At 41.3% G+C, this 54,384-nt stretch overlaps 1 protein-coding gene across 1 annotated transcript; it reads right to left on the bottom strand.

The window, feature by feature from the left end:
• Positions 1-21,226: 21,226 nt before the first annotated feature.
• On the bottom strand, positions 21,227-49,659 carry LOC308693247 (alpha-2-macroglobulin-like; the record flags this gene model as incomplete). Its single annotated transcript, XM_081370041.1, has 34 exons — positions 21,227-21,586; positions 21,700-21,805; positions 21,895-21,981; positions 22,067-22,148; positions 23,677-23,795; positions 23,909-24,121; positions 24,205-24,398; positions 30,999-31,161; positions 33,147-33,221; positions 33,364-33,520; positions 33,707-33,782; positions 33,894-34,070; positions 34,153-34,236; positions 34,626-34,677; positions 34,757-34,878; positions 35,894-36,020; positions 36,091-36,316; positions 36,538-36,631; positions 39,155-39,212; positions 39,379-39,492; positions 39,737-39,886; positions 39,974-40,186; positions 40,294-40,527; positions 40,615-40,785; positions 40,886-40,995; positions 41,117-41,237; positions 41,337-41,445; positions 41,633-41,717; positions 47,654-47,819; positions 47,986-48,006; positions 48,119-48,171; positions 48,733-48,889; positions 48,996-49,176; positions 49,562-49,659. Coding segments are annotated over 34 exons (4,236 nt in total), but the record flags the coding sequence as incomplete, so codon positions are not given.
• Positions 49,660-54,384: the final 4,725 nt, after the last annotated feature.

The raw sequence follows: 54,384 nt of genomic DNA on the forward strand, positions 1-54,384 counted from the left end.
CCTCAGTTATCGCACACAACCCCGGTTTTCCTAACTGAAGGGCTCTAGCTCTACTAGCCGTGGACTGCTGACAAGGACCATTGTCTGGTTGTTGTTACCAAGGGGCAACATTCTAATCTGAAAAATGAAGCCTACCTGAAAGTGCGAAAAACTGCAATACATTGAAAATCCGCTAGGGGGAGGTCCCAAAAGGGAGCAAATGTCCGTTTTCACAGCATAAATTCATGTTTTTACAGGTTGGTCCGATGGACTTTTATTGTATTTTTCGATAGGTTCCGAGTGCCTGACAACTGTGAGGGGGGGGGGATTTTTTTCTAACTCGTTAGTTTAGATCGTATTTAGATATAAAATGTATGACAAATAAGGGCGTGGTTAACTTTGATTGACAGCTTGATTGAGAGCCAGGGCCGGATTAACAATTTCCTGTGCCCTGGGCAACAAGACTCAAGGCCCCTCGTAGTTAGGGCGGTTCGGGGGCATGCTCCCCCGAGAAAATTTGGATTTCTCTGACCTACATATGTGCAATTTAGGACTTTTGAAGGCCAAAAAATTATAAGAAATAGGCTAGCATTAAAACCTTGTCATTAGATTATTTGTCTGCTCTCTCCTCATCTTCATATTTCTCATTCTCTCAGTATTCTTATACTGGCCTATTTCTACCTCTCCTAAAGCTGAACTTTGACTGATAGTCTTTTCATTTTCGTCTGTGTCAGTGACGAAAATAAACATAGGCTCAACTGATATTTATATGTTTTATGAATCATTTTCTTAGACATGTTAATTTACTCAAGGCTACCAGGAAAGCTGTATAGCTGTAAAGTCAGTATTGACATTAGGAACCTTCTGCAAGCTTTGGGATTTGAAAACGTCGTTTTTTAAATGTTAAAAGTAATTTTAAATAATACAAATTATAGACTATGTTTAATGCAGTTGGTGGAATTGGCAGACGTTCCCTGAAGCATCGTGCGCTGTGGAAACGCGTCAAAGCATTCTCAGGTATAATTATGCAGCATTAATGCATGAATGATTTTGAATGAATATTTCATCATGTCGATATACAATGGTCACATAACGTTAAAACTAATCTTGCTATTGATATCTTTGTTAGACTACCGACCCTATAGAACAAATGTCCGGCTAATATCGAACCTGAAACGAACTTTACCGCGCTCAACCAGCGGAGTACATTTCACAAATTAGTAATCGCTGGCGTTCAGCGGGGAGGGAGGAAAGTCGCGTGAACCCGCGTAGATGCACTTTATGCAGTGAAGAAGATCGTAAAGAGTTTGATAACTTTATTAAATTTCTGTGTATTTCCTACCTGTCAGGGCCCCCTAGATCTCATGGGCCCCTGGGCAAGTGCCCAGTTGCCCTAATGGTTAATCCGGCCCTGTTGAGAGCTGATAACGAGCATAGGAGGCGCCAAGGAGAATGTCAACATAAGAAGCGCCATTTTTTAATTAACAGTTGAAATAATACTACTGTTTCTGTATCATGAAATGTAGTTTTAAGAGTTTTTCAGGCGAGAATGTAGTTGTTTAAAGCTCAAATCTGTGCTTTATTTATAAAGATTTATGAAAATTTTATCCAGGTTGTGAGATCCAGACGATCAGCAGACGCTCAACGCTCATGTACCCCGCCTGGAACAGCCTTTCCTCGGCTAGTCGTTCTGACGTTTGCCGCTGACTCTGGCGTCTCTGTATTGGTTAAACATGAGATATAATTCGTCTTGTGTATATCTAACGGGCGATTTTTGGTCTCGTAAATCTATAATTTGTTCCCTGGGCAATCGTTTTGGCTTAGGGGAAGTTTCATAACTTTATAAGCTATTTAACTTTACAGTTGTATGGTTAGACTAGAGCGCTGACTTTGTTTGTTTGACTGAATTGTTTGCTTTATTTGTATAGCTTCTTGTACCTTTTACTTATACTTTTATAATGGCTAATATTGATAAAACTAAAATTTAACAAAAAGAGACTGGGTTGAGTTTTGTCATTTTAAATTTTAATACAACAAAGATGATCTGTAATGTTGTTTACTGCAACATCTGTTGTTTAGTACAAATGCACATATTGCCTGGACCATATTAACATGTTTAATATTTTTATATTATATTTAAACGAACGAAAAGAGGCAGGTTTGTGTTTTATATTTCGTTTTGTTATAAATAGGCAAACGTGCAGTGAATATAATCAATACGCGTTGCCTGAACCACATTTGTGTGGCTATAATGTTTATGATTTCTTTAAATGAAAACGAAAAGAGTTAGTATGGTGTTTTATAACATATTTCGTTGCCTAAAATATACATACAGAGATAACCGGAGTAGCAGAGTGAGCTGAGTGACGCTCGCTGTTCTGTACTTGGAATAACAAGACTCGCGTCCTTTACCCATATATGGATTGGCCAGAAGGTGGGCGGGGTTAGGATTTCCCAAGATTTTCCAAGATGGCGCCGGCCAAAACTGTTCTTCAGAAAGTCTATGGGTGATGTCACAGACTTCAAAATTTTTGATATTTTTTACAGTCTATGGTTGTTACATGGACTGTCAAAGTCTGCTTCTCTGAGCCTGACGCAAACTCTGCTTCTTTGACTCACGCTTCTGACCCAAAAACCCAAACTTCTGAGTGTTGACGCACTAGGTCTGGATGATTGTGCCGCAAGGACTCACTCAGGAGATTCCAGGAACTAACTGTATCTGTCATCATCGAATAAGGGACTATTCGAAAATCTAAAAACTTCTGAAATGGCTACGCAAAAACGGATGGAGAGCAACTCCCCGTTGAGTTCTGGTGATGCGGGGCACAAGTATCATCCGGCGTGTGAGTGTGCCACGGGCAGTGAGTGTCGTTTAAGAGCTACGCTAGACTGTATGTTTAAAGATCATTTTTTAGGCCAGATGGCTGGCTTGATGCACAGGATCATCGATGCTGCTTGTGATATGAAAAACGATTGTACGCAGGATACCAAACGTGTGACAAATCTCAAAAATGAAACGGATGTTGTAAGAGGCTTGACAAAGTCATGGACTAATGTAACGAAAATTTAACAGCAAAGAGCCGAACGGCGTAATCCTCAGAAAAGTTCTGGATGTGTTGTGTGAATGTAGTGATGAATTAGGAGTCAATGAAATACTATGTATGTGTACATTTGTGATCTCTGTGTGTCACTGCTGTCAAAAAATGCAAAAACTGCCATTGGTGAAATAGTTGAAAGTCTGGTCAGCTATACCCTAGACCAAAACATGATAGCCTGCAGAGATTTTCTGTCGTTATTGTTTTACTTTATGAATGTAATGCCGGTCTATCGTTTTCTTCACTACCTCTGTATGTGTACATTTGTAACAGATCTCTGTGTGCCATAGCCACTGCTTTAAAAAAAATGCAAAAACTAACATTGGTGAAATAGTTGAAGGTCTGGTCAGCTATACCCTAGACCAAAACATGATAGCCTGCAGAGATTTTCTATTCTGGTTAGACCATCTGTAAATGTCGTAATTGTTTTACTTTATGCATGTAATGCCGGTCTATCGTTTTCTTCACTACCTCAATGTATGAATGTATACTCAAAAGTATAATGTTGAAATAAAAAAAAATTGAAAAATTTCTGTTGTGGTAATGTCTGAGCTCATAAAAATAGCATTACACAACTTATTCTTTAGGAGGTAAAAAAATAATATTAATATAATAATAATAATAATGTATTAATATAATTATAATAATAATAATAATGTGTTAATTGCATTTACATTTACATTTACATTTAGTCATTTAGCAGACGCTTTTATCCAAAGCGACTTACAAATTAGGACTAAATAAGCGAGTCATCTAAAAGAGGCAAAAACAACAACAACGCAAGGAGTGCTCAAAATACGAAGTTCAGACATTATTCAGAGTAGCATAAGCCTGATAAGTGATGTTTCAAAGGGAAAGGAATTTTTTTTTTTTTTTTTTTTTTTTTTTATGAGGTTAAGTGCTCACGGAAGAGATGGGTTTTCAGCTGTCTTTTGAATGTTGTCAGGGATTCTGCTTTCCGGATGAGGGAGGGGAGTGTGTTCCACCAGCATGGAACTGTGAATGAGAATGTTCTGGAGAGTGATTTTGTGGCTCTCTGTGATGGAACCACGAGGCGTCGCTCGTTTTCCGATCGTAGGCGTCTGGTAGGGATGTAGGCTTGTAGGAGTGAGTGAAAGTAGGAGGGAGCTGAGCCTGTGACAGATCTGTAAGCAAGCGTCAATGCCTTGAACTTGATGCGAGCAGCGAGAGGTAGCCAGTGCAGAGAGATGAACAGTGGAGTGACGTGTGCCCTCTTGGGCTCGTTGAAGACAAGGCGAGCTGCAGCATTCTGGATCAACTGTAGGGGTTTTGTTGCACATGCTGGAAGTCCAGCCAGAAGAGCATTACAGTAGTCAAGCCTAGAAATGACCAGGGCCTGGACGAGAAGTTGTGTTGCATGCTAAGTTAGGAAAGGCCTGATCTTCCTGATGTTGTGCAGTGCAAACCTGCATGATCGAGCTGTCTTTGAAATGTGATCTGTGAAGGTCAGCTGGTCATCAAACGTTACTCCAAGGTTTCTGACCGACCTTGATGGGGTGATTGATGATGACTCTAGCTGGATGGTGTAGTCGTGCTGTAGAGACGGATTGGCAGGGAGGACGAGAAGCTCAGTCTTTGCCAGGTTGAGCTGCAGGTGATGTTCCTTCATCCATGTGGAGATGTCCGCCAGACAGCTTGAGATCCGTGCAGCTACTGTGGGATCATCTGGTTGAAACGAGAGGAGGAGCTGTGTGTCATCAGCATAGCAGTGGTAGGAGAAGCCGTGTGCCTGTATGATGTGTCCCAGTGATGTGGTGTAGATGGAGAAGAGGAGGGGACCAAGAACTGAACCCTGAGGAACACCTGTGGTCAGCTGATGTGCTCTGGATACCTCGCCTCTCCATGCGACCTTGAAGGACCTACCTGTGAGATAGGACTCGAACCAGTGGAGAGGAGTTCCTGTGATGCCCAGTGCTGAGAGGCTGGACATAAGGATCTGATGATTCACTGTGTCGAAGGCAGCAGACAGATCCAGGAGAATGAGGACTGAAGATTTGGAAGCAGCTTTTGCGATCCGTAGGGCTTCTGTGACTGACAGTAGTGCAGTCTCAGTTGAATGCCCTTTCTTGAAGCCAGATTGGTTGACATCTAGCTGGTTGTTTAGAGACAAGAAGGATGTTACTTGGTTGAAAACAGCTCTTTCAAGTGTTTTCGCAATGAATGGTAGAAGAGAGATAGGTCTGTAATTCTCTACAGATGATGTGTTTAGCGTTGTTTTTTTAAGCAGTGGAGTAACCCGAGCCTGCTTGAAAGCTGTGGGGAAAGTGCCAGTATGGAGGGATGAGTTGATGATGTGTGTGAGTGATGGTAGAAGTGTGGGAGAGATGGCTTGTAGAAGGTGTGAGGGGATGGGGTCTAGAGGGCAGGTGGTAGGATGACTGGAGAGGAGAAGTGTAGATACTTCTTCCTCGGTTAGCGAGGAAAAGGAGGACAGAGGAATATTGGCTGTGGAAGGGGTCGGTCTGGGTTCCTGTGTGTGTGGTGCTGAGAACTGACTGCTGATAGCTGTTGTTTTGTTGGTGAAGAAGTTCGCAAAATCGTCAGCAGTTAGGGAGGAGGCGGGCGGTGGTGGGGGTGGACAGAGGAGGGAGTTGAATGTCTTGAAGAGTGATCGTGTGTTGGAGGAACTGTTGATCTTGTTGTGGAAGTAAGAAGATTTTGCCACATGAACATCAACAGAAAAGGACGAGAGGAGAGATTGATACATACTCAGGTCAGATGCATCTTTTGATTTGTTTCATTTCCTCTCCGCTGCCCTGAGTTTGGTCCGGTGTTCACGAAGAACCTCAGACAACCACGGGTTGGAGGGAGTAGCGCGTGCTGGCCTGGAGGAGAGAGGGCAGAGAATGTCTAGAGAAGAGGTTAGAGTGGAGCATAAGGTGTCCGTTGCGGTATTCACATCCAGAGATGAGAATTGTGAGGGTGGGGGAAGAGAAGATGACACGGCAGAGGAAAGATGGGAGGGGGAAAGTGAGCGCAGGTTTTGCCTGAAAGTGACTGGTGGTGGGGTTGGTGGTGCAGGGGTAGAGAGTTGTAGGCTGAAAGTAATGAGGAAATGATCTGAAACATGGAGGGGTCTCACCAAAATGTTCTCTGTGGTGCAGTTGCGTGTGTAAACCAGGTCCAGTTGGTTGCCTGATTTGTGAGTACCTGAGGTGATGAGTCGTTTGAGATCGAAAGAGGTTAGGAGAGAGATGAAGTCTGTTGCATGCGGCTTTTCGAGATGGATGTTGAAGTCACCGAAGACTAGAAGTGGGGTGCCGTCCTCAGGGAAAGTGGACAGCAGCACATCCAGCTCATCTACAAAGTTACCCAGCTGACCTGGGGGGCGATAAATGACTACAATATGGATCTTAATGGGAGTTGTAAGTGTAATAGCATGATATTCAAATGAGTTGTTGTTGCATAGAGAAGAGAGCGTGGAGTATTTGCAATAGTTAGAAACGAGAAGCCCTGTACCCCCACCTCTCCCAGACTGGCGAGGGGAGTGGGAGAAGGAGAAATTGCTAGAAAGAGCAGCGGGGGTTGCTGAGTCTTCTGGACGAATCCAGGTCTCAGTCAAGCCCAAGATACTAAGAGTAGAATGAGAGGCAAAGGCTGGAATGAAGTCAGCTTTATTGACTGCTGACTGACAATTCCATAGACCCACGGAAAGAGAGAGAGGAGTGTATGAGGATGAGAGAATGGGACGCAGATTGGCAGTATTGCGCAGCCTTTTGCGAGTGATGAAAGGGCGTTGGCGAGAGATAACAGGAATGTGTTGAAAGCACATGTTGAGTAAGGTGAACAATAAGATAGAACGAGGGAAGGAAGAGGGAGAAGGAGATGCTTAAGTGCCTTTCTGGTGTCCTTGCTCGGTGGAGTCGCGCAGGTAGAGTCGATGGTCTTTACCCGAGTCGGTCTTCACACGATGAGGCTGAACACGAGAGCTGAACGCTTCCGCTGACGCTTCCGCGACAGCGCGCAAATATACTATACGATATACTGATAATGCTTTCACCGCTTGAGTGAGTACAGCTGTTTCGGTCGGGCAATTAAGTGAATGACGCGAGAATGGGCCAAATCGAAAGTGCTAGGAGCAAAGGCTTACGTGCAAATTAGACTGCAACAATAATAAGTTTCACTCGCGGCTGTTTGTTTAATGTGGCAACGCGTCTAACTAAAATACAGAATTATGTGAAGTTAAAAATACTAAATAAGCAGAGAATCGAAGATGGCCTTACCTTGACTAAAATGCAGCACTGAAATAACAGGAGAACAGAGTATTCTAGAAAAACACACTTGCGCGCTCTTGCCGTGTCTCTTGTATGCTGTTCGCTTGTCCTGAAGGAATGATCTGAATTTCCTAATTGTTCACCATAAGTTCCGTAACAAGCATTTAGAAAGTAGCTAGGATGTAGACCTCGCAAAGATTACACCAATATTAGATTTCTCGAACATTGCATGTTTGCACTATGCCTAAAACTTACTCATGCATTTCTGTAGGTCTGTCAGAAACAATTTAGTAGCATGATTATCTTGTTTAATCATGTATTAAGTCCATATTTATCAGGCTGATATTTGTAGAAATAAGCTAAGTAAATTTATAAAACAAAAAGAACAAGTTAATGGCCTTGTGTCAGAACACAACAGGTATGAAGATATGTTTGTTTTTTTACTTTTCATTCTAACTTTAAAGCTAGATTATCCTTTGAAAAGTGTAATACAGTATTTGATTTTGGGGGAAAATCTGGAAAACTACCTTACACATGCAGTGTTTTCGCCAATTGACCTAAGCCGATTCACTCGGTTGAAAAATGGTATTTTGTATCATCTGAAATTAAAGGTACAGTAGTTTTTCAAATGTATTTTATTAGCTAAGATCATTGTCTTTATTCTTAAATATGTCCTCATTGTACTGCACCGCTGCACTGCAAGGTACAATATAATGCTGGATCATACTTAAACAGAGCCACAGGAGAAGGAATCCTCGTAGCCAAAAAGCAAAGATTTAATTTAAAAGGAACCGTGACCAGCGAATTCAAAACGAGGGTAAATATCGGGATAGCTTTTCCCAGGTGGAAAGAGCTAATGAATGAGAAAGACTTTGAAAAGGACGCCGAAGTTGCCTGCTTTTCTTCTCGACAGGTAAGTCAAAGTTACGGTCTAAATTACAAGCTTGGTTTTTTTCATTGCTTGGTTGTTTAATTCATTATATAGCAGCATAACAGTAGAACATGTATAGTTGAACTCGATGAAGTGCTATTGGAAGACGTTGTCATAGCTTCTTGGCACATAACGGCTACCGTAGTTGCAACACACATTTGAAAAAGCGAGGCGCTAGAGAGCACTATTCGTTTAAATGCAAAATAGAATTTCACCGCTAGATGGGAGAAATTCCTACACAGCGTACCTTTAAGGACTAACTTATAGGGTCTTTAACAAAAAAAAGCCTCCAAAATCAAGAAGCTCAAAGGGCATGCTTCCTGCTATAATATCATCAGCTCTCCCCAAAGTCTATTAATGCTGCCAACAGACAGACAGCCTCTTGCATCAACAAATGCTAACATTTTAAACTTCTACATATATTTTGAGTAGATAACCGATAGTATATTCTCAGTAAAGGGTTTCACCCTGTGTGTTTGAACACTGATTAAGGATAGTTTCGGGAGATACAAGAAAAGTAAAAATGAACGTATACATCTTATAAGTGCAATAGATCATAGCTACAGTAGAAAAAGTAAGATCATACTTTGAATTAAGACGAGTAAAATTAAATATTCGCTCAAGACAAATTTACTTGTGCCGCGCCATGGACCACCAGCATCTCTGAAAAATGTGTGGTGATTTTCTAAAATATACAACTTAATCTAAATAAGAGCATGATGTAGAGTCCTCGGATTTCTTCAAAACAAAACAAAACAAAACATTGTGACAAACTTTGACAACATGTTTCATGTTGTATGGACAAAATTACTGTTTGAAATATTTTTTTTATAAATAAGATCTAAGCATACTTTTTTTTTAAATCTAAAGTTTTTGAACAGACGCTGTTTAGTAAAAAATAATACCTTAGGTTAAATTTAAGCAAATCATTTACATCATACATAAGTCTTCTAAGAAGATAAATAGAAGATACGATTTTAATAAAACTAAACAGTCTTTTAATTTTAAAATATCTAATTTAAACTTTTAAGGTTATGCTTTTAAATTAATTTAGTATAAAACTCTGGATGTAGTATGCTCTGGAACGCAGACTAGCTTTACTGTGACATTATCCCTCAAGGCTCATCTGGTCTGTAACTCCTCTCGTCTCAGTACGGGTCTGAAGCTTCATTTCACACTTTAGTTTATCCCTGAAGGATCTGTAGCTGTTTTGGTTATGACAACTTAAATTATTTGCTTTTTGGATCTTTTCTTTATATTTGAGTCCGACCAAGTTCAAACACTATGAAACGCTCCATTAACGTATGGAGCTCTGAAACACTGCCAGCTGGACATTAAACAGGAAGTGTCTGAACAAGCCCAAAACAGGTTTTCTGTAATGGTCGTGTTTAGGTGTAGGGGATATAATATGCAGTTACAGTACAAAAATCATCATGGCTATGGAAAGCCACCACCATAAAAATTTAAACCCTGCATGGACAAAAAAAATAAAAAATACTGATTGAACCTTTTCATATAAATGAGATTAAAGGACTAAGTACAGTTTTTCAACAATCTATATGACATTGTTTAATAACAACAATTATACTCTAGGTCACCGTTAAACAAAATCATTACAGTAATTTTCTAAAATATAAATAGAAGATATGAATGTATTTAATTTAAAAAATCTTTCATTTTAAAAAGATCATATTTAAACTTTTACAATTATGCTTTGAAATAAATTTAGTACGAACAAAACTTTGGCTCTGGAAAGGCGTTAGCAGACTAACATTATATACGCTGTGACGTGATGCACAGAGGCTCATCTGGTCTGTCACTCTATATTCTGAAGCTATCATTAATGATGGTCAAGGAACCTCTTTCTCAGAAGACGCAGTGCTGATCGGAAGGGACTTATAAGCAGCCTATCAATGGGGACAGCCTGAGGGTTCACAGTTTCTAAATGTTTTCATTGTTGATCTCTCTCTGAAGATAGGCCTATGTGGTAATTTTCTCACAGAGACAACTTAAAGGAATAGTTCACTTTAAAATGAAAATTCTGTCATCATATACTCACCCTCATGCTGTTTCAAACCTGTATGAATTTCTTTCTTATGCTGAACAGAAAGGAAGATATTTAGAAGAATGTCAGTAACCAGGCAGATTTTGGGTCCCATTGACTTCCATAGTAGGAAAAAAATACTATAGAAGTCAATGGGAACCAGAAACTGCCTGGTTACTGACATTCTTCTAAATATCTTCCTTTCTGTTCATCAGAAGAAAGAAATTCATACAGGTTCGAAACAACATGAGGGTGAGTGTCACAGTTCAGGGTGGACTTCCCTCCCCTTCACAACGTACCACCTCGAGGAGTTACCCAGAGACACGACAGACCAGACAAGATATGGATCAAAAACATATATTTTATTTAGTTAAAAACAAGTCCAATCTCCACTTAAATCCAGCAAGTCGCGTGGGTAGTTCACCCAACAGTTCCTCTCGACCAGAGGTAAACGATGGAGCAAGCACTGATGGGGTTTCGCACAGTGGTTCCTCTTCAGCCGGACGTAAGTAATGGGGCGGGTACTGGTAGGGGTTTCGCACAGCAACTTCTCTTCGGCTGGAGGTAAGTAATGGCTCAGGACACTGGCAGGGATTTGCACAGCAACTCCTCTTCGACTGGAGGTAAGTAATGGCTCAGGCACTGGCCGGGATTTGCACAGCAACTCCTCTTCGGCTGGAGGTAAGTAATGGCTCAGGCACTGGCAGGGATTTGCACAGCAACTCCTCTTCGACTGGAGGTAAGTAATGGTTCAGGCACTGGCAGGGATTTGCACAGCAACTCCTCTTCGACTGGAGGTAAGTAATGGCTCAGGCACTGGCTGGGATTTGCACAGCAACTCATCTTCGGCTGGAGGTAAGTAATGGCTCAGGACACTGGCAGGGGTTTGCACAGCAACTCCTCTTCGGCTGGAGGTAAGTAATGGCTCAGGCACTGGCAGGGATTTGCACAGCAACTCCTCTTCAACTGGAGGTAAGTAATGGCTCAGGCACTGGCCGGGATTTGCACAGCAACTCCTCTTCGGCTGGAGGTAAGTAATGGCTCAGGCACTGGCCGGGATTTGCACAGCAACTCCTCTTCGGCTGGAGGTAAGTACTGGAGCACGTGCTAGTGGGAAATTGACAGCAAAGGAAGGGGATTACTCATATCACAGGACAGCATCAATTATTTGAGTGTCGCCTCTCTTTGGGATAGAGGGGAGGATCGGGCAGGGGAAGCGTCAGCCGCGCTCCAGCACTTCGTCGCAGATGACCACCGAGGAACTCTCTCGTTCCCTCCACGGGACACACTCACTAGCTGGGGGCAGCTCCCCCTCCACAACCATCGAGTCGCAACAACAGTCGCTCTCTTCCCCACCGAACGGTGTTAGCCACTTCCACTAACAGGGCAATCCTCAGAGCAGCGATGGCAGTATTCGATAGCAGGGGGGCGGTTTCTCTGTGTTCACAGAACAATCATGGCAAATAGAAAGCTTGGCATTCAACAACATAATCTTCTTACCCCAGAGCAGCGATGGCAGTATTCAATAGCAGAGGGCAGTTTCTTTATGTTCACAGAACCACAGAGGTGAATACAGGTTTCAATCGGCAACAGCTGTGTCTTCTCTCCACAGGACAGCAGCAACAGCATTCGATAGCAGAGGAACAATTTCTCTATGTTCACAGAACAATCATGGTGGATAGAAGACTTGACATTCAGCAACTGAATCTTCCACACCGAGCAGCGATGGCAATATTCGATGACAGAGGGCAGTCTCTCTATGTTCACAGAACCACAGAAGTGGATGCAGATTTCAATCATCAACAGCTGAGCCCTCTCTCCACAGGACAGCGACAACAGCATTCAATAGCAGAGGGCAGTTTCTCTATGTTCACAGAACAATCGTGATGAATAGAAGACTTGACATTCAGCAACTGAATCTTCTTACCACCGAGCAGCGATGGCAATATTCGATGACAGAGGGCAGTCTCTCTATGTTCACAGAACCACAGAAGTGGATGCAGATTTCAATCATCAACAGCTGAGCCCTCTCTCCACAGGACAGCGACAACAGCATTCAATAGCAGAGGGCAGTTTCTCTATGTTCACAGAACAATCGTGATGAATAGAAGACTTGACATTCAACATCTGAATCTTCTTACCGCAAAGCAGCGATGGCAGTATTCAATGGTTTCTCTGTGTTCACAGAACAATCATGGCAAATAGAAAGCTTGGCATTCAACAACAGAATCTTCTTACCCCAGAGCAGCGATGGCAGTATTCAATAGCAGAGGGCAGTTTCTTTATGTTCACAGAACAGCAGTGGTAAGTACAGGTTTCAACGGTCAGCTGCTGAGCCCTCTTCCTACAGGACAGTAGTTACAGCATACAATGGCCGAGGACAGTTTCTCTATGTTCACAGAACAATCATGGTGAATAGAAGATTTAACAATCAGCAACTGGATCTTCGTACCACAGAGCAGTGATGGCAGTATTCGATGATAGAGGGCAGTTTCTCTATGTTCACAGAACCACAGAAGTCAATACAGGTTTCAATCGTCAACAGCATTCATAGATCCCTCATAAATCCTCTTCCACTCAGACGAGTTCGAGCTGCATTCCTGCACAGCATATACTCAACACACAACAGTTAGTTAATTTCAGTTTGGCCTTCAGAACCCACGAGTAGACGACTGGAGAACAGGCAGACATAAACTTCAGTTTCCACACCAGTGCACAATTCAGTCACTTCAAATGATCACACGTGTTCACTTCACATTAGGCACTGCAACTCACATCAACTCACAGTGAATAGGGTCTCCTGTCGTGGTCCCAGCCGACTCTCTCCGCCCCACTGGCAAACTGTACATCCAAGCTGTGTAGACGGTTGACTATGGAAACACAACTGGCATTTAAAAGTTTCAGATTAGAACTCACCGGACGCCGGGGCAGTTTCACCACATACTAGCAGGTGGCGAGCGCTACAGGCATAACCTCCTAATAGGACTGGCAGATAACACTTGTCTGTTCGTTGGATTTGCACCGTTCAATCATATCACTGCGTTCCAGCTCTTCCTTCTTTACTCACAGTCCTCTCCGTTCTTTATCGTTCTGCCCTCTCGTGTACTGCCCGATGTAATCAGTGAATCGACAACAACAGATTTCCTCCAGTCTGCGTCCGCCCAAAAGTCTTCTTACCCCAAAACTCCAGCACAAAACTTAGACTTCGCTGCCAAACTACACAAAAGAACTTTTCAAAAGGACTCCCCTTCTGCCCCTCAACCGGATCCTTTTATAATCCCCCTCGTGGCTCAATCTCTGCTCATCGCCCAGCTGTCACTCGTTTTCCTAATCAGCGAGCTCCGTCAGACTGTTTACACAGGAAGACCCGGAACCGTTCCGGTGTTACATCGAACTTGCTCCCCCTGGAAACAAGTATAGAGCGGGGCAGTTCCACTTAATCGTCACCCCGTGACATCCTCCCCCACCAATCCGTTCTAGTCCCTAGAACGAGGGTTAAAGACCCAGTCTCCATACCTTGCAGGGGGTCGTCCTCTGTTGTCCCGTTGGGAACGTCTTGGCGGCGACATTTAGGCCCCTTGGAACCACTGCCCAACCTACTAAGGGTGGCCTAGGTGCCACTGGGACAGTGGACGCTTCTACCACAGGTTTTGGATAATTCGGACAGGGGCGGATTAAATTCCGATGTATCACCCGTTCTGGGCCTGACTTTCCCTCAGGGCGGATGGTATAAACCGGCTGGTAGGGAGTCTAGGGACGTTGCTGGCTTTTTACTACATAAGGCAGGGCCTCCCACCGATCACTCAGTTTGCCCTTACCTTGGCTTCGATTGTCCCGTACCAAAACTCTCTCCCTGGGCAGTAACGGAGCCTCTCTGGCCGTCCGATCATACAGCCGCTTGTTCTTGGTCGAGGCTATATTAATTCGATCAGTGACCCGTTCGTACGCCGAGTGGAGCTGATGATGCCTGCCCACCCAGTCCGTCAGACTCACATCCTCTCCAACTCCAGCCATTCCAAGTAGTAGATCTGTGGGAAGACGCACATGCCTCCCAAACATCAAGTACGTTGGAGCATACCCAGTGGTGCTGTGCACACTATTGTTGTAGGCCTGTACCAGCGCGGGGAGACTATCCACCCAATTACTCTGATGCTCCGTGTCCAGCGTCCCCAATAGCCCCAGCAACGTCTGATTGAACCGCTCACACCCTCCGTTTCCCTGGGGGTGATATGGCGTGGTATGCGTCTTCTTACACCCATAGAGCTGACATAGCTCCTACTTATTTCACTTCACTTCACTTACTTCATGACTTACTTCAGCCTATCAGAAGCTGACAGTGTTTTGTTCAGGGGTGCTTCAATACCTTCCTGGTTGTGACGTCACCACCCCTCCCCCCCCCCCCCTTCAAGACACAATCATGCAAAGGCGTTCCCATAGTGTCGTAACTTACAATGCAGCGTCTCGTTCCCTCTTCAGGGAACCATTACCATCATAAGTCGTTTTTATGACTTACCATATTCTTTCACTTCAAAATCATGTGAGATCATCCTGTCACCAATAAAAGCCTTCAGTTTGTACATGCCTTGACGGGCCTCTGGGTTTAATTCATAAGAACGCTGCAAAATCCACCTTGTTGAAGAAACATTTGTCCATTGGCCAATCCGGTTACCTTCACTGTCCTGTTTAATAGCAAAGACACAGTGCAGGTATTTTGTGACAGTCAGCTACACATATCCTGACTATCAATGAAGAAATATATAATTACCCTACTGAAAATACAATAATTGCAAATATAACTGAATTTCTAGTGTTAATCAGATTTAAAAGGTGTGTTTGTTATGACTGCACAGAAGGTTTTTTGTTCTTACCTCAAGAACCACAGTACTATACTGTGAAAGAGCAAATAGTAATTTAAGATTAAAAGCCAAAAATGTGCTTATTTATTAAACGTGTATTCAACAGTGCAAGAGAAAATAAAGATGCCAGATAAACACATCAGACCTGCTGATCAAGGGGTGCAAAGTTTTTATCCATGGTAACAACTCTGAAGTTCACTGTAAAATAGAAATGTGTATTAAAAAACTTATGTATCTTATGTAAGGGACAATTGCTTACAGCCATATTTCTCTCCTGTAAATGACCAAACTGTGTGTGAACTGTATTAAGTGTCAAATACAGGGCTGAAAACTGTATTCTGCTGCTGGGTGAATGTGTCTTTTGAGCCAAATTCAACTAGCTGTCACAGCTGCCTGTTTTAGCCATAATGTTACAAAAATGTTTGACAATTTGCTCCAGCTGACCAGTTAGAATCAAGTAAGCCTATCCCAGACAGCTATGAGGTTTATTACATGTAACGATATATAGCAGGGGTGTCAAACTCCTGGAGGGCTTCAGAGTTTAGTCCAAACCCTGTTGATTTCAAATAACCATGAAGGACCTGATCAGGTACATGTAATAATTAGGGTTAAAGCTAAACTCTGCAGGGCTGTGGGCTCTCCAAGAACACCCCTAATCTATTGTATCCATAAACCTCAACTGAGCAACACAGATCAGTTAAATAAATACAGGAGAAATCATCAAGACTTACAAAATGACTCGTGGTATATTAATGATTTATCCTCAGCAAAAACTGTTAAAAAACTTACGGCCCTGATGTTTGTCCATTGACACAGATCAGGAGGAAAGAGAGCAGAAGGAGCCCTTTCCAACAGTAGCCAATATTCAGAGCCATGATGACGAGCGATCATCCACGGCATGAGATGAACTGGACCGTCTCTTTTAAAGGGACTCTCAGGCTATAGGAGGTCCTTCAAAACATGTGTATTGATCATCTGATTAATGATTCAACCATGCAGGCACTGCAGTTCAAAAACCACCTGTGCTAAATTAGATCTACTAAAGCCTTAAAAATACATTTGCAACAAATATTAAAAATAGTAGTCTAGCATGTAGTAAAAGTCAAGTCAAGTCACCTTTATTTATATAGCTCATTTTACAATACAGTTTGTTTCAAATCAGCTTTACAATGAGAACAGGAAAATAATGCAACAATGTTTGTTTCGGCTGTACAGCAGAAAATAGCGTCACAGTCCAGTTTAAGCAAGTTCAGTGATGGTTCATTTTTGTTTTAAAAAAAGTTATTAATTTAGGTAATTTATACGATGGCAAACCAATGGACGAGTCTGGGTTTGGCGGTTGCCTGGAGAACGGTACTTGCCTGACTGCATTGTGCCAAGTCTAAAGTTTGGAGGAGGGGGGATAATGGTGTGGGGTTGTTTTTCAGGGGCTGGGCTTGACCCCTTAGTTCCAGTGAAAGGAACTCTTAATGCTTCAGCATACCAAGACATTTTGGACAATTTCATGCTCCCAACTTTGTGGGAACAGTTTAGGAATGGCCCCTTCCGGTTCAAACATGACTGCGCACCAGTGCACAAAGCAAGGTCCATAAAGACATGGATGAGTTTAGTGTGGAGGAACATGACTGGCCTGCACAGAGTCCTGACTTCATCCCGATAGAACACATTTGGGATGAAATAGAGCAGAGACTGCGAGCCAGGCCTTCTCGTCCAACATCAGTGCCTGACCTCACAAATGCGCCTAAACCTTTTGGAAAGCCTTCCCAGAAGAGTTAAAGCCATGATAGCTGCAAAGGGTGAGCCAACTCCATATTAAACCCTACGGATTAAGAATGGGATATCATTAAATTTCATGTGATTGTAAAGGCAGACGTCCCAAAACTTTTGGCAATATAGCACTCTTCTGAACAAACTATACACAGAAAAAAACAGGCAACTGACCTGTGTCCTGAAACCAATCAATACTGAATCAATCCCCTACACCCACTCAGTGAGAGTGAGAGAGTTACAGTAAAAGTTTGTTTATATATGCAAATCCCTCGACCCCTTCCTAATATGGCATCTGAAAAGATTGTATCATTAAAATAAGTAAGTCAAGTAAATCTTTTAGATGAGCAATTAAACAATACATATATTTACTTGAGATCCTACACCATGATGAAGATTTACCATGTTTGTTTTTCTGCCTGTTGTTTGTAACATTGTAGACTTCCCGATATATTATTGTGAGTTCTTTTGGTTTTTAGGAATAATAGTATGTCTCATACTTGGCTGTGATGGGATGAGTGAAGTTTATGACTTCTCCATGACTTTGGTTAAAGGGATTTGTTATTGATATTTGTTTGTTTTTCAAAAATGTGGTTGTTGTTGGTTGATCCAGTTCAATTAATAATGACAATTAATGAGGACAAAATGAATATTCTACAGCTTGAGGACATACAATGGATATAAATTGCCATCTTAACAAGCTAAAAGCTTATAACTTGATTATAGAATTCTTTATAATTATTATAACTCTTTTCGTTCTAATTTCAGGACATCTCCACATTCTGTAACTCTAAACTTGAAACAGTTTCTCACTTGTTTTTTGAGCGAGATTATGCAAAGAATAAGAATTATCTTGGCTTATTTTCTCATCTTAAAACAAACATTTTTTTATTTTTGAAACAACAAATGTACTGTTTTTGATTTGGGATTTGGGGACTTAAAGATTAGGATGGCAAAATAAGGGATATCCATCCATGTATATATAATAAGGGATATCCAGAGACACATTATTTATAACAAATGATTCATAAAAATTATAAATTAACAATAACATTAATTAGGCTATAAACTATTCATTTTAATCAAGTGTGAAGCTCCATCCACACTGACGGCAAATGTAAGGCGTTTGTCTTGTGTGAATACATGTGCTTGATAAGATGTGGTTTTTGTATAAAACTTTTTCCACATACAAAAATATCATGATACTGTCACGTTTCTGTGTTTTGGTTTAGTTATGTTATCTAGTTTTCCCCTGTCTTTTGTGCTTTTGGTTTAGTCCTGTTACTTAGTTTCTCCTACTGTATGTTCTAATTAGTCATGCTTTCCCTCAGTGTTTGTAGGTTCTCGTCTTTGTATGGTTGTGTTTTGCTGAGTTCCTGGTATTCTCCTGAGTTCCTGTATTTTCCTGTAACCTGAGTTTGTGAATAAACCAGCTGCATTGAAATTCTGTTCCCTCGTCTTCAGCAACCTGCACAAACCTGACAGATCCTTTGTAACTTTTTCATTGTAAAGACACAATTTAGTTTAGTTTGTGAATTTGTTGAAATGCTCTGAGAACTATAAGGGCTTGTGAGTTGAAGGTTCACCAGTTAACAACTCTTACAGCAAAAGTAAGGTAATTAACATTCTAGACACCAACCAGCCAAAATAAATATGCAAATGTAATTCTGATTGTATATGAGAAATAATATGATATACATCTTGTTTTGATTGAGCTATGATTCCACAAAAAGTCATGCCTGATCCTCTTTCTCTCACTTCTGTCAAGAGGAAGAGGATCAGGCGTGACTTTACTGCGCGAGTCGAAGTACTCCCAAAAGTGCTATTCCGCCATACATTATAGTTATCCTTTTTAACCCGCTTAGAAAAGCACCACGTTTTATTTTGTGTCACCATACTTGGTCGTGTAACTACTTGTGTAACTGTTTTTAAATAGGGAAAACGTGTCATGGTGTCTGGTTTGTGTTTCCCTGGGTAACCACTAGAGGTCCTTGTCCCCCACGGTGTCATTCTCTCATGCACTACAATTCCCATCATCCTGTTCTGTCCATCATTGATCATAGCACACAGCTGTTTCCCGTCACCTTGTTAGTATCTGTGTGTATATATACCCTGGTTGTTTCTGTGATTGTTGTGGATTCCTTTAATGTCACACCACTTTTTGAAGTCTGTTCTTGTCTGTGTCTTGTTTTTGGATTTTGACCCCTGCATGAACTGGATTGTGAGTATGGATTACCCAATAAATATCACTGCTTTTGGATCTACCTTTTCCTGTGTGTTCGTGACAAAACGTTGATGTGTTTGTTCACTTCTAAATTTATTGCTGTTAGATACCATTGAATATACTGGGCTAAGCTATAGACCCTTTTACAGTTGGTAAACACGGTGACGTATTTGTGTGGGCGGGGCTTAGCTGGAGGCAGAAAGATCTCTCTGGACGCTTCACTAACGTTAGTTTGCAAGTTTTGTTAGCTTGTTTTTTAACAATGACTGGAGAAAATCCGATTTTGTCTTAATGTGCAAGGTCACTCACTGTCCAGGACGCCGATTGTTATTTGCAAAAGTTAATTTTAACAGACGGAACCAGATGACCGTACACGCTCAGTCAATGGACGAACTGACAGGATTAAGTTAACGCTACCTCCGGTTGAGTGGCCTGACTTCTACCCGTACCCGATAGAGAAACCGAGGGTAAAGAGAAACTGAGGACATATTTAGATGCCTATAATATAACTATGTGCTGAATGGTCATGTAAAGACTTGTGTGGTTCAATCCGCAGTTCTGCCTAGCCAGCGCCAAGACGACAATGTAAAGTGACACTACGGTGCAATTTTAATGATATGAATATTTTCTAGAAATAAAAATTCCAGATACAGCATACTCATTTTTCATTTATTCTTGCACCCAAGAACACAAGATGACTTTTAATAATAAAAATAATAATTTAAGCTCATTATGTAGCCGAATCTGTGCTGGTTTGTATTGGCCGCCTCCAGTTTTCCGTTTGTTTCGCCTCCAGGTAGCGCCGTGACGTAACTGTGATGTCGGCGCAAAAGGGATCTATAGTGCTATCAAAGTGTCGCCACGCGCCAGAGCGATTGAGTGCACACACTGAGATGAGAGAGGTATGTATCAACTCATCTTAGTTAAGGGAATAACATAGTTTAATATGAAAAAACGGTGGAGTGTCCCTTTAAACACATCTTATTTACTACACAATACTGTAGTAAACAAGTTTGAGATGTACAGTATTATTAAAATAATCACAGACAGAATGATCAGGTCTTGAATCACATTGTGATTGTGAAATACATTGGAGTTCATATTTATCCTTCATTATTGAACAATGAAGCACCAAACCTTCAGTTCACCAGATTTGGTGGATGTAGTTAGAAAATAATAGAAACTGTAAAATATTAAACAATAAACAAACTGAGAAATAAAATGATTGTTTTCTTTATTTAAATGATTAAAAAGTTTCCAGTAAAACATCTGCAGTGAATTGTATGTATTCGATTTCCCGCGGATCCCGGAATCCAGGAAGGTGTTGTGACAAGTCGGTTCCTGTTCCACCTTCCACGCCAGACTCTATTATGTGTTCTTTTCATAATTGTAATTTAGGTACATGATTTTTAATTCCCTAGCTGTTACATTTAATGGTCATGAGCCTGTTGACATTTTGCTGCTGTAAAAATTATTACAGTTAAAGGGACAGTTCACTCAAAAATGAAAATCAGTCATTTATTCACTCTCAAGCTGTTCCAAACCTGTATGAGTTTCTTTCTTCTGAACACAAGAATATATTTTAAAGAATGTTACCAGACAGTTGATGGTAGCCATTGACTTCTAAAATAGGAAAAAAATCCTATCCTATTGTAGAGTCTGTTTCTACTGTTTTCATATTTTAAAATTGTGCAATTTGCCTGATTTATTAAAATGTCCTGTTTAATGCCTTACTGTATGTATTCATATGCTTTCATCTGGCACAATGTAAAGGCAATAAACATTTAAATCTTATTCCTGGATTCTCTTTGTATGTTTGTTTAAATTGGGGTCATAAAGAACATTTTCATGAATGGTTCTACAAAGAATCTTATAGAGTGACATGAAGAACTGTTAAAGGCTCTTTTAAGAACTTATGAGGCGGGTTCTTGCAGTAACAAAAAAGGCTCTTTATGTCACATAAACAAGGTTGTTCAAGAAACCTTTCAGTGAAAGGTTCTTTTCACTGTGAATTGCCCACCCCCCCCCCCCACCCCAATTTTAAGGGTGTACAGTGTCTCAGAACAAGAAAAAAAAAAAAAAGCAGAGCCGAGATGAGAAATTCACAAGATTTAATCGTAATAACCTCGTCTGATTCTGAAATGTTGCCATAGCACTACTGCACATTCAACAGTTCAACCAGCTCACCATAACTTGTTTTCAACACTTTATTAATCATATGCATTGTTAATTGATAAGTCATGATCTAAAGAGACGTAGCCAAAAGCTGATTAGGATTTGGGGGTTTGTTAAAATTTGGGATGATGGACTGGAAATAATTTTGTCCAGGATAAAGAATAAACATTTTAATATTCATCATTATGGAGTTCCAACATCTTTATCCAAGCTGAACTATAAGGTGACGTTCTTCAGCTTCATCCACAGTGGAAGAAGTACTCGGCCTCTGACTGATCACCTGAAGGAAAAAGAAGATTCATACAACAATGGAAACATGTACATGGATTAAATCGGAATAAACAATGTGCATCACTTGATCAAAGCATTCAACACTGGCATATTAAATCTTACTTGTTTGGTAGTAATCGTACACTTTAATCACAGCTGGCTTGAGATTCTTCACTTGAAGAACCTGTTTCGTTTGTATCTGGTAATTCACTGGAATATTTTGTGTGATCTACAGGAGGAAACAAACTCATCAGTCATGGACATTAAAGACATAAAGACCTAAGACATAAAATCATATGAATGTTGCTGTTTTCTCACCTCCTTCAAATACACAATGACACGATCATCTTTAGAATCGACCCGTTCCACAGGTTTTCTGTACTTCTTTCTGGAAGAAGTTTTAAGCTGTGGGGAAAAAGTGCTGGTTAATTTCTAAAAAGAGAAACTCTACAAATTTGTACACATTTTGTGATGAATCACTCAAACGCACCATTGATGTATCAGCTGTGAATCCAGATAAGAGTTTAATATCCACAATGACCATGTTAGTCCTTTCCTGTAGACCATCATATCTGGAAAACAGCAAATGAAAAGGTTCTTAAATGCCTCATATAAATGTACAAATAAGAGAGAACAAAAGCCAGTATAATTATCAAGACACATGCAGAGTTTTAATCACTCGAATCACTCATAATGTGTCAATAATAAAAATGTTGTATCTCAAGTCAGTGTGTAGTGTTTTAACTACTGAGATACGCCGTTTCAGTTTATATTGCTTTTTATGTTTATTAAGATGTTAAAAATATTCAGAAAACATTTATTTGTTAGTTAATCTTAAGTCATAATCATGTTCAAGTCCTCCTGTGGTGAAAATCAAGCTTTTAATGTTGTTAATACTAGGGATGGGACTTTTTGTCGACAAAACGACCGACATTCGACACATGCTCCACTCGACAAAAAAAATTGAGTGTCGACATGTCGAGGGGGCGGGGCTTGTGGGATTTCCAAATTGCATTTTTTTTTTTTGGCTTTTAATTTATTACATTTAATAAACTTTATTTTTATTTACTTTACTTAAGTTATTATAACTTTACTTTAACCTAGGTTCTTTGAGAGATAAGGGAACGAGTAGGCCTATTGCGTTGCAAACGCTATGAGAAAACTCATTTTCTCGAGAAAAGAACGACCATGGTGTGTAAACAGAAGCAGCAGCGGAAATTTGCACGATCCGCGAGTGCTAAAGACGTTCTGCACCGCAGGAGAACACAAATGGGCGGCGACAGCTTCTTACAGTGGCGGGAGCTTTTTCCTCAGCGCCGTCAACAGAAAGAGCGTTAACTGTAGGTACGTACACACCGCCGCCGACTTGGGCTGCAAAGAAGCTCTGGCCGCCCTGTCAAGGACGCTTGTCGAAAGGACGCCTGGCCGGGACTCGCTCTCTCTCTCTGCTCGTGCGTGCGCGAAATTTCAGATTTTGTTATGAACATTCACCCGCCAGTGTGGCGGATAGCCTTTTGAGATTTACTCGCCAAACAGAAAATCTACCCGCATTTGGCCTTAATTTCGGACCCTGATGTAGAATATTTTCCACCCTCCACATGGCTGCTGCTCTTTAAAAAAAGAAAAGAAAAAAAAGGCCGACAATCCGACAAAAAGTCGACACATGGGCCTCGACAGTCGATTTCCCAAATCCCGTGTCGTTCCCATCCCTAGTTAATACGTGTATGTGGTGTTTTTAATATGCTTTAAGACAAACCATGTGTAAATTCACAAGTCGACATTTCTGAGTATTTTCTCCTTAAAACTGCAGTGAAACAAAGACAGTCTCAAAAACACGCTTTGAAATCGCTGGTGTTTCTGACGTCACAAACTACCTTGTAACCAATCAGATCAACGTGTGATCGTCAACGAGTGGATCTATGAGCTACTGTGAGTGAGTGGAGGCGGGGCTCATTTACATATAAACAGAATCACGCATACTAAATGAGGCAAGGGTGTAGAGTTACATTCAAGCCGTTTTAAGGCATGAATAATTTAAAGATGAGTTTTAAGGGATACAATTATTGACTACAGGGGGACTTTAAATACAAATTCTCTTACTTGACATTGAATTTCAAAATGAAATTTTGTCCCAGTGTTTTGCAATCTCCCTCAATCTTAGCATCAATGCTCAATGTTTTAGCTTCAGTAGGAGTGGGAATGTTGTAGAACTGAGCCATCTGAGAGAGTCAACACAAAGAAAAACACATTCATAAATCATCTCACAGCAGAATAACCAAAATGCCAAGAGAGAAAGTGAGTGTGAGTAAATGAAGCTGAACGCACTACAGACCTGCACAGACACACAGGTTGAGCCCTTCACTTCAATGCTGTATTTGGCTGGAAGTTTCTGCAGCTGCTTCTCCTGGTACAGTAACTTGTTGTCCTGATTGACATTAAAGTGGAGAGTGTCTCCTGCTGACCGTACCGTCACTGTGCTGGAGCCGTCAGAGCTGAACACTTTGGTGGCGTACAAAGACAGAGCCTGAAGAGCCACCACTGTGTCCTGGGAAATAAATGTGTTCAGTAATGCCTCTTTTACTCATTCACACCAGCAATAATGTGTTTGGTTGGAGAGGTTTGAGTAACCTGTGTGGAGGAGAATCCTCCATAAGCATTCTGCTGCTTCACAAGCCAGCTAACAATCCTGTTAGCATAGCGCAGATCAGCTGTAGTGACTGAATCTGCAGTGAGAACAGCAAGCAGCACATATGAGCTGATCTCCACTGCCAGAGAATCAGAGTCATCAGCAGAGCCAGACTGAGACCAGTGGAGAGAAGAGCCTTAAGGACAAAAGACACACGCGTGACTCAAGGAGCATGATTAAAACAAAAAGGTAACACTTTAGAAAACTGTTCCATCATTAATGAATAACTACACAGAAACAAATGAGTAACACACTATTAACATTCTAGTTACTACTATTATTATATCTGTGGAATACTTGATTCTGATTGGTCAATAGCACCATCCAGTGGTGTGTTATTGCTCGATAACAACCGCTCAAAACACAGGCTTAACGGGCTTTCTTCATGGAAGTTTTGCTTTTGGTGATTAGATCAATATTTCGTGTCTAATTATTTACTTATGTGGCAAGTAGTCGTGTAATAAGCGGCATAATGCACATCCAGCCGGTTGTTATGGCAGAATAAACCCCTTCTGGCTCACACAAGAGCCTCCTGATCACCCTGTCGGGTTTATTCTGAGAGAACAACCAGCTGGATGTACATTATCCCATACTTAACTAACAAGAAACTCTGATTAATGAATTAGTAAGAAATAGTTGAATGTGGTAGTTCACTATTAGCTAATCAGTAACTACTACTTTTTCATAACTCACAGAGGACTACAAAGAACTACTGTAAACAGGTTCATAATTAATGTTAAAGGTCCCATGACATGCTATTTTTTGTAGGCTTTAATATAGGCCTTAGTGGTCCCTAGTACTGTATCTGAAATCTCTTTTCAAAAATTCAGTCTCAGTGCAGAATTATAGCCACGTCAAGCACCTGCGTGAAGTTGGCCCCCCACCCAACGCAAAACGTCGTCAAACTATGCTCAATCGTTTGTGCTCCGTTTGTGCTGGTTTGTGCTGTAAAAATTTTCGTTTGTGCTGTTTCGGTTTTTTAGATATAAAAGAATATTTTTAGGTCATTCTGAGGTCACATAGCCCCCCCACATGTTCCAAATTCACCCAAAATAGTCTCGTTCGTTTGTGCTTCGTTTGTGCTGGTTTGTGCCGGTAAAATTTTCGTTTGTGCTGCTTCGGGTTTTAAAATATCAGAAATTGAATTATAGACGATGACGTCACCAGCCCCCCCACATGCTCCAAATTCACCCAAAATAGACGCAATCGTTTGTGCTCCGTTTGTGCTGGTTTGTGCTGTAAAAAGTTTCGTTTGTGCTGCTTTGGTTTTTTAGATATTAAAATAATATTAGGTGGTCATTCTGAGGTCACTCAGCCCCCCACATGCTCCAAATTCACCCAAAATAGGCTCATTCGTTTGTGCTTCGTTTGTGCTGGTTTGTGCCGGTAAAATTTTCGTTTGTGCTGCTTCGGGTTTTAAAATATTATACATTCAATTATTTTTGATGACGTCACCAGCCCCCCCACATGCTTCAAATTCACCCAAAATAGTCTCGTTCGTTTGTGCTTCGTTTGTGCTGGTTTGTGCTGTAAAAAGTTTCGTTTGTGCTGCTTCGGTTTTTTAGATATTAAAATGATATTTTTAGGTCGTTCTGAGGTCACTCAGCCCCCCACATGCTCCAAATTCACCCAAAATAGTCTCGTTCGTTTGTGCTTCGTTTGTGCTGGTTTGTTTCGTTTGTGCTGCTTCGGGTTTTAAAATATTATACATTCAATTATTTTTGATGACGTCACCAGCCCCCCCACATGCTTCAAATTCACCCAAAATAGTCTCGTTCGTTTGTGCTTCGTTTGTGCTGGTTTGTGCTGTAAAAAGTTTCGTTTGTGCTGTTTCGGTTTTTTAGATATTAAAATGATATTTTTAGGTCGTTCTGAGGTCACTCAGCCCCCCATATGTTCCAAATTCACCCAAACTAGTCTCATTCGTTTGTGCTTCGTTTGTGCTGGTTTGTGCCGGTAAAATTTTCGTTTGTGCTGCGTTGGGTTTTAAAATATCAGAAATTGAATTATAGACGATGACGTCACCAGCCGTAACGGATTAAATTAATCAAAAGGGGAAAAAATATCAAAAATTAAATTTTCCACAAAAAATATTAAACATTAAAAACAAAAACAAACAAAAAAAAACATACGCAATATGTAAAAAATATAATACAAAATACAATACAAAATAAGAGCCTTTCTTAAATGAGCAGTGAGCACCAATAATAATTGAGCACAACATCAACATCTTATGATTTCTAAAGAATAATGTGACGTTGAAAACTGGTGATACAGAAAATTCAGCTTTGACATTACAGGAATAAATTACAACTGAATTATATTAAATTTGAATTATATTAACATTAAAATATTAATTATATGAAAATATATAATCTATTTGAAGAGTTCAGATGCAAAAGCCTCTAAGTGCCATCTGAAATTTTCTTCTAGAATGATAATTATTATAAAGCTTGTATATTTAAGTTCAGTAATTTCACTTAAATGACAATTAATAGGTAATTTGCATTGCCATTTAAGTGAAATTATTGAACTTAAATATATGAGCTTGATAAAAATGATCATTCTAGAAGAAAATTTCAGATGGCACTTAGAGGCTTTTGCATCTGAACTCTTCATTTATAGGCTAATCATTTTTCACAATATCAGCAGCACTTCCAAACTGTAATACATTATAGATTACTTTGTTACTTTTATTTAAAGGAAACTATTTAGAGTACCTTACAATAAAGGCCGTCTCAGAATTGTAATGCATTAGCTACTCCAGTTACGTTCACCAAAATAACTACAGAAGTAGAACTTAACATTTCTCAAACAAACGACTAGGGCTGTGTAACAATATGCAATATGAAACCAAAATCCCGACGCTCCATCCACGGACCTGTGTTGCGGTGAGAAGGCAGAATCGCGACACACCCCTTCCAACTCCTGAGTCCAGATCCAATGCTACCACATCTTCATATAACTATTATTTGAAGTTAACATTATAAAATACATAGACTTACACCACAAAAACAGTTGAGGATAAATTCTTTAAAATTGGTCAATTCCAGCGTTATGGACGTGACATTTGCAAGTCAAAACTTGAAGTATAAATTATCAGAATAAATTAATACCAATATATTGAAACTGTCTGTTATATATCCATACGCTTCTCCCTTAAAAAAGGAGTCCAGACATTAAAAAAATATCAGTCTACTCATGCGTTTTATATTTAATATGAGGGAAATAGCATGTGCGTTACATTTTTTTTAGTAATTCTGCGCAAACCAAAAGTAGCCTAATACTAGCCTACCCACCGGATGAAGAAGCGTTGTCTCTCCGCAGAACATAAATTATTCATTTTATTAAATTTTTCGTGTTTGCATTTATGAGGAAAAAACAATGTAACGGACGGAGAACTTCGTTACGGACTGACCACTCTGAAAACGACACTAAAAGACTGCTTTAAAACTTTCACAGAGACCTCAAACAGAAAGCACAAAGCCTTTCTTTAAGGTGAAATTCGTTTTGTATTAATTTTATCTTAATTTTAATCATTGTTTCTTCTACCAAATGCCAGGATTTAATAGGCAAAATAAAATGTTAATAGGCCTATATCAGACAACAGATAATCAGGACATAGAGGCGCCGGCGCCTGAACTGCAGTTGGTCTCATAAATGAACCGAAACTCAGCGCCTAGACCTACTTGCATCACAGACATGTCTACTTTTAAACAGAACAATTCAAAACGAAAGAAAACAGACTGCTCTCTGCTTATGTATGAAATGTGCATTTCTCTGTGGTGCGTTCATGAAGAAGCAGGCTGGTTGAAGTCATTTAATGGGCTGGTGAAGTCACCGTCTATAATTCGCTTTCATTCACTGTCTAATATTTTAAAGGCCGATGCAGCACAAACGAAAATTGTACCGGCACAAAACAGCACAAACGAAGCACAAACGAACGAGACTATTTTGGGTGAATTTGGAGCATGTGGGGGGGCTGGTGACGTCATCGTCTATAATTCAATTTCTGATATTTTAAAACCCGAAGCAGCACAAACGAAAATTTTACCGACACAAACCAGCACAAACGAAGCACAAACGAATGAGACTAGTTTGGGTGAATTTGGAACATATGGGGGGCTGAGTGACCTCAGAACGACCTAAAAATATCATTTTAATATCTAAAAAACCGAAGCGGCACAAACGAAACTTTTTACAGCACAAACCAGCACAAACGAAGCACAAACGAACGAGACTATTTTGGGTGAATTTGAAGCATGTGGGGGGGCTGGTGACGTCATCAAAAATAATTGAATGTATAATATTTTAAAACCCGAAGCAGCACAAACGAAAATTTTACCGGCACAAACCAGCACAAACGAAGCACAAACGAACAAGACTATTTTGGGTGAATTTGGAGCATGTGGGGGGCTGAGTGACCTCAGAATGACCACCTAATATTATTTTAATATCTAAAAAACCAAAGCAGCACAAACGAAACTTTTTACAGCACAAACCAGCACAAACGGAGCACAAACAAACGAGACTATTTTGGGTGAATTTGGAGCATGTGGGGGGCTGAGTGACCTCAGAATGACCACCTAATATTATTTTAATATCTAAAAAACCAAAGCAGCACAAACGAAACTTTTTACAGCACAAACCAGCACAAACGGAGCACAAACGATTGCGTCTATTTTGGGTGAATTTGGAGCATGTGGGGGGGCTGGTGACGTCATTGTCTATAATTCAATTTCTGATATTTTAAAACCCGAAGCAGCACAAACGAAAATTTTACCGGCACAAACCAGCACAAACGAAGCACAAACGAACGAGACTATTTTGGGTGAATTTGGAACATATGGGGGGGCTATGTGACCTCAGAATGACCTAAAAATATTCTTTTAATATCCAAAAAACCGAAACAGCACAAACGAAAATTTTTACAGCACAAACCAGCACAAACGGAGCACAAACGATTGAGCATAGTTTGACGACGTTTTGCGTTGGGTGGGGGGCCAACTTCACGCAGGTGCTACAAGCCAGTCCCAGAATGAGCTTCCTTCAGACAGGCCGTTTCGGTGTCTGTAGCTTTAAATACTAATAAGGAGGAGAAAGGCGGCGCAAGGTGGAGGGTGGGTGTGGCCTTGACCATCTGCGGCAACGGTAGACCATGCATGTTTACATTGGATATATTGCAATGGCACGGAGACACGCAGTCGTTCAAGCATTTCAGTTTGACCCAGAATCTGATCCAGATGGAGAAGCAACGGATGAAGAAGTTGCAACTCAGCGGCTCCAGCAGGACGTTTCCGAATGGTTAGTTTAAAATATTATGTCTGGATACGGTACTTTATTCGGATGGTTTACAGTTATTATCATGTAGCTAACGCTAACCTACTGTTGCCTTTTCACGGGAGATCTGTAACATCTGTAATTTATCTTATTACAATTACATCATCAAGCTCTGCGATCTTGCAATGCGGATATCGCGCGCGCCGTATAACCAACAGGAAAACGGTTATCCAAATAACAAAGAAGTGTACAACACTCGCGTTGCAGTGTGTGTATTCACACACATAAACTGCATAGCTGCATAGCTAATGTGACAGCCACATTCTACGTGTAACAGTCAAGGCAAACATAAACAGTAAAGCAACACACTTATATATCATTAGCTGACTTACTGTTCCGAGGTGTGTAGCTGAGCCAAAGAGAGTGATCCAGACTTTAGTTTCAGACGTTCAGCAAGCCCAGCTCTGTATTGACCCTTCGGTGTTCATTTGTACATCCAATTATTGAGCAATTGTTATGCTTCGCTCGCTCAAAAGCCATGATACCTCTCGTGAACAAACTAAAATCGCGCGCGCGCGTTCCTACTTCCTTCCTAGCTCATTTTCTCATGGGCGGAAAATATTCTCTGGGCGGGCAAAGCAGAGACAAGGGAGGTAACATTCCTCCTTATAACGTCATAAGGAGGAGATTCAAGATCAGCGCGATTGAGCGTCCATTTTCTCAAAGGCAGAGAAAGATAGCAAAAGCTCGATTTACACCGATTGAAATTTCTAGAAACTTGGGGACCATATACAGGCTAGGGGAACTCATATTAATGTTAAAAAACCTCAGAAAGTGAAAATTTCATGTCATGGGACCTTTAATAATCCATAATGTATAATATAAGATAATGGTAATCCACTAGTAATGACTCAAGTGTTACTACATCCTTCTAAAGGAACTACTAATATTTTGGATCAGTATTCTAAACTGAAGATCATGGGAAAACTCTAGTAATGACTAAAGTGTCTCCAAATACAAAATCGTACAATAATCTTAAAAGCTTACAGTTACTTCATAATTAATAGAGAGTTATCATGCTTTTTTCACTTTAGAAAATTGATCCAAATTATTAGTAGTTCCTTTAGAAGGATGTAGTAATGCTTGAGTCATTACTAGTAGATTACTGTTATCATGTTAATTATGAACCTGTATACAGTAATTCTTAGTGGGAGGTATGAAATAATTAGTAGTTACTGATTTTCGAATAGAGAACTACCACATTCAACTGAGCCCTATGACTTACTAATCAGATTTTCTTGTTAGTTCATAGCAGTTACAAGATTGTTAATAGTTTGTAACTCATTTGTTCCTGTGTAGTTATTCATTAATGATGGAACAGTTTTCTAAAGTGTTACTAAAAACAATAGTACGGTCATAAAAGACAACAGAAAGTCATCAGAAACAAACCTCTTACCATCTGAAATAGCAACATCTTCCAGTTTCTTGAAAAGCTGCTGTCGAGTGTCCGTGTCTCTAGCCAGACTGAAAGTGTAGGCGAGCAGGGCAGTGGTGTAAGTGTTATTGACATCCTCAATGACGGACCTCAAGCATGACAAACCTTTACTGACGACAGGATCCTGTGACAAAAAAACACAGAGGAATAGACGCTGTGAGTGTCATTTTTCTGAGTTTTTACCCAGGGTATATACAGAAATTCTTAAGTTGAATTTAATACCTTTTTTAATACCTTCACAATATTTTTTTAATACCAGCACGACTTCAAGATGCAACTGTAGCGGTATAACGTAATGAAATATCTTTCCAAAAATAATAAAACATTTCGGTGATTATAACTTAACTTCAACCCTGGACTCAAAAACCAACACAGAGACAGAGATTTGTGGCCGATCCTTTCTTGCCCTCTTTTTTTTTTTTTTAAGCTGTGATTTTACCACTTGATTTCATAGCTTTGTAAGATAAAATCCTTCTTTGCTAGACCTAATAATTATTTTGGTCTATAATCATATCAAAAAGTAGAATAAAAAAAGTATAGCATTAAAAAGTTTATTTTAACTAATAGTGTAATTTTCTACCATTTCTGGTTTCACCTCACTCCAGTCTAAACTAAATGATTTTTTCTTTTTTTGGTAATGTTTCTACACATTATGATATAAATAACCTGAAAATACTACGTAGTATACATACATGAATACATGAATTGTTTGTTCATGTTACTTAACAGTGCATTAACTAATGTTAACAAATACAAATTTTGATTTCAATAATGTAGGCTACTAGTAAATGGTGAAATTAGCATTAAGAAAGATTAATTAATGCTGTAGAAGTGCAGTTTATTAATAGGCCTAGTTAATGTTAATGTAGTTGACTAGAGTTTAATAAATGGAACCATATTGTAAAATGTTACCGATCTGTTACACATCGATTCATACATCTCGTGAGTTCAGTGTCGGACAGATCAGTTATTTTAACCATTCATTAAAGTGAATCGGCTCAAAGGAGTCATTAGTTTGTGAATTATGCGATGTGTCATTAGCGGACGTCTACGTGTTGTGTGACTATCCCGGCAGTTAGGACATCGCACAAGATTTGTGTCAAACACAGAAAACATTTCATTACTGGATAGTTTTGTTTGTTTATTGAAAATGTGGTTTATGTCAGCTGAATGGGCGGAACGCTTTTCAGAGAAGATAAGGTAGTGTATTTTAGCACAATTCACACCCAGCGGTAATGCAAGAAATAAATATACCCGAATGCGCCACGTGAAACTTCGGTCTTCCGACCTTTTACCTTCGTGTCAATAGATTTTGATTAATATGAGCGAGGGAGAGAGAGCAAGAGTGAAGAGAGTGCGCACGCGCGACCGGGGCTCTCTGCTCATTCTTTCAGTTAACATGTCATGCACCCTGTCAGCGCAGCAGTCATCTACATTAGGCTACTCACCGATCAAATAAGGCTTTGGCGGCCACCAAAAAAAAAAATTCAATGCAGTAAAACCCCCGATGTCTCTTAAATGACTGAAATAGAAGCGAACTCGCGAACAGGTTTGGCAGCAAGCCAGCCGGGTAACTTACCCAGTTTGTTTCAGCGCGCGCGCGAACAATAACCACGTCACATGATATCTCTCAGGTTCTACTCGCAACGTATAAATAAATCCACGCGAATTTTAGAAGAAACGCCTGCACTTAACACAAATTGAAACTCATAGGCCTAGCTGGATAGGGGTTCGAAAATTTAAAGGAGAACTTGGTAACTTTTTTAACTTAATAAAACTGTCTAGAAATCATTTGGATGGTTAAACAACCTGTTCTGGTGATATTGGTGACTTTCCCCGCTCCCCCCAGCGTTCCCAGGCGGAAAACCAACCTCGCAACTTGGGGACTACCGTCCCGGAAAGATAGAAATTGGAAGTCTCGTGAGAAGCGAGAACGAGAACGAGCGCGAAGCACGAATTTCTTTACGGCAATTCGACATAAACACTTTTTAATGTACTTTTTAATACTTTTTAATGGCCTTAATTCTGGCTAATTTCATTTACTACCTTTTAATACTTTTTACAACCCCGCGGACACCCTGTTACCATGTTTACTACAGATGAACTTACTGTGACTGCAGTTTCCAGTTCAAGCAATGATGCAGTAATGTAGGCAGTCAAGGTCACATCATCATTCACCCCACCCTAGAATTTATTAGAAATAAAGGATAAATAAACCAACACACTCAAACCACTGAAGGAAAGTTCATCTAGACAAACTGTGATGTTGGCTTGAGAAAGTCTGAATAAAGACGATAGATAGAGAGATAGATAGAAGATGACAGACCTTCATTCTGTTGTGGAACAGTGTTCCCTGTTGGATAAAAAAGCCGTCTGAATCCCGTCTGCTTATTAACCAATTCTTTGCACTCTGAATAATGTTTGGATCAATAAATGTGTATTTCTGTGCTTTGCCAAAGGACCTCAGCACAAAGGCAGTCAACCTGATGGTGTAGAAGATATAATAAAAAAAATGTCATCAGGTGTTTCAATGAATTCCATCCATCATAAATCTCAAAACAAGTCATTTGAACTAAGACAATTTTTTAAATGTGTAAATTGTGTTTATTATTGTAGATTACCTTGATATTATTTCTGTTAAACAAAAGTAATAGTGAAAATATATTTACCATGTATTCCCTTTACCATAACCAAATGTGCTGTATGATCCATCCAAATGCTTGTAGTTCATTTGTCGCTGGTATCCTGTTTAGTGTGATAATGGTTAACACTTCAGCAGTTTGTTTGAGTGTTGAATAATGTATGATTTGGTATCAAACCGTCTCAGTATTTTCTTGACATGATTTTGTCTCTCACCGCTCTGCAGGAAGCCTGTGGCTCTCTCTCGGATGGCCGAGGTGAGCTGCTTCGTGTTCTCCAGATACTCCAGAATGTAAATATTGGGAGAAAGAAGAGCCATGTTTTGCTCTCCACAGCCGTACGGCATCCGTAATAATCCATGGAGGTTCCTCAGTGCACGACCCAATATGTCGCCTGTAAACCATACAGAAACCTCACTACATTTTATAAGTCTAAAGCCAATCTCCTCATTTCTGCTCATGTTTGTAAATGTTACCAATGACTGAAACAGAGGATCTGGCTGATCCCTCTATCACATCTTTAGGAAGAGTCAGAGCCACTTCCTCTGAGAGACTGTCACCTATGAACCAGACAGACAGAAACACATCAGTGATCAGCAGAGTAACGCTATAAACATTTTAATACCACATGTGAAGTTCCAATAATAATAATATAATCACAAACAGGAATTATTGTGATTCAAGCACTTTAGAAAAAGGGAGAAAATAGCCACATCTGGCACAGCTGAACAACTAAACTACAGTTGTCATGAAAGGCTGAATGTGTCCGATACATATGAGTATATTTTAGCTCCCTCTATTGGTCCTCAAATTTGGTGTGTCCTCAAAATGTCCTCTATGCAATGTGTACTTATTTTCATGAAGTTGGAGTTTGTGTTTAGAAGACAAAGAGGGTTGCAGCATTATCAGCGCTTGTACACCAAAACATCTGAAATATCTGCAGACTAACCCTTTGGACACAGTAACCAGCTGCGAGTCTCTGTCTTTTCAGTTCCTTCCGCCTGCAGCAGAAATCAATCACATCAACACATCATACACAAGCAGCATTAAGATCATGAGTAAATGATGACGTGTGCTGACCTGTACGAGCAGACTTCGTGTGACCGTGTCAATGCGTCCTCTCTCCGGGACGCTCACAATCTCATTGTCACACACAGTCTGGGACGCCTCTGCCTCTGCACTGACTGTAATATTCAAGACCCCTACAACACAAGACATACGTGAATATACAACTGAGAAACAGACGCGTTTCCATTACCCTTCAAATTGAGCAAATTGCAAATTGGAAATTAAAATAAGCCCATTGTAAACACATCCATTTCGGAAAAAATATTTTTATGCACGCATGAGGTGGTTTTTCAGGCAATTCGAAAAAGGAATTTTTCGCGAACTAATGGAAACAGTTTTTTCACATTTACAGGTGACCTGAACTCATTCTTCACACGATCATTCACAGTTCCTCTGTAGCCACGTTTCCATTACGATTTTTGCAAAACTTTTGCGGTATTTTCTAAATAATAATATTTTCTTTTGTGAAATTGATGCCGTTTAGATTAACCGATGTTATGCGACTAAAGCATAATTTTTTCATCTTGCAAGAAGCCAAAATTATGGCGACGGATGTTGGTAGGTTTATGTATATCGCAGCCACCGCACTAGCCATTATTTTTAATCGAAGGAGACGTAGGCGTGTTATCCAAGCTTTAATGGCAAGGAAAGCCCCTTATACTTAGGAGCGAAATATTTAGCAATATATTCCTTTTTCGAACAGCCTGAAAAACCCCCTCATGCGAGCATAAAAACATTTTATTTTCAATGGAAAATGGTCTTTCTCTTTCTAATGTGTTTATTTTTAATTGGCATTTTCAATTCGTGCAATTTGAAGGGTAATGGAAACACGGTGAAATTCCATGTTTAACATTTACATTAACATCTTCCCTTGCCAATAATGCTTGGATAACACGTCTACGTCTCCTTCGATTAAAAACAATGGCTAGTGCGGTGGCTGCGATATATGTAAAACTACCAACATCCGTTGCAATGATTTTTGGAATGACTTATCGTTAGAGGGAAAAATAACGTTTTAGTCGCATAACATCGATTAACGGAAACGCCATCAATTTGCAATAGTTTTTATCGACATTTCAAAAACATTGCAAAAGGTTTGTGCAAATCTGTAATGAAAAGGCGGCTACTGATTCAGACTGGAAAACTCACCAAGAACAGAGGGAGTGAGGATCCATTTAAAGGTTTTTCTTCCATTAGCACATAGACAGGATGAATACTGATCATCAGAGGAGGCTTTGAGAGTGTAGTCTGAGGAAGGAGCTGGAGTCACTTTAACCTGTCAATCAAACACACATGATTAGTGGCATATTTGATATGATTTGATTAGAGTGCTTTTGAAATCTCACCATGATGCACTTGGACAGATAGTTGAAGACAGTGGCCTTCAGCTCAAAGATCTCCCCGCGGATGATGGAGTAAGGCAGAGAGAGCTCTAGGAAGAAGGGCTGGAAAACTGTCAGCTGAGCAGGAGGAGCCAGACCCAGACCTTCAGAGGACAGGCAGAAGGCCTCCGTCTCCCAAGAGGTGATGGTGTCAGGAACCGTGACAGGAACCTGAGCTGATCCAGAGTCCCTATGGAGGAATTACAACAATAGACATATTTGATTCTGATCATTTTTCCTGTAATAAATGACAATATTCAGCACACAGATGATGAAAAAACTGGATTAAGAATTTGCAAAGCAAATGGAAATGGAAAAAGAAAGGTATTTTCTGTCCTGTGGGCGAGAGGGTAGGAGGGGAGGTATTAAAGATAAATACGATGTTAAATGTACTGATTATGCTGTAAATACCCCACTTCAGCAAGTTCCCAGATCCAAGTTTCTGGAAAGACAGTTCGAATCGTCACTGCTGGAGAATCAGGTTCTGGCACAAAACTGTTATAAACTGGGAAAAAAAGTGATATTTTGTAGTTTTAAGTGATATGTATGTGAAGCAGGGGCGGACTGGCCATCTGTGTGATCTGGAGAATCACACAACGGCCGGTACTCCAGGACGGCCGGTGGGCTGGCCCACCACCCGCCACGCACGCAGTTATCACCTGTTTTTTTTCCCCCCACTAATCTGTTTCACACTCCAGTACTGTAGGCGGCAGCAATGCACCTTTAAGTTGGATGCCAGCTGCACTGGCTGTGGCCGCCAAGTAAGAAGCAAAGACATTAGATAAAAGCATAGAAACAAACAAACACCATGCATAACACGGCCGCGGGTAAAAAACGGAAGAAAAAAAAGGGTGGGGCTGAGAAGGCGAGAGAAAAAAAAAAGCGGAATTTAGATACTGAAGCTGCTAAATGTCGCAAACTAACTGGAATATTTAGCAGCACAGCCCAGTGTTGCCAACTTAGCGCCTTTGTCGCTATTTTTAGCGACTTTTCAGACCCCGTCAGCGACAATTTTTCAAAAAAGCGACTAGCGACTAATCTAGCTACTTTTTGAACAAACCTCAGTAACCTCCAAATGTTGCCAGCATGAGTCCTGCGAGCACGAGATTTGCTTTCTCCTTGCCGCCACACACCTCTCTCTGCGTCTTCCCTGTTCTGTGAATGGCTGAGGGCTGCAGCTGCAGAACGGCAGCTAACAGACGTGAATGAGCAGTGTTGTTTCCACGGACGGACTTATCACTTATCTTTTGTTTTATAGTTAAAGAATTTAGTTTGACCATTTTATTTTCCTTTCTTTTCTTGTGCTTATTACTTGTATTACTCACTATCACAGTGCTTTAGTTCACCCAGTTCCCGAACTCTCTCAATTCAGATAATTTTACACATATAAAAAAAAACAGTCATTCAATAGCTACTTGTTCTATTGTCTGACAAAAAAAAAAAAAAAAGTAAATGAGAACAGCTTTATTGGACATTCGGCTATAGCCTATATTATATTATATTATATTATATTATATTATATTATATTATATTATATTATATTATATTATATTAAAATACAGTATGTGAGCATGATTTTAATGAGAAAAAACATTAGGCAGGCAGAACGCAAGTACGCCTCGATGACGTCATAAATATGCTAATTGACGTATTACGTCATCTAGCGACATTTAGCTACTTTTAGGGGAGGCGTTAGCTACTTTCCTTTGAAAATAGTTGGCAACACTGGCACAGCCAGCAGCAGCACCTCACAGTTAAATATTAGCAGTCAGACAGCAAGTGAGCCAGACAGCTATGCAGCAACATGCCACCAGTGATGAGGGACAGAAAGATGAGCTGGTTCCACAGGCAGATCCAGGGCAAGTAAGTATGGAACATGAGAGGAGAAAGAGAGTTACTTGCTAGGGATGATGTTAGGAAGTGATATTCAGGTTACTACATTTTTAATGATTACAGTAGTTAAAACAGCTAAACTTAAACATTTTAGCTGTAAAATCCCACATGCAGTAGCTAATATTAAGAAATATGTTGTGCTTTTACTTTTAAAAATGTTGGTAACTTTACTGTTGAAACTTTGAAGATTTTGAATACAGAAGTTACATTTGTAATGGTGTATTTTCATTTAGATGTGGTATTATTACTTGTGCAGTAAGATTAATTACTGCATAAATTAATTAAGATTATTAAGTAATAAATTCATTTTAAGACAGAATGGAATAGATTGTCACAGCATATTATATAATCTATTCCATGTTCTCTTGGAATAAAACCTTTTTTCTTTTTTAAATCCATTCCATCATTTGTTTATTCAGGTTGATCTTAGACCAAGTCCATTTATATGTGAGTATGCAAGTTAATCTAGAATAATATGCTTTTAACACAACATCTAGTCAACATCAGTGCTATTGCTATAATTTGGATGGTATAGTATCATGAGCCACAATTTAAGTCTTGTGACACTCATGGCAGGCATTATTGTTGTTGTTGTTGTTGTTGTTGTTGTTGTTGAGTTTCCGTGCGCCGATTGCTTTGGGCCGGGCCTAGTCAAAAGTCCAGGGCCGTTTTTTAGTCCCAGTCCGTCCCTGATGTGAAGAGTACGTCAAAATGATCTATTCCATATCCAGTCATAAGTAAATAGAAAATGTAAGGTAGATCATTATTTTAATACACATATTTTCACATATTTTAAACGTTTCAGTTTATTTAGTTTAATTTTAGTTTTAGTATTTTAGGGCTGCAAAAGTGAATGTGTTCATTTTATCTTACAAAAGTTATATATTTTTTTTTAGATGAGTTTATCTTACCAATATTAACACTGATTCAAAGTTCACTAACTAAGGCTTTGCATATGGATCTGCACGCCTCTTGTCTCCGTTCTACTGTAACAACATCTCTATAATTGTGAAATTGTGTGAGTTTCACAATTTCACAAATTGAATATATTTGATTTTTTTAAATATACTTCATAACAAGCACCAACATATTAAAACATTACAGCTTGGATTCTGATAACAGTACATGTACCTACCCATCATACACTGAGGGAGTTCCACAAACAAATTTGTTGCCATCTTCAATCCCACTTTCTGCCAAATGGCAATGATGAACCACAATAAAAGTCATGAAAATACAAATTACTTTTAAATGTCAGTATAATCAAGAAGGTTTTTTATGCATTTACTTACACATGTGCAGTATATACTCTCTCAATCATTATCTACTGCACTGCCACACAAATAATCCAACTGTTACCTTTAAGGATTCATAAGTAAATGCGTTTATCCAAACACGCATATACGGACACTCGTCATCTTCAACAGTCTCTGGGTAATTTGACCACGATTGCACTGGCAGCAGGCTGAAGATCTGTGATGGGACCATGTTCACACACTATCAGTATGATTTCTAAATAATACATGTATTTCCAACAAAAATGTATTTCCAATTTGGTGAGAAAGAATGAAGATTAATGCTAAATTTCCTGAGATCAAAATGTCAGCTGATGGATCATAGCAGCAATAAGTAAAGTCTGTTATCATTAGATTACCACTGTAGATTCCCACTATGAAGAGACACATTTAATCAACACTGAATCTTAAAGCATCTAGACCTTGTCAACATCCAGACGTTCTCCTGACTTCAGGATCAGGACGCTCTGATCTACAGCACTGAGGCCACACAGTGAACCAGGCTGAGCTGAGAGCTGGAGAGTGTTTTTCTCACCGGGAACTGCTTTAGCAGGAGAAAACTGCAGAGATACCTGTGACATACAGGGAATAGGATTTATTTTAGAAATTAGTCAGTAATACAGTTTAAAGAGGCTCATTTCTAAAGCTACAATGCACACCTTGTTTTTGAAACACTTTTCAATGTTGAAATCTTTGCTACTGGCCACAACCGTTTCACTGGGAAGAAAAACACAGTACGCCAGAATCTGCACTACAGGAGACAGATCTAAACTAATAGACAGTTTGAACGACATTGAGCCCCTTGCTCCATCAGAAATCTTCACTTCAACCTTCTCATATCCATGATGAACAATCACTCCTCTGGACAAGACCTGAAACAGACAGATGACACTCTGATAACAAACTGACTAGTGCAGCCAAATAATACTGTTAAACAAAACCATCTCTGTGATAATGTACATACTGCACATGTTCTCACCATATAGACGATGTCAGTTTTGAAGTTTTTAATTGTCTTTTCAACAAAATAATACTTGATGGTGACAGTAAACTCAGAGTCACACTTTAATGGTTGTTCAGTATTCTCTATAATCAGTTCACTTTGTGATGGGGTGTATGTAGAGACAGGTGGGAAGAGCTGGACTGTTTTTCCATCGAAAGCGATGTAAGGCGTGTTGTCGTATCCAAAACGGACCTCTTGATGGACACTTGCCTAGATTACAAAAAATCTGAAATAACTCCTGTATCTAAACTCTTCAGGCAATACAAAAGAAAATTAAGTGAACACAAAATATCTTACTATTAGATCAATATCACTTTTAGAATGACTGGATGTATTAAGAGAGAAGTTGGCCAGTCCATCGCTGTCTGTAATGAGATTTAGGAGCAGTTTTGGGGACCAAGTGTTACCCTCCATAAGATAGACCTTTTTGTTTTGAGTTGGTGCACCTTTGAAATTTGAGAGTTTTATCTGTTGAAAATAAGATTTTGAAGGAATAAATTACTATATCAATAAATAAATAAATACATATCAATGGTGTTAAACTGAGACAAATGGATTTTAGACTTACTTTTCCTTCAATAACTGATCCATGTTCATATGTTTTGGGCAGGTCAGTAAATATGACTTTACCAATTTCATAAGTGAGAGATACAGATTCAGATTGTGTCATGGTGATCTCTGTAAATAGTCAAAACACCTACATAAATACTTATTCAAATAAAAGTAAATTGAAGAAATGAGAAAATGAGAAATACAAGAAATGTAGGTAACAGACATCTGACCAAATTGAAGAGCTCACCTGTTCCTTCTTCTGTAACCATTGCCTCAACGTGAAGAGAATTCTGAATCACATGCTTTAGTGTGACGTTAAAGAAGACTGATGGATCTAAGGTATGGATGGCACAGCCTGTCTTTTTTATCTAATTATAATGAATGAACACAAACATAACTATTAACAGAAGAGTGGTTTAATTATATAAATGTATTAAAGGTAATGTACTGCATTTCAACTCACATACCTCAATGGTTTCCTCTAAACACACTGAATTTGTGTAATAGGAAACGTGGAACCGCTCACGGCACACTTTCACCCGTGATTTACCAGGTACAGGCTGTCCATAAGTGTATCTGTGAAAAAGGTACAAGCAACTGATCTACAGCCCAGGGTTTAGTTAAGCAATTAATATATTAGGATGGGGGGTTAAAGTAAGAAACTGACCCCAAGAGTTAAATAATACAATTAACAATTAAATGAAAGTGTGAATGGAAGAGCACGTTGCTTTTTTAATGCAGGAAATAAAAAGAAACCACTCACTTTCCGCAAACCTCAATTATCAGTTCCTCTTCTTCAACACTTACTTTATATGGGCTTTTTACAGTAACTTCAAACTTAGGCAAAACTAGAAGTCAGAAGGCAGAAATCATATTAGTACTCAATTTATATATTAAAAATTAAAATACAAACATATTATTGAAACTCTTCCCATGCAAAACTGCAAATTGTCTGTTCACTTTCAAGAGAACTCGTGCTGCGTCATAAGTTACGACACTATGGGAACACCTCTGCGTGATTGCATCTTGAAGCACATGTGAAATCAGTTCAACGGTGTGGCAGAACGTCATAAAACGTCTTAAAGAGTCATTTCACCCGTGGAGACATGAATGTGTATTGAAAGTGGGTCATTTATGTAGAAGAAATGTGAAATTATTTTTGAATTTGGAGCTTTCTAGACTGAGAAAAGCCAGAAAATGTATTTTTGGCTTATGTGGATGAAAGACAACAACTCCCAGAATGCACTTGCTTCGCTGCCCTACAAGGCCACTCCCAAGCCACGCCTACCGGTAAGACAGTGCAGTTGAAAACAAAAACATCAAGGCAAGGCTAGGCTACGAGTGAGTCTCCGTGACGAGTTTGCCCAAAATGTCCGGGATTCGGCTTTTGCGTTCTACAGTCGCCATTCATCATGTTTACTGTGGCGAGCAGGACGAGGCTGAGGGGCGCGGGAGAACGGCGCGAGGCCGGTGGCGTGATTACTGACGACCGACACCTGTGAGGCACTGTTCTCGTATCTCGCACGGAGGAGCAGGTATTTTCTTAGCAATGGTAAAACACACATCAACCGATCACGCCACCGGCCTCGCGTCTTTCAACCGATCATGCCACCGGCCTCGCGTCTTTCAACCGATCACGCCACCGGCCTCGCGTCTTTCTCCCGCGGCGCTAGCCTCGTCCTGCTCCCTGTATTACTGTGATTACTGATGAGCGCCTGTGAGATGCACCGGTCTCATGGGCTATCTCTCACGGAGGTGCGGGTATTTTCTTAGCAATGTTAACACGCAAATCAACCGATCACTTGTTTAGCATTCATCTAAACATTACATTCAGATTCACCAATCGGGGTGAATTCAGTTAGATTGAAACAAAAGGTGAGCATGTAAACAATGGATGGCGACCGCAGAAAGCAAAAGCTGAATCCCGGACAAATAGAGTCCGGGAAATAGAGTAACCCCTACTACTCAGCTTTCTTCGTCCCTGTTTTCTGCAGGTTTCTGCCGTTGAAATCAAACGCACTCGCACTGATCTGTGATAGGTCTGTTAGCGCATTAGGTCCAACCCCCTATGGGCGGGTTTGAAAGGGTGGATCTAGTGCTTGTAGTCTTAACAGAAATCCCCCCCTCTTACACTTCCTCCTACAATGACGCAAAATGACGATTTTTGCGTCATTGTAGGAGGAAGTGTAAAGAGGTAAATACAGATTTCTCTCGTCTCGGGGGAAAATGAAAAAATGTTGCATGACAATTCAATAGTATGACTGGGTTTCTAACATTGCAAAGCTTAATGCAAATGGGTGAAGTGTCCCTTTAATATTTCTCTTGTGGCCCATAAGTAGTGAAAAAATTAGAGAGAAGTATTTTGTTTTAATCAAATTGTTTTTTAAATGAGGAGTAAGCTAATCTAACTAATCTTTTATTTTCCTCGCAGCTCTTTGGTAATGGGGTGATGCGCTATAAATTTTTTGCGGGGAAATCCTCTTCTGATCATCGTCTATCGGTGCATCAGCGCACTGATCATCTGATCAGTGAACAAATCTATCAACTGAGCATCGTCTATCGGCACAACCTGGTACAGGGGTTTTTGTGGGGCCCTCCAGTACAGGGTTCTTCGTTTGGCTAGCACTGTCAGCTCGCACTTTCAAGAGAGGCGTGGATGTTGCACTGGCTCCTCTGCGACTCCAGGGCATTCGCCTGTTGAATTACATCGACGATTGGTTGATACAAGCTCATTCAGAGCACATGGCGTTTTAACATCGAAATGTTGTCCTCGCTCATATGAAAGAGCAAGGGGTTGAGGCAGAACGCAAAGAAGACTGTTCTTTCTCCAGTACAGAGAACCACCTTTTTGGGCGTAATGTAGGATTCTGTGATGATGCAGGCACGTTTCTCTCCTGCACACATAATCCTCTCAGCATTAAAAGTGCTGAAGCTAGGCCAGTCACGCACTGTCAAACAGTTTTAAAGATTGTAGGCAGCATCAGCCAACATCATACATTTTGGCCTGTTGTACATGAGACCCCTGCAGTGGTGGCTCAAGACCAGGGGATTTTCCCCGAGGGTCAATCCATTCCACATGATCAAGGTTACAAGAAGATGTCTTTGTTCCTTGACGATGTGGAGGAAACCCTGATTCTTGTGCAAAGGCCCAGTGTTATGACTTACTTGTCATCACATGATACTTATGACAGATGCTTCTCTCACGTGTTGGGGAGCGGTCCTGGAGGGCCACTCACCCCAGGGTCTGTGGAAGTGCATTTTCTGATCTACGGGGGACATGTTCTTGTCCATTTAGACAACACATCTGTGGTCGCTTAGGTTGAGACAAGGGCTGAGGCCCGAGGAATGGAGACTTTACCCCGAGGTGGTGAGTCTCCTATGGAGGAGGAAGAGAAGTATAAGAGGACATATTATTGTCATCCAGCCCCAATAGTGTTGAATATCATTATGCCTGTATGCATTTCCCCCGATCGCTCTGCTTTCGGGAGTTATGGAGAGAGTTTGCCGGGAGGGTGCCCATCTACTGTTGGTGGCTCCTCTTTGGCCAACTCACATCTGTTTTTTGGACTTGATATCCCTCCTCTATGGCTCCCTTAAGGAGATTCCGATCAGGAGGGACCTTCTGTGTCAGGCTGGGGCTAAATATTTAACCCCCGTCCAGAGGTATGAAAGCTGTGGGTTTGAGTCACAGAGTCATTGACCAACTCATAGAGGCTGGTTTCACCACGGAGGTTTAGACCCAGTTAACCGCCCGGATGGTACAGTGCTAGAGTTTCCGCAAGAGCGTTTCTATACAGGATTATCCCCTTCTACACTTAAGGTTTATTTGGCCCTGTTTACCACACTCCTTTGAGTGGTATATCCTTGAAAAGATGGTATATCCTTGAAAAGAGACCCATTAGTATCTCGTTTCCTCAGTGGAACCTTGAGGATTAGGTCTGCAGGCCTTCTGTCCTCCGCCCAGACAAGGAGAAATTAAATGTGCTTTGCTTGGTTAGGGCGCTTGATGCTTACGTTCACAGAGCTGCCATGTGGCGTAAATCTGATCAACTCTTTGAATGCTTTGGGTCGCCCAGAAAGGTGTACCCAGCATCTAAGCAGAGAATGAGTAAGTGAGTTGTCGAGGTTCTGTCTCTTGCTTATGAATTGGCTGGTCAGCCTTCTCCCTTGGCTGTCCGGGCCCATTCTACTAGGAGTGTGGCGGCTTCTAAAGCCTTGCTCTCTGGGGCCTCTCTTCATGACGTATGGGCTGCAGCGGGCTGGTCCTCTCCGCACACATTCGCCAGGTTCTATGACCTTAACCCTCTGAGGTCGGCAAACGCGCCGGCGCGTTTTGCTGGATTTTCTCCACATTGTAGCACTATAAACTTAAATTACTCCGTCATTTATGGTCATACAGAAAAAAGAAATATAAAAAAAGAATCTGTGATATTTCTACTTTTGTATGTGTCCACTTACAATCAAATCAAAACATTGTGCTTTTGTAAAATAAAGAAAATAAACAGGGTGTGTGTTCTGCCTCTCCGTCGCGGTGAACTTTTTTTTCTTGAGCACGTCTATAAACTGAAACAAAACTCAGCGAATACTTGTCACACATTTATGAGCCATACACCTTTATAAACATTTAAGTGTGTACTTTTAAATGATCGGGTTCAAAACGAAAACAAATATTTTCTGTTTAAGTAATTTGTATAAAACCAACAAGATGTCCAGCTTCTCAAACGCTTGCTCATTACAGTTAATTTGGCCACGCCCACTCGCGCAAAAGATATTCACATGCAAATCTCCACAAGGAACGCGAACGCGCTCGTTACCTCAACAACAAAACACCAAAACACTTCACTTCACTTTTCGTCGAGTTTGAAAGACGCGCCTGAGCTTACATTGGATTTAGGCTACCTCAGAAGAAGAAGAACGCAATTTGAAGACAAGAAAGATTTAAGGTAAGAAATTCTTACATGTTTGTTATTGTTGCATAAATGTCACATTGCAGTTGAACTGTTGCTAGATATATGGGGAATATTATAATATTTAGACCCGTGTTTACTGTTAGGCCTACTGTGTTTGTGGATATCTGGTCAAACGTAGATATGTATATGGTAACCATAATGTTTTATATTTGAGCGCGATCGCGTTTGAATGTATCATTTGAAAATTTGAAAAGCAAAACACACCAAACGGCTTCATGTTTTTACTATTATCTAATTTCATATCATCATAACGAATGGAAACATTTGAAGTAACATCAATATATTTTTCTCTAGCTTGGTTGTTACTGAAATATTTTGGAAGATTTATACTGCTATCTATTGTTATTATTATTTTACCCAGCACTGCGCATAGCCTATGCCTACAAGGCACAACAAACCTGGTGTTCATTATTTTATATATTGTTGGAAACATGTGTGTGTGTGTGTGTGTGTGTGTGTGTGTGTGTATTCTGTGAATTTTATAAAGCAATTTTAACCAGAAAAATCTAATATTTATTTCCAAAATCGTGCAGGCCTTTCTCTTGATATCAGTATGTTCACTTTTTTTTCAGGGCCCAGATGCCACTGAGTCCTGCCGACTTCAACATTCACATGAGTCTCTGGAACATGAACATGGTAAAGTGAAAATAAAACACCTTGGAAATGAAAGGTACAATGTTTTTAGGAATGGCACAAAGGTCTCTTTCAATAAGTGCTTTTTTGCCATTTGTTGTGTCTATTTGGATTATGTTGTGTAAATAAATCCAAACAATTTAAAAGCCATTCTTTTTTAAATCTCCTCATTTACAGTATTGTGCAAGGTTGCTCAGAATGAAAGGGGCCTGATAGCTCCTAATAGGGCCGTTAGGGGAGGTTCTTTGTCTTTCTCAGGTGAGAAAAACCATACATATTAACGAGTTCTCGCATAAGGCTTATTCACACAAAACACGTCGTAAAATTTTAAAATCAATATATTGTCTTCTCTGAATGAGCAGTCAGGGTGATTTTCACATAGTTTTGCAGCAAATATTCTAGGCTACGTCATACAATTTTCAAAAGTCTTGTGAAGAAATAATCAGTAGGGGTTTCATGGCCTTATTTCAGTGAGAATTTTTTTTTGTATTTTCACAAACCACGCATAAATGTCATTATCTCAAAACTACAAACTTTTACATACATGCTGTTGATATATTATTGTAGCAGAGTTTGTGCTAAATACAGTGTAATTAGACTTTAGCCATGAAAATGTCACAGTAACAGTAATAACCAGAAATGTCAGAGCATGTCAGAACACCTCCAGGGCCAAGAAAACACCTCAGACCTCAGAGGGTTAACCTGGGCACCACCCCTTGCTTCCAGGTGCTTCAGTCTTAGTTGCGCTCCAGATATTATTCACACTAGACAAGCACTGGTCAGTATGGCATAGTAGGTATTAACATTCCCATAGTATTGTAACTTACAACGCAAAGCCAGTTCCCTTGAAAGGGAATGCCTCGGTTACGACTGTAACCTCGGTTCCCTGAAGAGGGAACAAGATGCTGCATTGCTCCATAACTTATTTCACTTACTTACTTCATGACTTACTTCAGCCTATCAGAAGCTGACATTGTTTGGTTCAAGGGTGCTTTAATACCTTCCTGGTTGTGACGTCACCCCCCATGATGTTCTGCCACACCATTGGACTGATTTTACATGTGCTTCAAGACACAATAATGCAAAGGCGTTCCCATAGTGTCGTAACTTACGATGCAGCGTCTCGTTCCCTCTTCGAGAAACCAAGGTTACAGTCATAATGAGTCTTTTTTATGACTTACCATATTGTTTCACTTCAAAATCATGTGAGATCATCCTGTTACCAATAAAAGCCTTCAGTTTGTACATGCCTTGACGGGCCTCTGGGTTTAATTCATAAGAACGCTGCAAAATCCACCTTGTTGAAGAAACATTTGTCCATTGGCCAATCCGGTTACCTTTACTGTCCTGTTTAATAGCAAAGACACATATCCTGACTATCATTGAAGAAATATATAATTACCTTACTGAAAATACAATAATTGCAAATATAACTGAATTTCAATAGTGTTAATTAGATTTAAAAGGTGTGTTTGTTATGACTGCACAGAAGGTTTTGGTTTTGGTTTTTTACCTCAAGAACCACTGTCCTATACTGTGAAAGAGCAAATAGTAATTAAAGATCAAAAGACAAAAATGTGTTCATTTATTAAACATGTATTCAACAATGCAAGAGATAATAAAGATGCCAGATAAACACATCAGACCTGCTGATCAAGGGGTACAAAGTTTTTATCCATGGTAACAACTCTGAAGTTCACTGTAAAATAGAAATGTGTATTAAAAAACTTCAGCTCTTATGTAAGGGACAATTGCTTACAGTCATATTTCTCTCCTGTAAATTACCAAACTGTGTGTGAACCGTATTAAGTGTCAAATACAGGGCTGACAACTGTATTCTGCTGCTGAGTGAATGTGTCTTTTGAGCCAAATTTAACTAGCTGTCACAGCTGCCTGTTTTAGCCATAATGTTACAAAAATGTCTGACAATTTGGGCTTCAGAGTTTTGTCCAAACCCTGTTGATTTCAAATAACCCTGAAGGACCTGATCAGGTACATTTAATAATTAGGGTTAAAGCTAAACTCTGCAGGGCTGTGGGCTCGCAAGAACACCCCTAATCTATAGTATCCATCCAGATTTCATATAAAATAAAGTCACACAGATACTATTACAGTATTCCTTTATTTCAGTACATCAGCTTGTTGCCTGATCATAGTGTGCTTTACTTATATGTGCTACATCAGCTGTGATCAGGGTTTAGATGTCAGTGACACAAGCATTATTTACTGAGCTTTAGCCTTTGAGACATTCACAGCTCACCTGTCTGTCCTGGAGTATAGATGGGTTTATCAGTCTGGATAAAAGTCACAGGATTGTAAGGCTTGAACATGACTTTTCTCTCTTCAGTCGTCCTGAAAGTCTCTCCCTGAAGTTCAACCTTCATTTTCTGCACTGATTCTGCCTTGACCAGAGGAGCCTGATGAGAAATAATTCCCTGTATTCACAACCTGTCACAAAAACTAGATGCATTATGATGAAACATATTTGATAACATTCATTATGTGCATGTTTTGATGGCAGACCTTGAAGTTAAAGCAGCGATGAAACTCTTCCTCAGCTTTCTTCTGCAGCAGTAATGTGCTCCGGACACCACGAACCAGATGAATGTTCATGACAAGGCTTTCATTGGGCTTGAGAAGACTTGCACACAGTTTGGCCTCAGATCCCGACTTAATCACTGCGGGAAACGTCACCATGAAATATCTGTCCAGAGAAAATGATCATACAATATTGCCTGAGTGGTTAGATGTAATAAGAAAAATAAAACATAAACTGGGAGGGAAAATAAATACAGTTAATTTACTATTGATCAATTATATGAAAAGTGTGAATACAAGAACAAACTGCATAATGAAGTCTAGTGACTTAATTCTTTATTTTTGTATGTTTATTCAGAGCAATATTGCTCTTAAAAATACACTGTCAGTAATTATAAATAATCGTGTGCCTTAAGTTGTCTTTCAAACAGTAAACCTCTACTGTACAACACAGATTTATCCAGATAAATACAGGAGAAATCATCAAGACTTACAAAATGACTATTGGTATATTAATAATTTATCCTCAGCAAAAACTGTTAAAAACTTACGGCCCTGATGTTTGTCCATTGACACAGATCAGGAGGAAAGAGAGCAGAAGGAGCCCTTTCCAACAGTAGCCAATATTCAGAGTCATGATGACGAGCGATCATCCACGGCATGAGATGAACTGGACCGTCTCTTTTAAAGGGACTCTCAGGCTAAAGGAGGTCCTTCAAAACATGTGTATTGATCATCTGATTAATGATTCAACCATATGAAAAAAACCTGCATGGTTCATATACAGCAACCATATATCTTCCTTACTTAAATCGGCCAGAATTACCTTCTGTGTTTCATATAAGGCCAATACATGTCCTATACAAAATCAGACCGATTATGGCCCATTTCATACTAAATAGCACACATACAACTTGTAGAGGATTTTTGCGTTATATATGAATACTGTTAAAAGACTTATATGAGTTTTACATGACAAAAGTATGCAAATGTGTATGGTATTAGTAGAAATATATAAAACTCATATAAAATTCATATATAAATCATTTAAAGTTCTTTTATTGAATCATATGCTAGTCAAATTAAAGTCATATAGAATTTATACACGTTTTGTGTCATTTGTTTATATGTTTCATACAGATTTCATGTTTTGATGACCAACATCTGATTCACTTATATGCAGTTGGCAAATTTTTAAAGGGATACTCCACTTTAAAATGAAAATTCTGTCATCATATACTCACCCTCATGTTGTTTCAATCCTTTATGAATTTCTTTCTTCTGCTGAACAGAAAGGAAGATATTTAGAAGAATATCAGTAACCACAGTTCCCTTTCGTTGTCACTCCGAGTTACGTCGGATGACGACGAATGGGGTTTCGCTTAGAAATCCTATCACCTTCGAGTATATAAAACGAGCCAATGGCAAAGAAATGCCATGGGTCTGCGGAATTTGCATAGCGTAACTCCGCCCCACCCTGGGGGTATAAAGGAAGAGCGCTGGCAACATGCAGATATGTTTTCGCTTCGGAGCCAAGTTCAGTACTTCACTCCACAAGCCTTCTGAGTGTCATCTCAAATCTCTTCGAGACGAGCGGCTCTTCAGTGTGTTGGTGTGACGGCGTTTTCCAGCGAGATCGCATTTCCGGCTGCTGATTTGTGCAGTAATCTGCCGACAGTGAGTGTGTTTCTCCCTGGGCGCTTCAGCACTCTGCTGAGCTTTTCCACTCTCTAAAAGAGCTGCACGCGGCACGTCTTTTTCAAGACGGTTCGCCCGTGTATTTTCTATTTCCTGGATGTGTGTGCGTGATTCATCTGCCTAACGGTCGCGAGCGCTGTTTTGTGTGTTGGGCTTAAATCACGCTCGGCAGCGCTCGTTGATGAGTCATGTTTTCATTGCGGGAACATGACCATCGCGATGTTTATAGATCGAGACTCAATGATCTCCATGTGAGTAGAGTCCCCTCTGCCACACCCCGATTTATCTCTTCCTCGAGAAGGGATACTTTGGCTGGTGGCCAGGGTGATCTGAGGGTTCGGTGTGGCACAACAACTGACGAGTCAATTCCTTGGGCCACACCCCCCTCCACATCGCAAACCGTGGAGCTTCCGTGTGTGCCTGGTTTCTTTCGGGGACCCAGTGTTTCATTCGGGGCTCTGGCAGATGGTGTCATGCACTCACAGCATCACAAGGCGGGCTTGATTCCTCTGGAAATGAAGTTTCGACTGCGTTGCCTCCCACGGGAGTGCCATCGTTGCCGGAACCGATCCAGAGCTGTCAGCCATGCTTTCCCGGGCAGCTGAAAGCATCGGCTGGAGTGGCCCCGCCCTCCCCCCGAGCGCTGTAAGCTTCTCCCGGACGTGCATCAGGACGCCTGCGCTCCGTGAGAGTCCACGTGACTTTCGCGGCCCGCGGGTGTCCTCCGCCTTCGCTGCTTTCGATTGCACGGCGATCATGGTCTGTATGTTCCCTGTCACTATCGTGGCACGGTCATGCAGTGCTGTGTGTCGCCTGCGCCTTCGATGCAGTGCTGTCCCGGGAGTTCTGTCCGAACCGGCCGCAGTGGATCGCTAGTCCTTCCCTGGCCAACCCTGGCAGAACGCGGAAACTCTAACCACGCCCCTATGCTGTGACGCTATGCCTCCCATGCCCGGCCTGGTTGTTCAACCACGCACACTGCTGACCTCGCTCAGGCGACATCAGTATCTGCGTGATCCTGGGTCAGGTGATGTCCACTAGTGTGGTCCAGACATGGGCTTAGCCAGGTTGATGTGGGGTGTCTTAGAGTTCATTTCTAAGCTCCCCCATGTCCCAGGCTGGGCTCTTTGGTGGTGTGGCTTCGACCACCTGAAGTAGACTCGGGTCCTGCACCGATGGTCATCCATCCGTCTCCTTAGTCTGCTTCCCGCCAAGGCCCCTCCATGCGGCTACTCCCCTCGGGTCTTCACCGGCCCTGAGCAGGAGCAAGTCGCAGGAGGGCGGTGCTGCCCGTCTCCGCCCCTTAGTCTGCCACGCCAGCCTAAGCAGCACTCGAGACGGGCAGCCTGGTCGGCGTTGTGGGTGAGGATTGCGCCCAACAGTCTTCGATCACTCTATAAGCAGGCTGAGGACCTTCTGCACCGACGGTCATCTGTCCGTGCGGTCTCCTTAGCCTGCTTCCCGCCGACACCGCCCCTCTGCGATTCCTCCCCTGCGATTCATCTCCGAGGAGGTCGCAGGAGGGTGGCACCGCCTGTCTCCCGCCCCGTGCCCTGCTAAACGCCAGGCCAAGCGGCGCTCCTGAGACGGGCTGCTCAGAGATGGCGTTGAGTTCTTCCCAGGAGATGGTAGAAGGGCCGCTCCTTCCCCCGGTGGAGGGCCGGGGGAGAATCCTTGGTTTTTACCACCCCGCTGCTCGTCCCATGACGAGCAGCACCCTAATGTGGTTAAAGAAAGAACTCACTTCCCCATCTCTGAGCAAACAGAGTGCGCGGATGACAGTGTGCGTCGCTCACGAGCCTCGCCACTCTCGTCCCCCTCTGTCGCCAGTCCCCTGCCAGAGCACGCCACCGTGGGACGCTGGTCCTCCCCAGGCCTCCTCTGGCAGGACGCGGCTAATGACCGTGCCCCCGCACCGGGCCGCTATGCCACCCACGCCTGGGCCGGTCATTCCGCCTCGCTGCACCACTGAGGGTACATCTGTGGTCCGTATGACCCCGCTGGTACAGTTCCTGGAAGCCTGGTTAGAGCTTCCCAGGCTGTCCCGATGGGTCGCGAGGACCATCAGGCTCGGCTACGCGATTCAGTTCGCGCTGTCTCCTCCCCGCTTCAAGGGGAGTCCGCTTCACTATGGTCGGTGGCAATGCCCACGTTATGAGAGCGGAGGTCGCTACCTTACTGGCGAAGGGTGCGATCGAGACTGTCCCTCCAGCCGAAATGAGGTCCGGCTTTTACAGCCCCTACTTCATTGTACCGAAGCAATCCGGTGGGTTACGACCAATCCTCGACTTGCGCGTCTTGAACCGCTCCCTTCACAGGATGCCGTTCAAGATGCTCACGGCCAAACGCATTTTCGAGTGCATACGGCCGCAGGATTGGTTTGCAGCGATCGACCTGAAGGACGCCTACTTCCATGTCTCCATTCTTCCTCGACACAGACCGTTTCTACGGTTTGCTTTCAAGGGGCAGGCATACCAGTACGCGGTTCTCCCTTTCGGGCTTGCCCTGTCTCCTCGCGCCTTCACGAAGGTCGTCGAGGCAGCCCTTGTTCCCCTCCGGGAACACGGGGTTCGCATCCTGAACTATCTCGACGACTGGCTGATTCTAGCTCACTCTCGAGATCAGGTTTGCGAACACAGGGACCTAGTGCTCCGGCACCTCGCTCGTCTGGGCCTTCGGGTCAACTGGGATAAGAGCAAACTCTGCCCAGTGCAGAGGATCTCTTTTCTCGGTATGGAGATCGACTCGGTCGCCATGTGCGCGCAGCTTACGAGCGAGCGCGCGCAGTCACTGCTGACTTGCCTTCGTCAGTTTGAGGGCAAGACTCCTGGGGCATATGGCATCCGCAGCCGCAGTCACGCCGCTCGGGTTGCTTCATATGAGACCACTTCAGCTTTGGCTTCGCGATCGAGTCCCGAGGTGGGCATGGCATCACGGCACGCTCCGAGTCCCAGTGACTCCGACCTGCCATCAGACCTCACCCCGTGGTCGAACCTCAGTTTTCTTCGGGCCGGAGTGCCCTTGGAACGAGTGTCCAGGCATGTTGTTGTGTCAACAGATGCCTCCACCACGGGCTGGGACGCCATGTGCAATGGACATGCTGCCGCGGGCTCCTGGACAGGACCCCAGCGCCTTTGGCATGTCAATTGCCTCGAGTTGTTGGCTGTACGTCTTGCCCTGCACCGCTTCCATGCGTGCAGGAAGGACCGAGGGCACGCTTGGCACGGATGCACTGGCGCACAGCTGGCCGCGGGGCCTCCGCAAGTATGCGTTTCCCCCAGTGAGCCTTCTTGCGCAGACCTTGCGCAAGATCAGGGAGGACGTGGAGCAGGTAATTTTGGTTGCCCCGTATTGGCCCAACCGCACCTGGTTCTCAGAACTAGTACTCCTCGCGACAGCTCCTCCCTGGCCAATTCCTCTGAGGAGGGACCTGCTTTCTCAGGGACGGGGCACCTTATGGCACCCTCGTCCCGATCTTGGAACCTCCACGTGTGGCTCCTGGACGGGATGAGGCAGGTTGAGTACCCTACCACCAGCGGTGGTGGCTACCATCACTTCCGCTAGAGCATTGTCCACGAGACATGCCTATGCGTTGAAGTGGAACCTCTTCGTCAACTGGTGTTCTTCTAAAAATCTAGAACCCACGAAATGCCCCATCAGTGTCAAGCTTTCCTTC

Source organism: Scardinius erythrophthalmus (genome assembly GCF_964197995.2).
Source record: "Scardinius erythrophthalmus genome assembly, chromosome: 7".
NCBI classification, from domain to species: Eukaryota; Metazoa; Chordata; class Actinopteri; order Cypriniformes; family Leuciscidae; genus Scardinius; species Scardinius erythrophthalmus.